This window comes from Haliotis rubra, unplaced genomic scaffold (assembly GCF_003918875.1).
Source record: "Haliotis rubra isolate DU_JTF1 unplaced genomic scaffold, ASM391887v1 Scf663, whole genome shotgun sequence".
Classification (NCBI taxonomy): Eukaryota; Metazoa; Mollusca; class Gastropoda; order Lepetellida; family Haliotidae; genus Haliotis; species Haliotis rubra.
The window spans coordinates 136,669-208,757 of NW_025767372.1; the positions used below are offsets into that span (position 1 = coordinate 136,669).

General features: G+C 38.0%; 1 protein-coding gene across 1 annotated transcript; it reads right to left on the reverse strand.

The window, feature by feature from the left end:
- Positions 1-732: 732 nt before the first annotated feature.
- Positions 733-29,508, reverse strand: LOC124257511 (glycoprotein 3-alpha-L-fucosyltransferase A-like). The gene is made up of 3 exons (XM_046691594.1): positions 29,498-29,508; positions 1,527-3,040; positions 733-1,457 (listed from the first exon to the last, which is right to left on the reverse strand). The coding sequence occupies exons 1-2, from the start codon at positions 29,506-29,508 to the stop codon at positions 1,807-1,809; spliced, it is 1,245 nt and encodes a 414-aa protein (XP_046547550.1). The 3' UTR covers positions 733-1,457; positions 1,527-1,806.
- Positions 29,509-72,089: the final 42,581 nt, after the last annotated feature.

The window sequence follows — 72,089 nt, forward strand, 5'->3', positions numbered from 1 at the left end:
CTTAGAGCGTCTAATTGTAAATTTTCTAGAATCATAGACTGTTCTTTCGTACAGTTGTCCCATAAGTGACAACAATAATCAAAGTGTGGAAGTACATAATAGGTATACATACATTCTAATAATGTCTAGTTAATCTATATTTCAAGCTTCTTAAACAGTTTACCATCGGACTTACAACCTTTAATATTTCCTCTTTTTTTCCCCCAATAACAATCTTTTTGAAGATAAACACCTAAATGTTTATTGAAATGTACTTCAGTTCCTTTCATTTCTATGGGTGAACATACATAGGGATTTACTTAGCGGGAGAATAAAATCGTTTCAGTTTTTGTTGGATTAAAATTTACTTGCCACATATCGGCTCAATTAGAAATACCATTTAAGTCATTATTCCAAATTCTTGCAGCTTTGTCTGGGTCTCCTACAGCTATATACACTGATGTGTCATCAGCAAATAGACGAATATTGCTGTTGATGCCATCGACAATATCATTGATGTATACTAAGAACAGTAGTGGCCCTAAGACTGATCCCTGGGGAACCCCTGTCGATGTATGTTTTAAATCTGATGACCAGCCATCTATAACTACTCTTTGTACTCTATATCTAAGATCACTGCGAAAATATTTAATAAAGCTACCACGTAAACCTCTAATTTAAACAATGTACCTTTGTGCCATACTTTGTTAAAAGCTTTACTAATATAACAGAAACCGGCCTATACCTCTATTCTAAAGCATTTGCTATAAAGTCATATAGATATGTGAGTTGATAAGCAGTACAATCTCCTGGCATAAATCCTGATTGCAAATTTGTTAAGACAGTATTGTTCCCAAAAAAGTTAAAAACATATTTGAATGCGCATTTTTCAAATATCTTTCCAATACAGCTCGTAAGTGCAACGGGCCTGTAATTGTGACATGAATAAATAGGTGAGGGGCAAAGAAAGTGATCCTGCGGTTAGCTTGATAAACGTATTGCTTATTTTGTCAGGGCCACTTGCTTTGTTTATGTCAACTGAGAAAATAATATCTTTAACTTCATTTCGCGTCAAAATACTGTCAGTTAATGAGTTTTCATTTACACATTTTACATCTGGTAGCTGTTTGTCTGGGAAGTTAAAGCTGAGCACTGAGCTCTTAGTGAAGAGCTGACAATACAACTTGACGGACTTGTGGACAATTTGAGAAATATCCACCACACCAGCCAACAGCTACTGTTAACACTGAGGCGGTTATTCCGTCTAGTCTCTCACTTTGCGCAGTGCTTCACCCGACAAACTGTAGAAGGTTAAAACTGAGGCGGTTATTCCGTCTAGTCTCTCACTTTGCGCAGTGCTTCACCCGACAAACTGTAGAAGGTTAAAACTGAGAACACAATCCAGCATATACAGGAAGCCAACATTAAATGCAATCGGCCAGCGAATCTCCACGTTGGTAGATGCCCTGTCTCGACACCTGTAGATGCCCTGTCTCGACACATGTAGATGCCCTGTCTCGACACCTGTAGATGCCCTGTCTCGACACCTTATACTCACATTATTGTTTTTCGGAGTGGTATTTAGATAAACAATATACTGCTTGTGTACCAATCCGGTTCCACTTTTGGAACAAAATATGTTATAGTGCATTTGTACTCGTAGATCGTAGGTTATCTTCTTAAAATGCTGAGGGCATATCTTCTCAATACTTCCTTAATCCGGACATTCGTAAATCCGATGATAATAATGGGCTCTCGTCCGGATTAACATGGTTTTTTTCACTGTGATTGTATACGGTCACACATGTACTCCAGTCGAACACTGACTTAAAGGAGTTTCGTAGGATTTTTACAAAGGCCACTTTTCCACCATGGTACAATGTCCGCTATTGTTTTCGAGTGATTTTCAATGTTGTTCAGCCTTCTACAAATTTCACATAAAGCCTCCTGTTCATAGTAGTGTTCAGCGAATGGGTGCCCTCCTGGGTCCATATAGAGATACTCTTCGGCTTGATAATAATATCCCTCTTTGCGTTTAAGGATTTCGACATACTCATCAGTATTGTTGTGTAGGAACCATAAATGTTCAGCCAGATGCTTTGGGGACTTGAAGTCATCGACGTTGATGTATGTTCCAGGTGGTGCATCTCGGCTGTAGTTACCACCACCGCGAACAACAGTTACAAGGTCAAGGTTGAAGTTATTGAAAAACTTCTCAGTTATATAATCCTTACAATAATTGTTCTCAAATCCCAGGTAAAATTTGTAGGTTTCGTTTAGGTATTTTAGCCAATCATTATTTTTTTCTCTGCGAAATGTCATTTTTCCACAGAGACCATATATATCCACTGGTATGTGTTTTTGCAGTTCCTTCCCATACGCTAATCTTTTGCTCCAGTCAAGGCAATTACTGACCATCCATGCTACCAATTTCGTCTTCTTCTTGACAATGGCCGTGTAGTTCTTGACGGGTACTGTGACTCTCTTCTTCAGCAATGCATATGGCCTGAATATGTCAGTATCATGCCGGAAACTCATTGTCCAGTTGAACGCGGATGACCATGGCTGTTTGTAATAATCTCTGTCATACGCATTAAGATAAGGTGCCTCGTTGTTGTGGAAAATCCACACTTGACCTGGTTTTCTAGGTGGAAGGGCTCCCTTTATGTACTGGGAGTTAAATATCACTGCATCACTGCTTTGCAGAAATGATCTATTCCGAGTCTGGAAACATTGGGATTCAGGGCAAGCAGTTAGAGGAACTCGGCCAGTCAGGTTTGTGGGTAAATATCTTGGAGTAAAGTACCAAAGGATTGTCTTGGGAACAGTCTTGTTCACTTTCTGTTCTGTCTTGGGAACAGTCTTGTTCACTTTCTGTTCTGTCTTGGGAACAGCTTTGTTCACTTTCTGTTGACCATTTTGGAATCCTTGTGTAGACCGTTGACTCAAACTGGAAAACAGGCCAGGTACATAAAGGCTATCACTTTGTAGAGTGACGTGTAGTATATAGACACACGTCAGAACCGCTCCAACGGTAGCCAGGAACGTCAGCTTGTTCTGTCTGAAACAACGAAAACAGTGGATTAGATTAGAGATGTTAGTTTAATTCCAACTTTACTTCTTCTGTACATCAAAACATGGCCATGCACGCTGTATTTTATTTTGAGGGTTTTAATTATTTTTCAGCCCTGTAGACATCCTTCCGTCTGCCTTGTATGTCATATATAAACTGTGTACAGAAAGTATGTTATTCAAAATGTACCCGTACTCACGCGCGCACACACACACACACGCGCGCGCGCGCGCGCACACATGCTCCCTAACATACATATAACTCTGGTTCAAACTTTGTTGCAAGCAGCTTCATGACTGACTGACTGACTGAGTTTGGTTTTACGCCGCTTTTAGCAATATTCCAGCAACATCACGGCGGCGGACACCAGAAATGGGCTTCACACGTTGGACCCATGTGGGATTCGAACCCGGGTCTATGGCGTGACGAGCCAACGCTTTAACCACTAGGCTATCCCACCGCCCCGCAACTTCATGAGGTTAAAACTGACATCATAACTTTATTGTCAAGTTCAAATAGTCGACATGATAGATCTTCACCTGATTGGAAGATGCCGAAGTTTAGTTAAAACAAAGCTAAAATCTACTCTAGTTTGCGTATAGAAACGAAACAAAGTACCGCCCACACGCTCGGATGCAAAGTATCAATAATATCCATCTCACAGTTATTTATTACTTGTTATTATTACACTTGCACAGTATGCTAAGTTCTTTTGGAGACGAAAAGGCAATTACTAAAGAAAAGAGATTGTTCATCCATGGACCCGATAGTATAATAGTTGTTGTGGTGTGAAAGGTTTTTCATTATGCTCAATATTTTAATATATTTATTTCATTTTCATGGTGTGTGCTGTCATACAGATTTTAAATAGTTTTACGTTTCTCATAATCATTATGGTGGCTTTACATTTTATCTTGTCTTGTATATTAAACTTTGTAAATGTATTTGGTGAGTCGAAAACAATCTCAATCTCTCGTTTGTTACACATACTAGAAAACGCATGAATACAATGACCACATTTACACATCTGTAAAATACATTTAACTGCTGAGTTGAATGTTCGTTTATTTTAACACCCCTTTAAACGTGTGCAAATCTGACAGCCAGATGAAACGTAGATTTCAAACGTTTTTCATATGGCCTCCGGATAAAACGTAAGTATTTCCTAACGTAAGTCAATTTGGGAAATACTGTTCCTCCGTGTGGTGTATTTTGAGGAATTATTTATTGTAATCGGTGAACACTTCTTTGAACCTGGGGAGAAGATTTACATGGTAGGGTTGAAGTTGACAGTCACAATTTAATTCCGAAACACCGAAAGTCCAGAAAATTGTCGCACTTTGGCCGGTTTCTGACGAAGGATTTGGCTAAATTCAACATACAGTTATCATGAATATATGCTGAGGATAGAAAAATGAAAACTATTATTTTCGAAAACTCAAAATTTAAACTACCTCGCCCATTGGCCGGCCAATGGGCGAACGGTGATCCATTGGCGAGAATGTTTACTTTTGCTCAAAATACATGGTTTTTTTTCATGTTTTGGAGGTTGTAAATGGATGAAATTATGTCTGCGAGTATCATGGCACACAACTGAGATAATTTTGACTTAATTCGGTTAGTTTAGAGCGTTATTAAAATATCTTGCCCACTGGCGAAAAACATTGGCCTATTGGCGAGAATATTTTCATTTGGTCAAAGCCGATGTTTCTTTATAGTGCAAATATACTATCCCCAAAAGAAATGCATAGGCCAGAAATCTGTTCTGAATATGTTGTATTTTCAACCATGTATAACTCGTCCACAAATATACTTTAGTACATGAATTTTTACATCAGTTTAGAAGAAGGAACTGTCTATACAACCAAGTGCATAATATTAGATAACGGAGACGTTGAGCGCGATGGTGACGACGTCAGGTCTCTTGGCACTCAGTCCATCTCTCTCAACCTGTTCCGTACACTTTGACCGGATATCCTCGGAAGTCCAGGCACCCTGGCTGCTGTGCTTTCACCCGTCGCAGTACGACCACGCAAATGTAGTACCCGGATGTACCGATCTTGGGCTGCAGTGGTGACTCGAGGTATGTCTGCACGAGGAGGGTCATTTGTTATGCCTGTTTGGTTGTAACGAGCTGCAAGCCGTGATATCGTGCTCAGACTAACATTCAAACGCCTGGTAACAGAAGATTGGTCATCTCCAGCGTGCATTCTTTCAGTTGCGATGTTCCGTGTCGCAGCGTCAAGACGTGGCGTAGTGATTTAACCTTGAAACTCCTTCAAAATGAATGGCGATTTCCGAAAGTAATCTGGATTTTTATAACCAGACAGTGCATGTTCTTTGCTGCAGAATTTCAACTGGAAGGTGATTTCTGTTCCGTTGTGGCGATGCCTTTTAATCCTTGTAAGACATCTCATCAAAATCAACATTTTCGGGTAAAGTCGATTTTTTACTTGTGCAATTGTGTAAAATCATGTTATCAACACGTTTGGTGCATATTTTGACGATTGTTTGAACACAAAAGGTAATTAATAGCTTTGTAAAAACACAAAACGCCTATGCGCTTCGTTTTTGGGATAGTATATAATGGTGGATGCAACATCTATTTACACCCTGGCACAGGGTCATAACCAGCTATTGATATGTCAATTACTGACTCCTACTAACTAAATAGATTTGAATGGTCAGTCCACGGCGACCTTTGTAGAACTGACCATTTTCCTGTCATCCCATCTGATGTTCGTCCATCATCAAAATAGAATTTTGACAAGGCTAACTGGCCTTGATATGAAACACCGTGTGTTGACAAACCTGGACTTATTTATTGATGTTCCTGATACTATAAACTGTTTTCCCGATTAACCGAATACCACTGCTGACGAGTGTATCCCAAAGTCCTCTGCAGTCCTCCACATATTCGAAAAACATTTTTCAACAATGATCGCAAGCAAGCTAGGAAGCCAAGGAAAACGGTAGAACATTAACATTTTCCTCACCACCCAAATATAAAAGTTTATATGCTAAAGCACGGCGTACATTTAAGCAAAGTAAACGCCAATCTTGGAAAAATTATGTATCCCACATAAGTTCTCGAACAGATAATTACCGGTAAGGGTACGAAATCTAATTTCCGCGGTCTTAAACATGCAGATCAAATCAGATGTTGCAAATAAACTGGGTGAAACTCCTGCTAAACATTCTTCCTCTTCTAATTATGTGCCTAAATTCCAAAACTATCAAAAACAGCAAGAAAAGAAAACTATTAATTTCAAGTCAGATAATGGAGAAGATTATAATGAAATATTTTCTATTCACGAACTCCATACTGCTCTTGAACAAGCTCACGATATTGCTACAGGAGCTGATAACATACATTATCAACTCCTGAAGCACTTGCCAGAATCCTGTTTAGAGACTCTTTTAAATATTTTTGATGATATTTGCACGTCAGGGAAATTTCCTTCCCCATGGCGTGATGCTATAATAGTACCAATACCTTAACCCGGACGTGATCATACGGATCCGTCAAATTATCGACCAATTTCACTAGCTGCGTTTGCAAAAATATGGATTGCATTATCAATAATCGTCCAGTTAGGTACTTAGAAACCCATACCCTAATATCAGATATCCAATGTGGTTTCCGTAAAAACAGAAGTACATTATTTGAGTCTATTTGGGTCAAAATTATACCGATGAATCACAATGTAACTCCAAATCGGTTCACCATCAAACATCCATTTCAAAGCAGAATATAATGAACACATCAGACCAGTATTTGTTTATCCAGTACTGATTCTCTACTTCATTTTCAACTTTCTGTACACAGTTTTGCCAGATTGCTGGTGTTATTTTATTTATGGCTTTGTTTACTGCGTTTTGAACGTCCACAAGTTTGAACGTGGTATTGTTGCGACTCACATCAGATTTTACCCAAGATAAAATCTATTGGTTTGAGATCGCAATTGTAGCAGGGCGAGGGGTCATCCCACAGATGACATCCTTACCATGTCAGCTTGCTGACGGGGTTAACCTCTTTGGTCATGTGGACAAGGCGTCCGACTTCGGATTAGAAGGTCCATGGTTCGAATCCCAGAACGGGACTCGGACATTTTGTGGCAAATACACAATGGTAAGGCGGTAAACGTACAGTTTCATGGCCATGAGATTTGAGATATTGATCTACCTTATAGATTTGTGTTCTTTTGTTGCGCTTCATTATGTTCTACAAAACAGATTTAGTTGCTTTTGATGGAAACGGAATATCTTGTTATTATCTAGCCATGTTACCATAAAAAATTATCATTTTCCCTGCTGTTGGATGTTGGCGTTTTGCACGTGGATCCTGCACACTATGATCCCCATGGTGCCTAGTATGGTGATCTTCCTTCCGTTGTTGGCAATCTACAGCTTATTTTATATTGTCTTGTCATTTATATATAATGTTTTAGAGTTATTACCAGTTTTAAGTTAATAACTGTGATAATCTAGTTGTTTTACTGTCTTGCGATGACAGATTTTATAAATGACCGTTAAAAATTACAAATCTATAACTTGTTTTAGTCATGATATGGCTGAAATATTGGCGATGTGACTTTACATATTAACTCACTCACTCTTCCTAAACGTGGTGGATTAAAGGGTACCATAGATCAAAAAGACAATTGCTGCCCAAAAGCTCGGAAGGGTAAGAAATTTATTGTATAAATCAAATAGGTGGGATTGTCTGCACCTTAGGAAGATAACATGTGCAATTTACCTATGGTCTGCAGATAATGAATATGTTTAATGTTGTTACTCCACCCTTAACTAATCAGTTTGGGAAGGATGTGTTATTTACTTGGGCTGGGTTTACATCTAGGGAAAACTATTACAAGTGACTTTGAAATCCAATCACAATTTAATTGTTGTAATGATGACATTTTGGTTGATATCTAACCAATTCTGTATAAATAATGGTATAACAAGTGAGTTGCCTTTTTATCTGACATGTTGACAACAGAAGGGAAAATTCCTATCCTTTGATGACTTTGTGGATCTGTACCCACTCAGAACTAATTTCCTGACCTTTGAAGTAGAAGCAATTATTACATACATGTTAAAGGTCAATATTTCAGATTTTACAACTCTGAGCATTTAAACCGACATATCCTATTAATTTATCGAAACTAAAATACAGTGAAAAGTTAGAATGTTTTTTATGAAACACTTTTGCTCTAAATTTAATACAGAACATTTATCATAAAACTGGGAAGATGACTTGAATCTACATCTCCTACCAAAGGACTCGGAAATATTAATAATATCCCATGGAACTGCACTTATATAAAACACTGATCTAAGATGGTAACAATACAGATTTATTCATAATGTTTTGCATACAAAATAGTTTTTGTTTATGAATTAGTATTTAGACTCTCCCATCTGTAGTTTTTTTTAGACATATAATTGAATCAGGGGGATAATTTCATAAAGATAACAAGCTGGTCCTAAATCAGTATATCCGTACAAGTTAGAATTATATCAAACTGGGCTAAAATTTTATGTTGTATTGGCAAATTAAATATCATTTTCTATAATGTTATGTACAATTAATATTCCTTAAATGCTGATTTTAATTGTCCATTGTTATCAAATGTCAAGCGTATCCTACAGGATACTGGATTGTAATATATTTGGCTCATCCAATCTGTACCTAGCATTGTTTGGTTTCGAGATAACGTGCAATTCATTCTCATTGATCAGTTTAAGCAGTTATGGTGGCGCTCTGCTGTTGACTCATCGAAGGGTTATTACTATATAATGTAGAAGCATTCACTGTTTCAAAACCTTATTTGTTACAATTACCGTATTACTATAAACGCTGGTTAACTGAAGTTAGAACTTCAAACCACAAGTTGCCATTGAAACAGGACGTTCTTACGGCATTGAAAAATGTAATAGAATCGGCCAACTCTGTAAATCACCTGTTTGTGATGAACTTCCCTTTATGTTATACTATCCAGCACTAATGCCCTTAGACATCAATTTCTTCCCCAATATTTCTGTAAACACCCTAAATTGTCTATCTAATGAAATGTGATTATTCATCACTTAACTCTGAACATGCCAAATTTATCAATACTGGGTTTTGTTCAATGTTTTAATATGTATCAATATGTTGTAAGTTGTCTGAGTCACTATATGTGGTTTCTGAGAATACAATTTCTGTTCTGTGAACGGTTTAAACTATATTTAAATATGCCATGCCAATCCCATTGACATTCGTCTAAATAAAATAAGTATCACGTGGTGCTTCACATACATTGAAGGTTAATCAGGGAGACCCAAACGGTTAATTAAGGAAAGAAGTCAAAACACTGTCACTTCCTGCCTATGACCTCACACGCCACGAGCTAAGGGCCTTGACACACCTTTTCACTACAGACATAATCAAAAGAAACACATAGCATTCAAACAGTGACTTTAATTCGGGACACCCGGTATGTAGTCAAAGTTTTTTTTTTGTTTCAATGTTGAATAAATTCAAACATGGTCAAAACCGTTCACTTGTGAACTCTGGAGATGTATCTACCCACATGCGCACTTTTATATTCTTGTATTTTATGTTTTGCAATCCATTTTTATTAATGCCCGTTGGTCCGGCCCTGCTTTTCTTCGCTCGGGTTTTAGGAAGTACCCCCCAAACCCACAGATTCAGGAGAAACTGCCGTGCTTGTCGGGTATTGTTCTGTTTTGTTGTTCACATAAGCCGCATCATAATACATATGACGTCAAGTAAATAAAAACATTAAACAATTCCAAAAACGATTAAATTAACATGCAATGGCCTTTCCTTTGTACTCACAGTAGGGCAATATATGTACTGACACTGAGACCACTCTGATTTCCTAATGGTGTTAATTACCTTTTAATAACTTTATCGTCCTTGCGAACTCTGCCTCGTCAGAGTAATTCTTGTATGACTGTATCGTTATCCTTCTATTTCGTTACGAAGCAGTTCAGTTTCTTTACATCAACCTTGATAAAAACCTGTCCAACTGAAAGGCTACACGCTCAATGGATATCAAGGCCTTTACTTTGGGGCTTTTAAAGCGACCGACGCCCTCAACCAGATATTATTCTCTATTTAAGATCGGTATCAGTAACGAGAGAGTACGGGGTGCTCTCGTTGTCGCGAACCTGTGAACCATCCCATTGCGCATGCGCAACATCTGGTCATTGAAATCCTAGATTTTAAAGAGTCAAGACGTGTATGATGTTCTCAGCAAAAAAAGGAAATATCTGCAAAGGGCCACGGTGTAAGAAAACGAACTGATGCTATTACAAAAGAGGATGAGAAGAAGTTGTCGGCGTTCGGTGTGATTAATTTGAAGAATGCAACTGGTTTGAGTTATGGTGGTTTTTTTTATATTGTGGGAACGTGACCCAGGCAGTGAGCAGAGAGAGTGCAATGTGGAGCAGTCCAGCATAACAGTTGATTCAAGCTCACGGAAATCATTGGTGTACTAGGCAATGTGAGTAAAACAGTACAGGTGTGTGTGTGTGTCTCAATCACAGAAACGTTGAGCCGAAACGTGTAGTGCAGCTTAGTGGAACTTCTAAGACACGCCATGTTGAAAATCCAGCTGTCACTGTAAATGTGCCTTAATATACAGTGATTTGTGTTTTTCTTTATTGTTTTGACTTGACAAAAACACGTGTTAACGTACTGTAAAGAAAAGTACGTCAGAGCTGCAGCCAATCAGATGGTTAGATGTCCTCATACCAAATCATGTGGTTCACCATGGACCAAGTCACACCATGGAATTAGTGTAAGCAAACCCTAGCCATCTGATTGGCTGAAACACTACGGGTATGCCCTAATAATAATCCTGTTAAAGATCACATAAACCCTAGGGGGTAAAAATACATAAATCACTAACTGGCATCGTTATAAATGAAACCCCGTCATTAAAACTACTCATTTCGACCTTTAATTGACTTAAATCGACCTTTTTGACAACAGTGCACAATTCTCACCCGCGAACGAAATTTCAACCAATCAGAGCGGCGCGACTATGTGACGTCATATGAGGAATAGCTTTGAGGGCCGATGCAGAATTCATCTACATTTTAGGGGGTAAATTATCTTGTTTACAGGCTTGTATAAACCTGAAATCGTGACAATTGTTGTGGAAAATGAAAGCTATATGTTCTCACAATCTACTGTCATTTAATTTTGTCTCCTGCTTTGCCTAGCTTCCGAGTTACAACTTGTTTTCATAGACGCTTCTGTCACAATTGATTGGTGTCGTTAGGCCCTATTTGTATAATGACTGATCCAAATTGATCCCATTTCGGTGTTTTTTACCTCGATATTTAATCATGTCATGTAAAAATCTGTTTGTATTCTCAAAACAGTGTCGGCCCATAAGTTTTCACATGCAATACAGCAATTTATACTCCCTAGTTGTAACCAGTGTTAGGTGGTATAAACCTACACATGTAATTTGTCATCATTCACTTGATGGTCAGTTAATGAATTTATAACAGGTATTATTAGTGGTAACACACTTAGATTACCCGACATTTGGCATTTCTTGTGTCTGGAGTAAATATTCAACATTATAAACATCGATCAAAGGATTAACCGATAAGACGCTGATTGATTAATTACTTTTTATCTTACACAGCGGAATTGTCAAAAGGTAGTGTTTATGTATGTAGATTTACTAATCTATACTGAATACACTCTGCCGTGTCGGTGTCTGCGTAAAAACAACGTCCTTCTTTCAAAGGATTAACCGGCAATACATTGATTGATTGCCCATTATTGGCTAACTAAATTACTGTTTTTAATGAAAGGCGGACATTATGCAATTAGTTGCCAGGTGTGCTATCTTGGGTGACCAATGAGACTATACACCAATACCTGAAAAGATTTATCACTTTTTCGTATATTAAACTGTTAAAAGACACATCATTTGGAACAGTTTTGTGGATATTGATGGATACATTCCTCAAACAAGGTAATGGCCTGATATTGTTCCTATAACTTTAATCTGTTTTAATTTTAATATTTGCATTTTGTTTTTATTCATTTGTCGTAGCATTCAACAGAATCATTGTTTTCGCCGTGAAGTGTAATGAGACAGACAACATACACTAGGGTGTGTGTGCGAATTATGATTCACATTGGCAAACTATAAAATGTCTAGATATTGCAGTTCTGTTATAAATTCACTATAAGTATCAGCAGATCGTCAGCTTTTTATTTAGTTTCAAAATGCATAAAAGTATGATAATAAACTAATTAGGATTATAAGACCAAATATAAAGACGCACATTGACTAGTATCTACATACTGGTGAGTGGACATTAACCATGTGAATGTAGCAAGAAATTTATCGCGCAGTATTGTGACTTCGACCCCACCTCGCTTCCGTGGAAGAAATCGTTATGTTATAAGTTGTGTCATGCAAAATCCTTTTGGTTATGATTCCAATACATATTTAACTACGAGTAGAAAGTAGTTTTGATTTTCTAACTTGATGAAAACAAACTATAATCTCATTAATTCTAACAGCCTTTACGATTTTCAAAAATGGCGGCGCCCTGTCGGGAACATCCGCCAGTCTGTGGATAAATGCTATTTAGGTTTGTTTTCACCGAGTTACAAAATCAAAACTACTTTCTACTGGTAGTAAAATATGTATTTTATTGATGGCCAATAGGATTTTGCATGACATAGCGTATAACATAACAATTTCTCCCGTGGCAGCGAGGTGGGTGTCAATATAATACTACTTACAATATTATTGTTACTTCGACCACAACCCCACTTCCGAGGAAGAAATCGTTATGTTACAAGTTGTGTTATGGAAAATCTTTATGGTCATCAATCATATACATATTTTACTATAACTAGTAAGTAGTTTTGATTCTTTAACTTCCGTGAAGCGATCTGAACACAAGTAAGATATCGTTTCAGGCTTCCACAACGCTCGCTTCGCACTCACAAACATAACCTATTTAGCACAAACTGCGGGGTCCTGTGGAAATCTGTGCATGGTGACACCATCACCCGACCCCTAGGAGCAATTGACGACAAAGCAACGATTCGGCATGTCGTCGTTGATGTCGAGAAATCATCAAAATGATGAGCGTGCTACACACTTTCTATACAACTAACTGAAAATCGTTCCTCATATGACGTCACTGCAGTGCTCTGGCGACAGAGTTACGTAACCTGTCTGTGGTTTCGTTGGCGGGCGAGAGGGAAGCAGGCGACTTTTTGGCCACTTTTAATCGCTCGGTATTAATTAACCACAAGTTTTTAAAGAATAAATTTGGTGTTCCGCATAAGACTAACCACAAATCTTTCATATGTAATGGTTAAAAGAGTAACAAAAAAAAAAGTTTAGTGGTTCTTTAAGAACTTCAAGGCTGACACTGACCCCCGTGATCCCCCGGATGCCGCGGTATTGCTCTACTCTCTGTATCCTGTAAGTGAGTGAGTGAGTGAGTTAAGACTTAAATATTTCAGCCATATCGTGATTAAAAACAAGTAATAATTTTAGAATAAATAAAGGTAAATTTAAAACTAAACGTCAGCGAAGGACAGTAAAACCATCAAGAATATCACATACTAATATGTGAAACTAAAACATTTTAATTAAAGAAGACAATACAATATAAAACACGGGCTATAGATCGTCAACAACTGAAGGTAGATGACCATACTAGGAACCATGGGGACTTACAGTACCTTTGCTACTTGCATGAACCCCAGTTGGATTTAAACCAGCCCTTCAGATGTCAGCGATTGTAGACAAGTCTAGCCATACGTTAAATGACATATATACTGCAGTTAAAATAATAGTAAGTTTGAATTTACTTTGAAAGTTTTGGGACTTACGTAACCTCTCAGGGGGGCAATAATTTTACAATACTTTAACCCCCTTCGAGGCTACAGACACTAGCAATTTCAGTTGTTAATTCAGACTCCTAATCATAAAACATCTTACTTTTTACGCAACATTAATCAAAATTGATCTAATTACTTTGTTTCTTTAAAAAAAGCAATAATTAAATGAGAATTTACACTGAAAAGATCCTTCAATGTTTTCACAAAATACTTATCCCTTGTAATGGAAAAATCAATACAGTCAAGCAGGACATGCTTGACCGTAATTCATTCATCACAAGGGATGCAAAACGGAGTGTCCCCACCTTCTAATAGATATTCATGAGTTTATCTTGTATTGCTAATGCGACATCGTCATATCCGTGTAAGATTTATTCCGATATCTTAAACAGTCGTTTCAGTAAATGATTGGGAGTTAACAACATTTTGGCGTACGAACAGAACGGATTCCGCTCAAAGAGAAATATACAAGAGCTTATATATAGTATATTTACTGTTATAAATAATAGGAAGCAATTTAAACAGTCAACTTTTGTTTACTAAATTGATGCTATGAAATTTTTTAATAAAAATACCCGCAAGAGTTTATGGTATAAGTTGATGAAAATTGGGGTTTATGGTAATTTTCGTAATGCAGTTAAAGCAATGTCTGATAACACCTGGTCACGTGTGAATGGATGTTATGCAGACCCTTTTCCAGTAAACCCTGGTGTCCGACAAGGGTGCGTGCTGTCACCAACTTTGTTCTCCTATTCATCAATGATTTAGCTATGGAAATTAACAAGTTAAACTGTGGTGTTCATTTAGATACTGACATGCTAAGTATGATTATGAATGCTGACAATATTGCATCAATAGCTTCATATGCGGACTCTTTACAGATAATGTTAGACTGTGTTAGAAAATGGTGTTCTAAGTGGCGTCTTCTTATACATATAAAGAAAACTAAATTTGTCCATTATCGCCCGAATTCCATTGAGGGGTGTGATTTTGTTTTCCCTATTTCTTCTGAACAGGTTGAGCACACCCACGCTTATAAATACTTAGGTGTCTGGTTGCAAAAACATTTAGATTTGAGTTTTACGGTATTTGAATTATGTAAATCTGCAATAGAGCACTTAGTGCTTTATTATTAAAATTTGTAAATTCAGAGCACCGGGCTGTTATGCTTATAATGTTTTCAATTCTCTGTATGAGAATCTCGTGCAGCCTATCTTACTATGTGTGACGGCAATTTGGTGCACTAAAGAAGTCAGTTGTATCAATGCTGTACAGAATCGTGTCTGTAGAGTTTACTTAGCAGTTGGCATGTAAACCCCAAATTTGGCTAGACCTCCGTACTTATAAAGCAAAGAAATTAAATCCTCTGAATCTGGCGCAGATTACAAACTGCAGATTATTTGAGAATACTGATATATAAGCTATAATATAACATCCATATGTTTTCAGGTTGTGTGGTTTGGATTTTGTTGTACCTGTTGGTTATGTGGATAATATGCGACCTACAGCCCACGTTTTGATTAGACATATACGTACATGTAAGGCTTTGAAGGTGTGGGTGTTATTTAGTAGGCTCAGGGGTGTTTGTAGTATTAGGTTTGTGTTAATGTCCAGTGAAATATGGAGCATCATTTTGTGTTGTTGGTAGTGTGTGCAGTGCAGGGAAACATGTTCGGGAGTCATGTGTCTTTTAATGTGTGTAATGTGGAAGAACATATATACAACATTATAACTAAAGATAGTTTCTCAACTGGTCACGTGACAGTTTCAGGTTTTTCACATTGGTGTATAGTCTCATTGGTCACCCAAGATAGCACACCTGAGAAATATTTACATGGTGTTCACCATTCTTTAAATGGGAACCTTTGTCGGGTGGTCCTAGCAGTGTTGCCACTAGTTATACCTGATATAACTGACCATCAAGTGAATCATGACATGGCTTATAGCGAGGGTGTAATCGCTGTATTTCCTAAACATACTTAGAGGTCAAGCGGATCTTCATTGTTGCATAAGAAATATAGTAAGAAGTAAATCGTCAGATTTTTATAGCAATGGCACAGTAGATTTGATTTGTTTACGGATCCAAATAAATCAAATGTGTTTTTTTTCAATATCATAGGTCAATAGACATCACTTTGTTACATGACATGATTAAATGTCGAGGTAAAATGCCACAGCAAAAGGATCAAATTGGACCAGTCATCATACAACCACGCATCAGAAAATCCGAAAAAGCTTACACTGATGAAATACCTTATTACAATCAGGCAAGAACTACCTGAGATATTTCAAATAATGACATCTGATGGGCATCCACCGTTCATATCGTCTCACTGTTAAGGTTGAAGAAATTTTGCCAAGGTAGACAGCTGCCCAGTGACGGTGTCCATCACGGTCGAGGGGACAGATGATGTCCACCTGGCGTAATTAGGTTATTGGTGCGAAACATTAATCGCTCTGGATCAGTGCCCCTTTGATTTATAATGTTGAATATTTGCAGACACAAGGGATGCAAATTTGAACCTTTGTCGGGTAATATGAGTGGTGTTACTACAGATTATACCTGTTATAAATTCATTAACAGACCGTCAAGTGAATGGTGACAAATAAGAAGGTGTAGGTTTATACCACCAAACATGGGTTACAGCTAAAATATGTCTTGTATGCAATTTTAATTGTTTTGTGTATATGAACGGAACTTCATTGTTACATACGAAATACATATACGCATTTGCTGTGTACTTACGCTAAAACTGCATATCTATCTACCTAATTATATTGATTAGGTGCTTCTAGCAATGGCAATGGTGTTGATTTAGTTTACGGATTCGAATACATCAAATGGGTGTTTCTTAATATCAATGGTCAATATGCATCACATTGTTACATGACAAGAATAAAAAAAATCGAGGTAAAAATCACAGAAACAGGGTCATATTTGACCAGCTTACACTGCTGGGATACTTTATTACAATCAGACCAGAACTTCCCGGCAGAGTTTCACGTAACGGCATATGATGGGCACCCACAGTCTCATTGATGAGGTTGTAGACATTCTGACATGTCCCCAGATCCGTCAACAGGGGCCTATCTACTTTTCATTTCAATCAAATGATTATTCTGTCTGAAGTAGTTAGTGGCTGTATCCTCAAAGGGGATTAAAATATCGTAAAATTATTGTCCTCATAAGAAGTTACGTGAGTCCCCCAAAATGTTAAGTAAATTTCAATTTACCACCTTTTTCATCGTAGAATATGTGTTCTTTTAATGTATGGCTAGATTTGTCTAAACTGCTGGCAACTGAAGGGATGGTGTAAACCCAGCTAGGGTCCTTACAGGAAGCAAATGTACTGTACTTTTATATTGTACCGTTATACTTAGTTTCTTTATGGTTGTTTCAAGTATAAATTTGTGATGGCGTAGTTATTTTACTGTCCTTCGCAGACAGGTGAGTATATAAGTTTGTTTTTATTGCATGTGTACATTTACACATTTACAACTTTCATGGTAAAGATATGGCTGCAATACTGCCGGTGTGACTGTACATTTTAACTCACTCACTCACTGCCTGAAGTAATGGTAAAACGCTCTAAGTTCTCCTTATGATCAACAAACGTCAAACAATAACACTTCAGGCCCCGATTTCTCGAAACAAACTTAAGTCGGAATTTTGAGTTTTTTACTCAAATTTGAGAAAAAGCAGGAAAATGCATTTCCCAGAATGAACTGAAATCGATATTACACTCAAACATAGTTGACAATTTGATGTTGGGTAGATAGGCTACTTAAGTTGTTTGGGCTTTTTTATTAAAATACATTCAGTTCAGTTAAAAAAATCAGCTGTTTCAAATTGTCAAACTCAGTTTGAAATTTGAGTAAAAACTTAAGTTTTTTCGAGAAATCGGGGCCAGGTCTCATAAATACTGAAAGTTTTGCAAGCCCTCAATACTATACACAGTGGAAACCGCCTAAGTAAAGACCGCTTAACTAAACAGACCTGATAAGTAAACACTTTTCTTTGGTCCCGGCAACTTTCTTCATTAATTATCACTATTAGAGTCCGGTTAACTAAACTCGGATAAGTAAACAATACCGCTTAACTAAACGTCTTCTCACGGTCCCTGGAAGTAAATTACTTAACAAAAGAGACTGGATAACTAAATTAGCGATCACCACATAATCCGACATGAGGGGCAGTCGTGTCAGTCTCCAGTCAAACAAACATCCTGTTTACAGCTCGCTGGCGTCAAGCAGTTGACAATACACTGACAACTGGAGGCCATCCCTGATAAGTTGTTCGTTGTTACATATGCATACATATACATGCATATGGTTGTCATTTGCAGGTTTTTATAAGTTTGGATAAGTAAAATACCTGATAAGTAAACAATTTTTGGCAAGTCCCTTGACATTTTACTTATCAGGTTTCCACTGATATAAAACTTTGCAACCGATCGGGCTTACACGGAAAACAGTCGCTTGCTGTGGGCCTAGTCACGGTCGAGGGAGCACCTGTCAGCTTTATGTCCTACTTAGCGGGAACACTAATGGCTCTGGTTCAGTGCCCCTTTAATTAAGACCGTTGCCATGGCGACAAGGTAGAGTGTTAGTGGATCGATTTGCATTTAGACCCGTGTGTGATTGTCATGGAACATCCGATGGGTACTAAGAGACAGGTGTTTATAATAACAACATATTGCCAATGGCAACGCTTAAGACAAACTGAGGTCCTTGGGTTTACCAGGGAGAATAGAAGACGGGGAGTGGTCTCTCCTCGACAAGCATCTTAGGGGTCACGTGACCAGTTTAGCCAATATTGCGGCAGCCTATATTTAGCCTCATTTATTTTTAAGAGCTGATTACATTCGTTGAGTGTTGTGACAACCGAAAACCTACATGTAGATGGAAAGTCACATATTTTGTCACTTCATTTTAAGTCAAATAATTGTTATTAGTGTCAGTATTAGTACAGTAGATTTGTAGTAAAGTTTCAAATCGGCGTATTGTATGTAGCTCACTGGTTTCCATTCTCGGTACCTGAGAGGGTACGCAAGTCCCAAAACTTTCAAAGCTAAATTTAAATTTACCTGATTTTTAAAGCGTAGTATTTTTGTTCTTTTAAAGTTGGCTAAATATTTCCTAAAATCGCCAGCGGCTGAAGGGATGGTGTAAATCCAACTAGGGTCCATGCAGGTAGCAAAGGTACTGTAAGTCCCCATGGTCCCTGGTATGGTGATCTACCTTCAGTTGTTGGTGATCTATAGCCTATTTTTATATTGTGTTGTCCTCTATAGTTAAAATGTTTTAGATTTAATTACTAGTTTTACATTTATATCTGTGATATTCTAGTTGTTTTACTGTCCTTTGTCGACAGCTATTTAAATTGATTACCTTGTTTTCGTCGCTATATGACTGTAATATTGCCTATTCGATGTACAATTTTAACTCACTCACTTACTCCATTCTCGGTACACAGCAAAGAAAGACTACATTCTATCGATAAAACTTCTTTCACATATTCGTTTCATTTTTAGAAGAGAAATATACGTTTAGTTGAAAGGTGTTTGTAGTAATAGTGATAGTTTTATAATTTAATTTTTTTTTGTTAGGGTGTATTTGAGGTTGTGAAAAATGTGACATATCGCCGATCTGTTCTGATCCGCCATTGAAATACTACAGGGCGATGTTTGAGTGCTTTTAGTTATTATTCTAAAACCCTTCTTTCACATACACCTATATTTTTTATGACGGGAATATACCTTCAGTTGAAAGGTATTTGCAAGTAATAGTGATAGTTTCATAATTGTAGAAAAATTGTTAAGGTGTATTTGAGGTTGTGAAAAATGTGACATATCGCCGATCTGTTCTGAACCGCCATTGAAATACTACAGGGCGATGTTTGAGTGCTTTTAGTTATTATTCTAAAACCCTTCTTTCACATACACCTATATTTTTTATGACGGGAATATACCTTCAGTTGAAAGGTATTTGCAAGTAATAGTGATAGTTTCATAATTGTAGAAAAATTGTTAAGGTGTATTTGAGGTTGTGAAAAATGTGACATATCGCCGATCTGTTCTGAACCGCCATTGAAATACTACAGGGCGATGTTTGAGTGCTTTTAGTTATTATTCTAAAACCCTTCTTTCACATACACCTATATTTTTTATGACGGGAATATACCTTCAGTTGAAAGGTATTTGCAAGTAATAGTGATAGTTTCGTAATTGTAGAAAAATTGTTAAGGTGTATTTGAGGTTGTGAAAAATGTGACATATCGCCGATCTGTTCTGATCCGCCATTGAAATACTACAGGGCGATGTTTGCGTGTTTCTAGTTCTTGTTCTAAAACCCTTCTTTCAAATACACCTTTATTTTTTATGACGGGAATATACCTTCAGTGGAGAGGTATTTGCGAGTAATAGTGATAGTTTCATAATTTTAGAAAAATTGTTAAGGTGTATTTGAGGTTGTGAAAAATGTGACATATCGCCGATCTGTTCTGATCCGCCATTGAAATACTACAGGGCGATGTTTGAGTGCTTTTAGTTATTATTCTAAAACCCTTCTTTCACATACACCTTAAATTTTTATGACGGGAATATACCTTCAGTTGAAAGGTATTTGCAAGTAATAGTGATAGTTTCATAATTGTAGAAAAATTGTTAAGGTGTATTTGAGGTTGTGAAAAATGTGACATATCGCCGATCTGTTCTGATCCGCCATTGAAATACTACAGGGCGATGTTTGAGTGCTTTTAGTTATTATTCTAAAACTCTTCTTTCACATACACCTTTAATTTTTATGACGGGAATATACCTTCAGTTGAAAGGTATTTGCAAGTAATAGTGATAGTTTCATAATTTTAGAAAAAGTGTTAGGGTGTATATATGTGTGTGAAAAATATGACATATCGCCGATCTGTTCTGATCCGCCATTGATGCCTGTGATACTTGAGTGTTATAGTTCTAAAACTTCTTTCTTTCTTGTTGATCTCAGTATTTGACAAAACTGGAAAGGTCTTTGCAACGCTTTGTGATAGTTTTAAACTTTCTGTATTTGAGGGGTGTGTGACAGTGTCAGTTAACATTCCGTCAATGTCCATGCCATCCCACACATGCAGAAAGATATCTGAAGGCTAAATTACCAATGTAATAAACGTCTGAAAGTAGATTTTTAAAAAATGACAGCTGGTGTTAACACATGTGTTCTAGCGATAGTTTTGTGTATCAGCGGGGTGTATCATTTATTGTGTATCAGCGGGGTGTATCATTTAGGGGTGTATCATTTATTGTGTATCAGCGGGGTGTATCATTTATTGTGTATCAGCGGGGTGTATCATTTATTGTGTATCAGCGGGGTGTATCATTTATTGTGTATCAACGGGGTGTATCATTTATTGTGTATCAGCGGGGTGTATCATTTTTTGTGTATCAGCGGGGTGTATCATTTATTCTCCATTCATTCACAGATGTATTTCTTTCTTTTTTTTCTTTTTTTTTCTTTATTTCTTTCATTCATTCACATATAATTCTTGCTCTTAATTCTTAATTATTGTCAATCCAAGTCAGAGTTATTAAATCAACGCATCCAGTTATCGATTAAAATATTGCCATAACTGAAATGGCATTTTGCTTCTTAAAGTCCCCTACACGGTAGTCACGCACGGTGGCTGATGACGACCGGCTTGAATTCAAAGCTAAATCATTCCATATTGTCAAAAGTCACATCCCATTCTGTCGCTAGAACTGCACCACATTTTCATGGCTTGTGGACCAATACCATAAGGTTCGATGAACTGTTTGAGAGGCACTCTAAAAGTTGTCAGTAATAGGAATTCACAAGTCTTTAGGGGTAATCAACTGCTTTATTGTACAATGGCGACGTTTCGGTATAGATACCGTTTTCCTGCATTGCAAGCATAATCACTAGTATCCGGTTTCCTCATGCTTGAAAACGTATCTATAGTATCTATACCGTAACGTCGCCATTGTACAATAGAATATAATAGGTTCTATCATTACATCGAAAGCTTTTAGAATGCATGTTATAATCCCTTGTCTTGCACTTCACAGTCCATAACAACTGTCAATTCTTCATCAACTTCGGAAATTGTTCATTCTCTCTTTTCTGGGTCTATTCATGGGGATGTATTTAACATTAACTTCAACTGCGTTAGGCGAAACTACTCGGTAAACACATGTGACGTGATCAAGACGCCGTCAGTTGAAAACGCAGTTGCGTCGGTTCCAACCTCCCAATACAGTTGACACACTTTGACAATCATAAGGTACATTTAACTCACTCACTGAGAATGAGCTTCTTTTTGACATTGTTTTTCACATTAAATGGTGATCATAAGAATCACTTCTTCACGTTCACTGCCCTTGCGCATCTGTCCCTATTCCACCCAGCGCGCCTGGCACTCTGACTGATACTGCCTCTCGTGTTGACTTTGCGCTACGTTCTAAACTTGTTATCGCAAAGAAAATTCTTGTTTATGGAAGATTAAACGTTTATTTACGTCTGAAATATATATTTCTGTCGTTATTTAAACTCAAGGTTGACAAATAACTGTCGATGAAAATTTGCACTTGTTTCATATGCGGATACGGTTACTGTCTGTACATATAGCTAAGGACTTCGCCTCTTTCACTGAGTTTTGCTTTACGCCTCTTTAAGCAATATTCCAGCAATATCACGGCGGGGGACTCCATAAATGGGCTTCACAGGTGATGTGGCCTTATATGAGCAGACATTTCGTTTCGCGTTTAAATGATAATACATATTTCCTCGGTAATAAACAGAATATCATATTCGTAACACATGCTCGAACTCTCAGATCCCAGACCAAGTCTCTCCTTGTCCCAAATACAAACACTGTCCGCTATGGTCACAGATGATTTGCATATGCCGCAAAAACTAACAACAAACCAAAACAAACCACAAAACCAAACCACAAAATAACCCGAAACAAACAAAATAGTTTCTGACCGACAGCGGGTTGATCTACTGGCATACCCAAAGGCGGTCATGGTAAATAATCCTGGTGACCAGTTTATGGGTATATTTCATAGGTAAATGCAGCAAATATCAGCACAAAAAATTGTATAAGAGTAAAAGGTGCTTGAAAGGATCGGATGGCTCAGTGAGTGTGGGTAAGTGAACTGGGAATACGCTATGACTGTTAAGAACAATAGATACGAATTGATATGAAGGAAATGTTGCTTGCATTAGGATGACATGACCGACTCATCATTCTGTGATGAGCAAAGAAAGACATCTGGAATAATAGAATTATAAACTTAAGAACTTTCTGGTATGTTGTGTTATTTTAATGATATCTCAACAATAGCTTTGACATATTTCGTATCGTTAATACTATATAACGCACGCCACTTTTAGCAATATTCCAGCAATATCAAGGCGCAGGACACCAGAAATGGGCTTGACACATTGTGCCCATGTGGGCAAACGTACGCAATGTTCACCGAGTGCCATGAGCGTCATCGTACCACAATTGCATGGGTCTGTGAAAACAAGCATACCATAAAAATAATATACATAAACTAAAATCAGGTTACTGAGCTCAGAGCCGCTGTCATCCAGCTGGGATTTATTTTTCGAACCATGGTCCCTAGTATGGTGATGTACCTTCAGTTGTTGGCGATCTATAGCCCATTTTTATACTGCATTGTCCTAATTTGAAATCCAATTTAAGAGAGAGATGCTAGTTATAATTCTTGATACGGTGATATTCTAGTTGGTTTTACTGTCCTTCGTTGACAAGTTTTAAAATTTATGAATTTATAACTTTATTTATTATGAATTTATAACTTTTATTTATTATGAATTATAACTTTTAAAGTCACTATATGGCTGAAATATTGCCAATGTGACAATAAATTTTAACTCACTCACTCACTTCTATTTCTAAGAGAAGCGATGAAAAAGAAAATATAACATGCACATACATGTTAATGACCTGAACATGCAATATAAATGTTCTACTAAATGACATTTTTCTCTTGGAGGAACCTTTCGAAACTCTTCCATCAAACAACGACATTACAAACTCATATTGCAGTACAAACAGTATAGACGAGTTTTCCTTTCCTGCTTGTAAAATATTTCAAACATGTATAGCCTTCATCAGTAACTGGGTTGCAATAATATACATTTCAATCAGTTATTTGGAATGTGTCAGAAAAATAACACTTACAGTTTCGCCATGTTTTAAAACGCTATCCAGTCTCTTGACGTTCGTGCCTAGCAATGACGCTCTTCCCACCTGCCAATAGAAACCACCAGCGGTCCATTCAGAGATCAGTGTTACATTGTTTCGTGAAGTTACGCTTCAGTAGGACGCACAAGCATATGAAACAAAGACGTTTGCTGTGGAGAGCAGTGTGTTGTGCACAACTGCTTTGACATGGGAAGGAGCATCATAAGATGGATACTTGTAGAAATGAAACAAAGAGTTTATAAAAAAAACGACATTAATTTGGAAGCTTCATTTACAGAGAACTACCATTACTGAAACAAAGTATCAGACAAACTTTGACTGCTGCATAAACATGTATATATCTTGGCTTATCCAAACAAACCCAAACCCATGAGAAAACACAATATATTTTATCTTTGTTCCCCATCTACTAGATGATACCAACATCTGTATAGATGCCGCCTTCATCTTCATATATGATATTATAATCGTGCGTAACGTTACCAGGCAGGTTATATCCATGCATGTTGGATTTGTACATACAGCGCACTTTCAAGTTTGTACATAGAGGACGAGTTTGTACATAGAGGACGAATTTGTACATAGAGGATGAGTTTGTACATAGGGGACGAGTTTGTACATAGAGGACGAGTTTGTACATACAAAGTACCACTGTACTCAGAAGGCATGTTTGTATGTACAGGCCAGGTATATGCATAGTTGGTAAGTTCGTCTTTTCAGGGTAGGTTTCCTACACACTTGGTGGGTTTGAGCTTGTCTATAAAACCTACAGTGTATGTGCAAGGTACGTTGTTGGACACAATCTGAAATTTGAGGTTTGTTTTGTTGATGGTGATGTACTGCTGGACAGTACAGCGATGGGAGTAAGCCAGGTGAAGTCCTTCATCAAGTCTGTAAGCTATGTGAAAGTAATACTGTTGAAGATGGGGTACATTTTCTTAGCTGAATGTCCCCGCTCGTCACCCCAAAGCCACACTTCAAGTATGTATCTGTAATATATAGCATCCATATTTCCATTCAATAATTGCCATGCAGACATTTTCAAGTATGTTTAGTTGCATGCATTATGCATTGGAAACAATTCGATTATGTGCTGCTTTTTTATTTTATATGTGCAGTTGATATTTTAGCGAACTGTATGTGTGTCTCATAGGCCAACTGGCTGGTCATTGTAAGGTACATATCTTTATCATGTTTTTAACTGTTTGCTTGTACATTTTTACAATGTCTGACACATTAATAAAATAATGTTCTTCTTCTCCTGCTTGTATTTTGTACCCCACGTCGACATATAACACATGGCGTATTTTTATAATGTTTAGTGTAAACAATTTCCATTGATATAATTTCACGGATGACTACTTTTAAATTTGGAAATTTGCCAGAGTGGTAGGGGGAGCTGAACAACGGGGTGTTTTTGTTAGCATTTGTTTTATGGGTTGTTTTTCAGGTTACTAGTATGTGGTTTGGATTTGAATTATATACAATCGCTCAAAAGTTAAGCACCACCAGAATTTTCTGTCATAGTTGAGATGAACATTACTGTTAAAAAATAGTTGCCACATTAAGTGCAGTAAAAATGTGAAATCTGTATTTGTACGACAGTTAAAGGGTAATACAGATGAAAAATGAAGACATGAATCGAATATTTCACATCTTATTAGCAACATTCCAATGGTGGTATTTTTAAAACAAATTCAGTAGCGTAGAAAGCATGCTCCTGCAAAATAACCAGTCAATTGTTCCTTAGCACAGAGGTGATGAAACGACTTGCAAATCATGGTATGATCTGTCGTTGTACACACAAATGTCTGTCAGTATCGGGTATAACCCCCTCTCGCACGGCTACAAGTTTCAACACGCCGCCTCATGTTGGAAATCAGTCTTGTGATTTGCATTTGAGGAATATTGTTCAATACCTCTTGGAGCGCCTGTGCAAGTTCTGCAAGATTTTGAACACCAGGGACCCTAGCTCGCACCTTACGGACTCAAATGTCCCATAAATGTTCAATGGGATTCAGGTCTGCACTTGGAAGAGTGTCAATGGCGTTACCTTGAAAGTAATCCCTACAGTATGGGATCCATGAAAATGGGACGGCTTGCAAGCGGGCGATTGTCAAAATGAGGTACGACTTCTTTTTCAAGGATCTGATTTTGGTACCTTTGTCCATTGAGGTTGCCTTGGACTTGGAGGAGTGAGTGAGTGAGTGAGTTAATATTTAACGTCACATCGGCAATATCGCAGCCATATCGTGACGATAACAATTTATACAATAAAAAGTGAAATGAGAACATTTGACATTGAAATGGAATATATGTACGTTATAAAAACCTGTCGACGAAGGACAGTAAAACAACTAGAATATCACAATTACAACTAAAACTAGTGTGGAGAGTTAAAACTAATAGCACTATTTGGACAATACAATATAAAAACAGGCTATAGATCGCCAACACCAGAAGGTAGATCACCATACCAGGCCTTGGACTTGGACAAGATCAAGCTTACAATCCTAAGAACAGCTACTGCCGGGATACTTTATTACAATCAGACTAGAACTTCCGGGATATTTTCATGTAACGGTATCTTTTGAGCATCCACCGTTCTTATTGTGTCATTGATTAGGTTGAAGAAATTTTGTCAAGGAGGACAGCTGCCCAGTCTCCCTGTCCGTCACGAGGGGCGTAGCTACCATTGTTAAAGGTCCGGGCTTACACATGATTTTTGCTAAAAAAACCAACATTTATTTTGTAAGTCTTGCCAAAAATACCTACAAACACCTTATCAGAACAATTGAAAAAATGTTAATCCCTCTGTGAATCATATTGACCATAATATTCTTTGACAACAAAGCATAACCAATAAAGTCACCATGTACAGTAGACATGGTATTTTTCATATCCTAGATTTGAACGGTCTCTTTGCAGTGGTGGGGGCGGTGGGCTAGCCTAGTAGTTAAAGCGTTGGCTCGTCACGCCGAAGACCCGGGTTCGAATCCCAACATGGGTACAATGTGTGAAGCCTATTTCTGGTGTCCCCCGCTGTGATGTTGCTGGAATATTGCTAAAAGCGGCGTAAAACTAAACTCAGTCAGTCAGTGATGATTGTTATCTTTGTTTGTTTTTCATTTGTTTATGATTTCATTTTGAAAAAACAAATACTCAATTCATGCTATTGTATCAGTGCAATAAACATACGTAAAAAATGTTTTAAAAAGTCACATTTCAAATGATGTTTCTGTCTGAATTATTGGTAGAACACTCTAAGTTCTTCTTCTTATGATTTCAAAATATCGATAAAGATACAAAATTTTGAAGTAATTGAAATCATCAAACGTCAAACGATAACACCTCAGGTCTCATAAAAAATGAATGTTGGGCAAGCCCTCCAAACAATCTAAATGTGAAGATTCGCACCCTATCGGGCTTAAACGAAAAAAATGGCTTGCTGCGCGCCTGGTCACGGTCGGGGGAGCATCGGTCAGCTGAATAAAAATAATTAATGACTCTGGATCAGTTGCCCTTTCAAAAGTTAAACAAACACATATTACATGTTCAAGACTGTTGCTATGGCGACAAGGAGGAGTGTTGGATCAATTTGCATTAATGCCCTGTGTGTGATTATCATGGAACTTCCCAACCATACTGGGTACTCACGAGACAGGTGTTTATGATAAGAACATATTGCCAAGGACTAGCGATTAAGAAACCCTGTCAACGAAGGAAGTAAAAACAATAGATTAGCACAGATAGAGTTAAAACTAGCTAGCATATATCTTTAAAAGAAGACAATACAATCATTGGGGTATAGATCGCCAACAACTGTTGTGAAACGTGACCTTTAACGTCGTGCTTCGCAATGAAAGTTTCAATGCAGTGAATTGCATAATCATATGACGACGTTTCATATAGGTCCTTGCTAAAGAGTAAATGGTATGTTTGAGCTTGTGTTCTTTGCACGCCTTGTTAAAAAACAACGATTTTAGTTTCAGAGAGATGTACGTAGTTTCTGCTCTCAACAGCATCTATTGACGCTATCAAGTTCATCGCTCAGTTGAACATCAGTGTCAGAATAAAGCAAAAGTAACTGCAGACACATATGTACACCATCATCGTTTATATTTATAATACCTGGCCATTATTCATCAAATACTAGGGCTGCGCAATATTACCGGTTTACCGGTATTTACCGGTTCAGACATGAAATCGATACGTATTGCGATACCCGGATCGAAAACCGGTTTTTCGACATGCATTCGGAAAACTTCGTAACACTCGGAAATCTTCGGATATTTCCGTTTTTCACACCGAAAATCGAGTTAAGTTCGGTTTGAAGTTGTGTTCTTAATTTTTGTTCAAGTGTTTCGCAATGTTTTGGATCTGAATGTTATATATATATTTACTCATTATTGACCAGTGATCCCTGATATGTCCTGACCAGGTCAAGTTGCTGTCTAAAATCTCGGGGCTTTTTTGATAGTGGAGAAACTAGTTCAAACAAGTAACCGCTGTGTTGATATTTTCCATGTTTCCTTCATTTTAACATGATTAAAAGTTTTTATTAAAGTTTAATCAAGCATAGTGATTTTGTTGTGTTTTTGCTTTATAAATCAAGCATTAACTCGATTATAAGTAAGTTTTGTTGAAAAAATTATTCTTGCAACATATTGCAATACGTATCGCAATATATGCTTTCGAATCGCAATATATCGCAATTTGAAAATTCTCTGCAATACCCACCCCTATCAAATACGAAAGACTCAAGATTAGTGATAAAGATAAAGAACAAGTGGGACAGGATACACCCAGGATTCCGCTAAAACCTAACATTACTACATTGTTTATCAGCGACATGGTTATAGGGGTCGGCCCAATGTATCAACATATCTAAGTAATTGCAAAACTGTATCTGAAGAAAAATAATTCAATGCAAGTTTGTTTATCACCTTAAAATTGAAACAACGGAGTTTTATTGTATCGTGACTTCCATGTTGAATAACAAGTAAATGTGATTTACAGTACAACATGTCTTATTTTGTTTTATCTTTGGAACTGAATGTAATATGAATCAGGTATCTTACCTGTAAATGTTACTGTGTAGTAATAATTCTTACAAACTTTATTACAGTGTGAGCGACGTCGGTGTAGGTTCTAACATCGTTATAAAGCAAACATCGTTATAAAGCAAACACGTATTCAAACACGTATAGTCTTCATCAGTAATAGGGTTGACATAATATACATTTCAATTGGTTATTTGGAGTGTGTCAGAAGATCGGATAACACTTACGGTTTCGCCATTTCGTAAAACGCTATACCTTCTCATGGCCTTCGTGCCTAGCACTGACGTTCTCTCACCTGCCTGAAGAAACCACCTCACCAGCGGTGCATACGGAGCTTAGTGCTAATTGCATGTCAAGTGATGCGACAGTAGGATGCACAAACATAATAAATAACACATATGTTGATGAGCGAATGCTTTATAACTACCAGGATGACACACCTCCCCGATATATATATATCAGGTAGGTTTCTACATACAGGGTGCCATTACGTTTTTCCTCCCTGGCTGTCGCGTTCTGATGGGTTCCGTCACGTTTCTCACGTTTTAATCAAGGTTTTGACAAGTTTTTCGCGTTCTGTTAAAACGTTCTACGGTCGGATTTGGAGCACGTTTGTGCCCCCGGTATAAAAATAAGGCCACCCAAGCAATTGCAGCCATTGTATCCCGAGAGACAAGAGCAGCATGAACCCCCAAGATGAAGAAGATTTTGTGTTTGTATGTATGCTGGGGGCATACATCGAGTCCTTGCGTCAACAAGAAGGCCAGCATCAGCTGAAGAGAGGGAATGCCAGAGAACGCAACGTGGTCGCTGGCCCTGTAAACGGCCACAAGCCTGGATTCGTCGAACGGGACGAATCGGCAACCATACAGCCTGGCTTGCCGTGAGAACCGGGACAACATAGGCAGCAAGGGTGAAAAACCGTGACCAAACGCCAAACAAACGGGGACGAACGTGACAAAACTTGAAAGGACCGTGAGATGCCGGGGTAACACATGCCTCCCGTCCCACTACGAACCGTCTGCAAGTTTTGTTACAGCCTATACGTACTGTCACGTTTTGATTCCGTTTTACTACAGCCGACTAGGTTTCTCATTAACAGCCTACTAGGTTTCTCATTAGCAACGTGACTGCCGTGGCAAAATCTTGAACAGTTTGAAAATCTGGCACGGCATCCACGGCAATCACGGACTGTCAGTCTCCCTACGTTGTCTCACGTAAATCCCGTTTTGTCCCCGTTTCATGACGTTTCGGCGAAACGGGGCTGCCGGGGCTACCGTGGCCGCCGGGAACATGGTGTAACCCTAGCATTAAGTTATCAGTTTCAGGAGTTTATTTTAAGAGACCCGTGAAGATCCGGCGTAGAATAGGTCTTCAGCAACCCATGATTGCCACAAAAGAGTACTATGCTTGTCGTAAGAGGCGGCTCACTCACTCATTTAATTTCAAATTTCATTTGATTTCTGTTCTTTAAGTAATTTATATTTTGGTACATCATATAAAGCAAATGGAACATTGGTCTGTAATTTCGTTCTCTTGGTAATATGTTGCTAAGTCGACACACAATGGGAAAATGATCTGTCTCAGTTATGGACATCACATCCATCGAAACTACTAATTGGAACAAAGAAGTTGACACAAGGAAGTAGTCTATTACACTGGTTCCTGACGGCGATACATACGTAAACATTCCATCAATATCGTTTTCCTTTCGACCGTTTACAATATGAACACACATCGTTTTACACACTTCTAAAAGTTGTCTTCCATAATTATTTACCACAGGATCAGGTGATTAACGTGTAAGTGAAAACGTGTCCACAACATACTGGTCATGTATTGGTAGGTAGTCTGTATCATCATCGATAATATAATCCCTCTCTGCTGCCTTGCGAGCATTAAAGCCGCCGCATAATATCAATTTACAGTTGTCACCAAAGTCATGGTATATATGAAGCAACTGATTTTCAAGGGAGCTAATTCCACTGTCATCAGAGTGATTATATACAGGGGACCTCTCTGGGTGGATGTAAACAAAACCTAGGATTACCTGGGACAACATTGGATTTGAATTTATCTGGAAAAGGATACAGTTTTTCCATGTAGCATACACCCTCCTGATAAATGAAGATATAGACTTATTGATTCCTCCCCCCCCCCGAGAATCTCCCTCGTAGTTCAAGTCTTCGTGCATCACTGATAAAGATATCATAACCATCAAAAATAGCCTTCAAATCATATAGCTTTAAAGCATCAATACACATTGTTTCAATCATTGAAAATATGTCAATTGTTTTCAGAAAAAACCCAAAGTCGGCACAAAGTACCTTAGATTTTAAGCCATGTATGTTAAACTTTCCTTACAACATGGTACAGTCAGAATGTCTGAAAAAAACTGTTGGGCTAAATTGGGGCCAGTGCCGCGATCCTATTCCGTCGACGTAGCACACTGTTCTTCCATTTGTGATGTTTTTGAGGGAGTGGTTTGCCTTGGTACCCAATGACGACGTTTGCCAATCCTACGCACGTCACCAGTATCACTTTCAGAAACAAAACCGTCACCACTGATGATCAGTTTATCATAACTCAGAAAAGCGGTCTTCCCTTCATCTCTAGCCTACTGCATAAATGGGAATAATTGGGATCTCATTCTGCGTACACGTTCAGTAAAATCATCCGAAACCCGAAACATTTTATGGCCCTTTAGTATTTTCTTACCTGTGCCAAGATCAAAACTCTTGTCTTTGAAGAAGGTGAATTTCACAATGACGGGTTTGATTCCCGACTTTGATGGGAGACGAGGCGCTCTTTCAAATGATATATCAGCTGGATCAATCTTCAAAACATCTTTCACAAAGTCTCTGACATTATTTTCACACTCCTCCTATGTTTCACCCTGTTTTCCTTTAATGCCATGAAACAGTAGGTTATTTCGCCTAGACTATGCTTCTAGAGTATCAATTTATGAGTCCATAGTTTCCAACTTCTTCTTCAAGACAGTATTTTCCTCGGATAGTGAAACTAACTTCTTGTTGAACTCGGATGTGAACAAATCAAATTTATTGTTGAGGGAGGTAAGCTCTGATTTGATAGCTTGCAGTGTTATAGTCGAGTTTGTCCACCACCTCGTTGCCCTGGTCCTGGTCCTGGGTTGGATTCCACATCCCCTGATACAAGCAGCAGTGTCAGAAAGAGCAGTGCAATCCTAAAGCACAAACGGGTACCTGCAAGTATCGCTATACCGTGATGTTTACGTGTCGGTCGCCTCCCGCACGGACAGAATATCCCGATTCTGCACCTCCAAAGCTCAACGGGAATGCCCATTTCCAGCCAGACGGTTCTTGGGTTGTCCTTGAAGTATGATGTATGTACAAAGTTCGTTTAAACGTGGCACTTATTGCTGTAGTCAGCTCGAATTGCAGAGCTCGGTCACACAACAACCAAGACCGGCGATACCACGTGACCCGTAAGAGGTTATGATGCATATCTATCACGTTTCATGCATAACATATCGCACATCAGTACGTAATAGTCGCGTATATGTCATACCCGTTCCTCATGCATGCACAAGGTGCTACGTACATTACTATCCTTATCATTGGACACCATTGTACCTTCCGATGCTTTCTCAACTCCTTGGGGACCATACAGCCTCGCTGTGTGCTAAGTGCTCAGAGAACTAATGGCTCACTTTGTCATGTCTCATGGGTATCCATTTTACAGCTGGGTGGACTGGGACATTGTGGACGGAAGTACCTTGATCATGGATAGCACTCAGATGTTCCAGCCCTGGTGTCAATTGACCAAACATCTTCAAAACCAGATGTCTACGTGGCATGCAAATCAGATATACTCCTATTGGTTAAATATCCATGTGAACAGAAAGTAAATATACCTTTACTCCTGTAAGTTAATTTACTCCATAAGTAAATATACTTCCAGGAGTAAATGTGAGCACGTAAAAAGGCTTTATAAAATTTCATTACAAAATGCAAAATGACTGATTTCTAATATTTCCCTTCTTCGACTTTTACAAAATAACAATTTAATACAACCTTCGTCCGATACTCATAAACAACAAGTTCGACACCACACCAGTCAAAACGATCAAGCTGAATTCAGCGTTTGTTCCATTTTTCAAATGACAAAATGTTACTTTTGCTGTAAAGCATTTGAAAAAAAGAAGTGTTCGAAAAATAGTTCCACGTGGAATCAGCTTCTAAAGTATGTTTGATGGACATTCTAGAAGTTGGTGACTCAAAAATGAAACATACAACTTATGGATGACAAATTCTTATTTATTACATAGAGCGACGTTAAATACTGTGTATATTTATCCCTCTACATCTGGTTGTATTCACTTTTAGCTTTATAACGATGTAAGAATCTACATCAAAACATCACTCTATGCAATAAAAAAGAAGTTGTCATCCTTAAAGTTGTATGTTTCATTTCTAAAGTATGATTTGATTTCAAACTTGTAGAAAAATATTTAATTGCAAACCACAAGCACCTGACTGAAAATGAACACATGTTGTTATACCTTTCAAACACGATGCGGGTCATGTGATTGAGTAGTATATACAATGATTGTCCGAGATCAATTCCAAGAAAGGTTGCTGTAAAGCTTTATTTCATAAATAAAGCTTTATTTCATAAATAAAGCTTTTGTTAGGCCCTTAGATCTCGCCGCCATTGTATATACTACTTTTGAATCCCCAGTTAACTTCCTGGTCACTATGACCGCGAACCAGCACTTTCCTGATCATGTGACACTATGTCGTGTTGACCTCAATGAAACAGTTTAATGTGAATCGCCTATGATCTCTAAGGTGTTCGTAATAAAGGCTTGCTGGGCTTTTCGTACCCCTTGTTCTATGTACTTTTTATTCTCGTCTTCGCTGAAAGCAGACTTACGAGACTTGGACCGGATATCTTGTTTCATCTTACGGTACACGTATCGAGTTCAGAGAGGATTAAACGAAATTCCTCCTCTGAGATCTTACTGTCAGTGAGTGCCGTTGAAATACGCTCACTTACGGTGTTCAGCTTTGCTTTGGCCAGAACCCTGATCTCGTCGTGTTTCAACGCTTTACGATGCAGTCTGCAGGATGAAAACTTAAACACCAACCCTACCACCCCTACAACCCCAGCTGTTATTTCAATGCCCAGCACTATAGGTGCGGCCACGATGGTGGCCAACAACCCAACACCTGCCGCCCCTAGTCCCATGCTGGTTGTCGTAAGGACAGTATCAGCCCCGTCCACGATATTGAAAGCTCTATGATACTTCTTACATAGTGCTTTCCGTGTGTCGCGGTCTTGTTTTAGTTGGCGTTTTACATCACATAACTGTCTCAAGCGGAACCCGTCAATGGTTTCCAGTGTCTTCGCGACTTCCTCTACGACTGGGTACAGACCCATCGTGTACATATAATATATATTACAAGATATATTTTAATTGGTCTCTAGTTAAATAGTCCTCCATGTATTTGAGGCTAATAATGGCTAGGTTCTCATACAGGCCAATACGGGAAAGGTTAATAGGTGGATCTTGTACCACATCAACTATCGGGGGGTCTACTAAGAGGTCCGATTCCGTGTGTATGATCATACGGCAACGTATCTCCCAATAAGGACGTAAGCCACGAGCAGGGTTCCGTTGTTCACGACTTTGTTTAGGTAGTTTCGAACGCATATACAAACGCAGTCCGCTGACATGGCCCACAGAGCTGCGGGACGGGAGTTCATGGGTGCCGTGTCACAACTGCTAGCCAAACACGATACCAAGGTCAGGCGTGGCGCGGCTGGGGCTCATTGCAGCCAAGCCATAGTCGAGAGATTCAATCGGACTTTGACCGAGCGCTTATTCGAGTACCAGTACGTGAGAGAGATGACCAACCCAGAAAAACGATCGACGGAATGGGTAGCGCGGCTACCTCAGGAGGTGTCGGCTATCAACCACGAAACCACCCGTCTCACTGGCAAGAAACCAGCCGATGCTATCAAACTGAAATCAGTGGTGGCTGAGTCGGCTGCACCATCGCGTGGGAAGGAGAAACAGATACCCGATAGGGCCCTCGTGAGGTACCGCTACCAGCCGGGGGAACACGAAGGGGACACTCGGAAACGAGCCACCGATCCAACATGGTCAGTCAAAACTTACAACATAGATAAAGTGGACATCAAAGCTGACGAGCCGAACTTGTATTACTTGAAAGATGGGCCAGGGAGGTTTTTCGTCAGAGAGGAATTATTGGTCATATCATACGGCACAATGTTGCCACCCAAGCAAAATATTTAACACTTACCTTGTCGAGTAATCATAATGGTATCCTGTCAACACGACATAGAGCCATCACATGATCAGGAAAGTGTAAATTCGCGGTCATAGTGACAAGGAAGTTAACTGGGGATTCAAAAGGAATATATACAATGGCGGCGAGATCTAAGGGCCTAACAAAACCTTTATTTATGAAATAAAGCTTTACAGCGACCTTTCTTGGAATTGATTAGAATATTCACCTTCAGTAACCCATGCTTGTCGTAAGAGGCGACTAACGGAATCGGGTGGTTGACACATGTCATCGTATCCCAACAGCGTAAATCGATGCTCATGCTGTTGATCACTGGACTGGCAGGTCCAGACTCGATTATTTACAGACCGTCTTCATATAGCTGTAATATTGCCGAGCGCGGCGTAAAACTAAACTCAATCAACCATTTAGTTGCAAGTTAAATTACTAATGCGGAGAGGTGAGTATTACCATCTGAGCCATAGCTCTGTTACGGACTGATTCCCAGTTAACTTTTTAATCTCAACCTGGGAGTCAGTATCTATTAAAGTTTCCTCGTGTCTGTTGTGAGAACGTTGACACAAACATACTACGTCCTGTTCACTGTAGATTTGTAAAAACTACACTATGGCTTACGTGTGAATATCTGATTCTTATTCACATTATTCACACCTAGTTCGAACCAATGCGTTATGCGTTTACTTACATGTTACCATTCACGTTTGGGTGTGAAATATTTTTAGGTTATGCAATGTATTATAATATATAAAACAAATATGTTATTCATAGGGTAAACGAATATATTTTTATATCATATTTCTATATGGCATACTATGTTTTAAAATTCTCTCGTAAACATTTATGGTGGCAAATGCATTTTAGCAAGGCAAATTGTTTTACTTTTTAGTAAATGTACTGGGTGAGAATGTAATAAACAATTTCTCTGTAAAATATACTTGTGCTAAAAGCTTCAATACTGACAAAAATCATGTGTATATGTGCGCAAGTAACTCAAAGTAAATTCACGTCTTCTTGCTTTCAAATGTATAGTTTGAGTATTTTAAGCAAACAGGCAAGTTATCTGGAAGTCTGGAGACGTGGCAATGCATTAACACATTGAACTGATACTTCACCCTCCTTGTCCCCTACCAAATGCCTAAGAACAATCGACTGGCTTTAGGAAAGATTTCTTATGGACATTGAAAGGGTTTTTGTCGCTTCTATTTATGTGAATATCATTTTATATATTGCTGAAAAGGAGGCCTGCATATCTTTATGAACGCTATACTACAAGCAAACTGTTCATATCAATATTATATATTGCTGAAAAGGAGGCCTGCATATCTTTATGAACGCTATACTACAAGCAAACTGTTCATATCAATATTATATATTGCTGAAAAGGAGGCCTGCATATCTTTATGAACGCTATACTACAAGCAAACTGTTCATATCAATATTATATATTGCTGAAAAGGAGGCCTGCATATCTTTATGAACGCTATACTACAAGCAAACTGTTCATATCAATATTATATATTGCTGAAAAGGAGGCCTGCATATCTTTATGAACGCTATACTACAAGCAAACTGTTCATATCAATATTATATATTGCTGAAAAGGAGGCCTGCATATCTTTATGAACGCTATACTACAAGCAAACTGTTCATATCAATATCATCTAGGAATATGTTTGAGTTGTCCATAAAAGTAGGCACTTAATGTTTCCGCCGACATTTAGCTGGGATATTGCTGATTGCAGCGTTAATTAACAAACAAAACAAACACTTTATGTTTTGCACTTTAAGCAAACCGTTTCTGCCGTAATAGTTCTCATTAAATAGTGCTCTGTAATAAAGTTGCAAATGAGTTCAGATTAAACTTCCCCGTGGCCACAAGCAATTAGATGTTCCTCGCTGGTGTACCTTGTCCACGTTTATGGTAATGAACTGTGACTTTGTCTTCAGGCTCGACCGTAATACCGAGCTCCACTGAAGATAAGGGGCGGTGAGGTAGTCTAGTGGTAAAGCGTTTGCTTGTCACGCCGAGAACCCGGGTTCGATTCCCCTCATGGGAACAATGTGTTAAACCCATTTCTGGCATCCCCCGTGATATTGCAGGAATATTGCTAAAGGCGGCGTAAAACTAAATTCAACCACTCACTGTAAAGATAAAATTAAGTATTAGTAATAATGATGTGGAAATATTTGTTTCCTCATAACCTATATACGGATGAAGTCACAAATTGTACCCACACTCTATTATCACGACAATGCCTTTTAAATCGATATCCGCCCTATTTCATTTTATATCAGATTGCACATGAATTTACCCAGGTAGCTTTTATTGTCTCCAGAAAATAAATACCGGAAGAGAGTGATAAAAATAAACCAGTTTTGACTTGCCTTTGTGAAATCGAACAAAATTGCTCTTCCATGGCGAAATAGGCTGACATTGATTGAGTGACAATCCGGTCAACATTCCCTGTTCCAGTTGGTCGATTCTAAGATGTCCATACGGCACATCCCCCGCTGCATCATTAAGGTTATCTCCCAAAACGCCTACACGCCAAAACACCTCCAGCCCTACACATATAGTCTGTTTGGGTCAAAATGATACCGATTTATATTCAAATCGGTTCATGATCAAACATTCATTTCAACGCACAATGTAATGAAAACATCTGACCAACTCTGGAAAAAGGTTTCATAACGTTTGTCTCCAAAATAAAAAAAATGTTACTTAAATAACTATCATCATTTCGTTTTGATTTCCCGTTTGAAGGCAAAGTACCAGTAAACTATTGCTGTCTCGATTGGAAAAACATGATTGGAACTTCGAAATTTTAACAAGTTATTGTAATGCAGAAGATGTAGGTATGGTTCACAATTAAGAGATGGATTTTTTTCAAAATGCTATAAGTGGTTGCTTTGGAAGAGGTTTCAATTGTTGACATCCATGTTTGCTGATAAATATCTTTTAATTTGCTTTTGAAAACAGGTTTAAGCTAACATATACTTTTAAAATTTTGAGATTTCCAGATGAAACTCAGTCCAAGATCGTGGAAAATGCTCTCAAGATAGATTTTCCATTTATGTTCACATTTGCGAAATATATAATCGTTCAACATCAATGTATATATTAAGAAGCACAATCTTGACGATTTTCTGGTTAAAGAATTAGCCCCAAAACATACCATTCTGCTCTTAATAACATTTTCAAGTTGGAATCCATATGCCATAAAGTTAGGTGCTCTTTCCCTGAGTGATGCTAAACATTTGAGGAAGCGTGGATGAACATTTTCAAAACAGGAAGTATTTTCAAAACCCCAGACCTCACATCCACATGAAAGAATCGGGGTGACCATACCATCAACAATTTCAAATGACAATCAATGGAAAGTAAGTCGTCAGCAGAGTTAACATATGCAGCTTGCCATCTAGATAGGGCCTTCGTATAAGCTCTGTCATGAAAGAGACACGTATATTTGGTGAACTATAAAATATTTAATAACAAATGTATATTTTTTTCTTTGGTGACGCCACAGTATGTTTACTGGTCTGCCTTTCAGAGTGAATATTTGGAATTTGATACTACGGCTTAAGCTGTGTCTCAGCTATAACAAAGTACCCTTCTGGTAGGCTAAGTGTAAAGCTATAGAAGGTATGCCTTATAAAGCATTTATTTAACTGTTACCTCACTAGATCTACCCGTAATAATATACGATGAAACTATTCGGAGAACTAAAGGGTTCAGTGTTGCACAAAAGTGCAGCACCGTGCATGTAGGTATTTTTCTAGGTGTTGGTAAACATACCTCAAAGGATGCTGTAAATAGGGAAAGCCAAAACCAAAGCTATTCATTTTCATAATGCCAGTATCCAAAACAAACACAGTTTTAAGATGTGGTGACACTGTTTTAGAAGTAACAAACTGGGGAGCATTAAAGTTGTGCAGTATAGCATGTGTTTATACTGGTGTTCTTCGGAAGGTCTTGTAGTGGGTTAAGCAGAGAGGTGTCGGTGTTTGGGATGCTTAACCTAACTGTGCCTGCACCCTGTATGTTGTTACAAGGGATTAACACACTGGACTACAAGACCTTCCGAAGAACACCAGAATACACATCATCATCACCAAATACATGATGGACATACACACATATCCTTGTCCCCAACACACAGATATAGACACACACGTAGACTAAAACAATCAATCCTTCATTCAATTAATACTCTTAGATCAATTCATGTTCTCTTTATCCTAAGACTCCCTCGAGATAAATATTTTAGTGTCACAACTGATAAGGATCTTTTTTAATAATGTTAATCATCATTTTATTATCTAATTTTAAAAGAAATAAAATTGATTTATAAATTTTTGATCACTATGTTTTGTATATAGATTATTTTTATTATTGGATGTTTAAATTAGTACCTGAAGTTGTTAGTGGCTGTACCCTCGAAGGGGGTTCAAGTATTGTAAAATTATTGTCCTCCTGAGAAGGTACGTAAATCCGAATACTTCAAAGCCAATGTAACACGTACCCAGGTATTAAGCTTAGTATTTTTGTGGTTTTAAATTCTTTCTAGATTTGACTACAATCGCCAGCGGTTTTAAGGGATGATGTAAATCCGGCTAGGGTCCATGTGGGTAGCAAAGGTACTGTAAGTCCCCCATGATCCCTAAATTAATAGAGGTGATCTACCTTCAGTTGTTGGCAATATATAGCCTATTTTTTATATCGTATTGTAATTGATATTTAAAATATTTTCGATTTAATTACTAGTTTGAAATTTATTTCTGTGATACGCTAGTTGCTTTACTGTCCTTCGTTGACAAGGTTTTATAATTTACCTATATTTATTATAAAATTAAAACTTGTTTTAACACGATATGGCTGAAATAAGGTGTCTGCACAGCACGTCGACCCTTGGGTGAAATGTCACGGTTCAGTTAAGAAAAAAGGTCGACGTCCTGTCCAGTTGACTTTATGCCAATTAACAGGGGATTAAAAAACACAAAGAACTTATCCAGTGTTTTCACAAGGCGGTAATCCTGATAATGCGGTTGAGAGCACAGACAACAGGAGAAAAGTACTATATTTCGTCCATTTTATTTCGTATACAAAATCATTCAACATGAAGCAGATGAGATGCAGCATCTGCAAACTCTCTGGTGTTGATTTGTCCACTCCGAAGATCATGTCTTAGGACGTCAAGGCGGCGTTCCAAAATCCTGTATTACTTTTTCTTCTATGGATGTTTCTGTCCACCGCATAACTGCAACAGGCGGACTTCAGCGTGAGTCTGCTCCTTAGCAAGAAATTTAATTATTTAAAAAATATTGGGATGGGCCTTTCCCACCAATCTCCTCAGACGAGAGTGCTACCCTTCCTGATGGTTGTTGGTACGGAGATCGTCGGGGTCGAGGTGGTTCAAGTGGGATCTATGGACGTCACAATGTCATTAACAGTGAACGCAGTGGACTTACAGTTCTTTTCTGTGGACTTCCGATCTCGCTCCCTCATATTCACTCAGTACATGAATCCACCTACACAGCCGATTTAACTGTGCATTTGCCATTTCGAAACTGAATGCAATCTACCGCGAGTTCTTTCTTTACATTTATCTAAGCTGAATGAAATATGTTCATCATTGTAAACTTCACTCCCATATGATGTCATTGATGTCATTTTGAGTGAACTATGTTCACGCCTTACGCTATGGTGACCTTATCGAAAATCTTAAAACAACACCAACTAGCGGATTATTGTGACTCCAGCAACACCTTTAACATCAAAGTCTACCGCGGGTCGACTTCGTGTCCATAGCGAAATTTCAAAAGGTCGACTTCTTGTCCATAAACCGTTCGAAATAGCCACTGGACCGCTAGCCCGTGACTAGAAAAAATCCAGTCGGGACAGTAAATCTTCACAGTCACTGGCCCGACTGGCTAGTGAATTTTCAACGGGTCATTTTGTAAATATAACACTCCCTCCGACTTGTTAAGTTATAACAAGATCATGCAATATTATTGCCTGATAAAAATTTTAATCATATAGTGTAAGCATATTTATTCAAAATAAATTGAACTGGGATTGGTAAACTGGCTTATTTGAATACCTCTCCATTTCATTGATACATGAATAAAACAAATATTAAATAATATGCAGCATGATAGGAAAGCAAGCAACCTGCGTATTGAACATCATTAATCATTTATCAAACCTATGCAAATTTATCATAAAAGTATGGACAGATTGTAGTATAAAAGAATTTACAAGTTCATTTTTGTTTGGATTAAAATATAGGACAGTGCTACGTCGTAAATTGTAATAAAAACGCAAATAGTAATACTTGCAGCAAATTGTAATAAACTTGACGTAAATTGTAATAAAAATTGACGTAAATTGTAATACGCAAATTGTAATAAAAATTGATGTAAATTGTAATAATTTTCGTTGCGGTAAAATGTAATAAATATTTACGTAAATTGTAATAACAGTTTTAATCACTCGTAAATACGCGGGTGTTTGTTTTTCGTTGCATTTCATACATCAAATAAGCTTGTTAGGGCGATAACTCAAGAAAGAAATGATGGATTTTGTTCAAATTTGGTACCAAGGTATATTGGCGAGATTCACCGACACAAGTGAAATGGAGTCACCTTGAGATAATTTTCAAGGTCACAGCAAAAATCTGAGGGTTTTGCCAATATAAAGATTGTTAGCGCGATAACCCAAGAAAGAATTGACAAATCTTAGCCAAATGACGAAAATGATATTCGTCCTGATATATACTCTCCCCAAAAAGAAACGCATCATGAAAATAGCAATTTCATGTAGCAATGAATTAAAACGTGATTCATTTTACAAAAGGTTTTGCTCTGTTTATGAGTCCTTTGGTGTTTATGTTTTGAAACATCACAACAAAACGCACCATCCGTAAAATACCCGTATGTAACAGCATGATTTTCAATTTCGGCGTGTAGTGTCACAGAATAGACAATTCAATGCAATGCACGTGAAAGTTGGGGATCAGATAGTCTCAATGATGGTTATAAAAGGTTGATCGCTGTCTGTCGATTATTCATTGTATTTGGAATATTGTTGACGAACGCAAAATGCCACGTCTAAGTGAAGCCAACCGTCATATCGCTATTGGTTTGCTTGAAGCTGGCCAGTCTCAACGTGCAGTTGCCCGACGCATGAATGTTCACCAAAGCACCATTTCACGGCTCTGGGAGAGATATCGCCGGCAGAATGCGGTAGCAGATGCCCCTCGTAGTGGGCGACCTCGAGCGACCACTGCGGCGCAGGATCGCTACATCCAGGTACATCACCTGCGTCATCGAACACCTACGGTGACCAGTACCGCTCGACAAATACCCGGATTGAGGAGGCCTTCTGCACAGACCGTCAGAAACAGGTTGAGAGAGGCTGGTTTACGTGCCAGAAGACCTTATTTTGGCCCTGTGCTTCGACAACAACATCGTCGACATCGAGTTCAATGGTGCACCAACGTTCAGGCCTGGAACCTACCGAATTGGCGTAGAATCTGGTTCAGTGATGAATCACGATTTCTATTGGAACGACGCGATGGAAGAATGCGGGTGTACAGACGTCGACGTGAACGTTTCGCCGACGCTTGCGTTCCCCAGGTGGACAGATTCGGCCGGGAAAGTGTTATGATGTGGGGAGCGATCACCTGCCGTAGGAGAAGTGATTTGGTGATGATCCAGGGCAACCTGACAGCTCAAGTGGGCAGAGTAGGCTGCGATTGGGCAACACGAGATTTTGAGACTTATTCGTTCGATGCCGAGGCGATGCCGTGCAGTTCTGGATGCCCACGGTGGTCACACGAGGTATTGACTTCAGCGCCACCATACGTCTCCATGTGACACTCAAACTGACTTTCCTCGAGTTGGTGCCAAAGACGGATAAGTCTGCATTCCCAGTGTGCAATTTCGCTATATTTCATTGACTCATAAATCCTACAAGATGTTTCAAAATAAACATAAAAACACAGTTGAAATTCCTATATGCGTCTCTTTTTTGGGAGAGTATATAATCGATATAAAATCTCCTACTGTCCTGTGTATCATGTCTTTTCGCAAATATCTTTTGAGGTTTTGATATGTACAAATATAAAGTGGGCTGGGGTCGGGTGGGGGTGGGTTTCTAACGGGTATATCAAATCAAATCAAATTAGACATTTGTATAGCGCTACATATCCAGAGTCCTGCTCATGTGCGCTTAGTCGAATGCTCGTTTGAAGAGGATGATTTGCGACAAGATCGGAAACTGTTGATATTTTCCGTTTTTCTGACATTTTCAGGTAATCAATTCCAGAGTACAGCACCCGGTCTGCTAAATAATCTGTCTCCGTATGTTGTGGTTCGGACAAATGGAATAGCCTAGCTGACTAGCAATGAAATGCATCACAAATTAAACTTCAGGAAACAAAATATGCAAGAAACATTTGAGATTGGTAGAGGTCGGCTAGAATCAAACTTAGATATTAAACTGCATAAAAGGCAATTTGAAACTACAATCGCTTGTTCAAATGACTCCCCCTTCGGTTTACTGAAAGAACTCGAGAAAGAAATGATGGATTTTGTTCAAACTTGGTACCAAGGTTTATTGCCGAGATTTACCGACACCACTTGAATTTAGTGACCTTGAGGTCATTTTAAAGGTCACAGCGAAGGTGTAACAGTTTTGCACATGCCAAGCTTGGTAGCCGCGAACTCAGGAAAGAATCAATAGATTTTGATCCAATTTTATATCAAGGTGTATTGGCGGGAATCCCCCTTCTCCAATTGAAACAAAATATGCAAAAAACATGTATGTTGGTAAAAGTCAATCTTAGATATTAAACTGCACAAAAAAGCAATTTTAAACTATAATCGCTTGTTCAAGTGACTCCCCCTTCATGTTTACTGAAAGGGCTTGTTTTGGAGACACTACCCACCCCCTTTCAGTTGACGTCATCATAAGGATATAACTCATCCTAAAGTTTTCACTTATTCAAACATGATGTCAAGGGTTCAAACTAAATACTGAATGGTCACACAAGTGTCAGCTCTCAATATGTTGTATATCTGGACACAATGGTTTTGAAAATTTAAAATGAGGGTGTCCTAAAAACAACAGTCCCCGTCTAAATGTAAATCAAGCAATCCAAATCTTTGAATGTTGATGATGACGGGAAGTCATCCAATACTATGCTGAACATATTTTATTTGATATTATCTGAGGGTATACCATTATCCAAGAGATAGCCCAATAGTGCAGTAGTAAGGCGTCTGCCTATCACGCTGAAGGCCCTGTTTCGAGGAGGCACCGAGGTTCGGTTCCCGAGATGGGCACATTTGCGTAGTATCCTTGGACAAGATACTTAGATCTACACTGTCTCAGTTCTCCTAGCTGTTAAATGGGTACCCGTGAGTATGTGCTGGCAATGTGAGTGTTTAGTTCATTGCGCCTAACAGGCAGCATGGCTGTACAGTCCCCAGGGAGTTGAAAAGGTATCGGAAACTACGATAGTGTCCTATGATCGGGGATAGTAATGTACGTAACGTCGTGAGCAGGGAATGTGCCTGGATGTGAGCGCCATATAAGCGGACTATTACTATTACTAGATACCAAATGGGAGATCGTTTTCCATTTTCTGCAAATTTGCAAGAAACATAATACCCCAATGTTGTGATGACTAATATCTCGTTAACCACATTACCCACATGAAATTTTGGACTTTGCTAATGATTCCTTCAAAATAAAATGGAAGCTTTTTTTCAAACATTGGACATCGATAATATAGTTAGTTTGACTACTTTTTCAACGCCCCTCGTAAAATACTTAAAAGAAAAGAGAACATCTTAGGAAAAAAGCATTTCGATCTCTGAATACTTCTGAGCTATTTAAATACAAAAAGCAAAGGAATAAAGTAAATAATCTAAAAAGAATAGCCATGGGAAACGTTTAATCTATTTTTGATAACTATTTATCACCTCAGTCTACTCAATCAGGTGGTTACTACTTCATCGTGACCCATTCCCTTCTTGTCACTGATGATTCTGGGATACCTTCAGTTTTTACAGATTTGGATAAAGCTCAAACATTAAATGAATATTTTAAATCTGTTTCAAATGTTACTGATGGCGGCAAGACTTTGCCACCTGTTAGCCATCGCTGTGTTAATAGTATAACAAATGTCATTGTAACCGAAAAGGAGGTATCTGATAAGACCTTACCAGCAAACAAATCTAGTGGACCTGATGGCATTAACATGAGAGTGTTAAAACGAATTTGTACATCTATAGCTGAACCTCAATATATCACTGAGGGACTGTATTTCCTACATTGTGGAAAACGGGTAATGTTACTCCTATTTTGAAAGAAGGAGATACATCCCTCCCAACTAATTACAGACCTAATAGTTTATTACCTGTCCTTTGGCAAATCCTTGAAAGAATAATGGTAAAGCATGTGCACGACCATTTCCATGAACATAACATTTTAAGTAAATTCCAGTCAGGTTTTACTGCTAGTCATTCTACTACATCTCAACATAGACATTTATCATAATATATGCTCAGTCCTAGATAATCCCCACCTTTACTGTATGCTGTTTTGTGATATTTCAAAAGCTTTTTACAGGTCATGGCATAAAGGTTTATTGCACAAATTAGAAAATGATGGTGTTCGTTGAAACGTACTTAGTTGGTTAACTAACTATCTATCTGGGCCCGGTTATACTCGGTTATCTTAACCGCCGGTTAAATCCTAACGGCCGGTTAAATCCTTACCCGGCCGTTAGGTAACTGAACGTTAAATATGCGTTGTTCAAAACATGGTTAGTGATGCCGTTAGCTAACGTCGCCGTCGAAGTTTAAGTGTGGTTAACGTCACTGGTTAGCTTCCATATATCCCATAGTTCCGTTTTCTGTTTACTTCCGGTTTACCAAAAATGGAAACGCAAAATGTCGCCTGCACCCCAAGGAAAAAGAGAAGTCGAAATTTCTCTGCTGACGAAGAGAATGTAATCCAGTCAATGGTTACGAACGTTTTGTATTGGAACACAAGGTTCCAGCCGTTTGCATAATTTATATTTCAAAGACATTATATGATCCCAGCTCTGTGTAGGACTTACTTGAATTCCAGCAACAGAAAAGACATTTTAATGAAAAACTATAGCACAGCTATAGATAAAATATGATGAATCCATGAAAATAATATTAATATTAGAAGGATGTTGTCCGTTGATAGAAAATGTATAAATATTACACACAGAGTTACGCTTAGACGGCTACAGTCTTAATGAATCTATGAATTCCCACAAGACCTATCGCTCACTTTTCACTCCTTAAATTGTCATGACTGCATGGCCAAGTCGTGAAGAGGCTATCAATATCATTTATTAATTATTTGCCAAGTATGTCAAAAATTGTAAAGTATGAACACACATTGCCAAATCTTTTACCATCAAACAATATAGATATTGTGAAATTAATACCATAGCTTTTATCTGATATATGCATTCAATACCAATAGAAACTTAATATGTTACTAGCACCACGTGCAATTAATTAAACTGTAATCGTACTATAGGCCCCCTGCCTAAATCTTGGTATTTTCGGAACCAGAGAAGGGATATGCCGACATTTAGGTCGTTAACCTAGCATATTATTGTCACGAATATAATTTTCTATTTATTACCGAAGTCTTTAATTGTGGAAATTACGCGATAATCTACTTTCCAACAAAGGCAGGCTCCCCGTCATCGTTGTATTTAGAAGGCGGCTTCTTAGAAGCAACGTGACGTCATAACATTGTTCATGACGTCATGTCACCATGAAAAAGTGATATTTTACCCGGTGCATATCGCATCAAAACAAATTATCCCCGATATGTTTGCCCTCGTAGGTTATAAGCATTGCTATGATCATTCTTTGAGATTAATGCCACCCGTTGAATTCTTTGTTGTATTTTGAGCGGTGAAACTAAATAAAAGATTTCTTTAGTCTACCCATAACAATTAAGGTGTCAACTTCCACTGTTTACCTTACAGAAAGAAGTTTTGACTTTACTTTGATAACGAGCACATCTGATCGATTCCTTGAAGCAAATGATGCAATTCAATATCATTTCTACATTTTATTTTAAATGCATCAATCAAATGCAACAAATGAGTCTAGACAGATTGACTGCTATGTGGCAAGGAATAACCAGGCGCCAGCGATTTATGATATCCTTAGTAAATGTAACTTAGAATTCCCTCTCATAAAAATACAATAATATGTAGTAATATGATGAAGAAAATAATACGAACCAGGTTAAACTATGACAACGCAATATATGAATGTATGATCGAAACATAAATCATGATAAATCACATATGATTAAAACATTAAATTAACTTCAAATATGTCATTGCGTCAACATTGAAAATAATTCGAAAATGAAGAAAAAGAAACGTACTTTTCAAAGCGTAAACAAACAATATCCTGTTATTTTGGGATAAGCTATGAAGAACTTCAAAATGTAATAGAAATAACATTAAATTATTGAAAGCTATTGCTCGTAAAATATGTCTTTGCGTCAACATCGAAAATAACTCCATAATGAAAAACACTTAACTTAAATTTTCGAATCATACACAAATAATCTCTGGCTTTTTTAAGACGTGTCACGAATAATTTCACAGCTGGTAGAATTAACATGAAATTATAGAAACCATATGCTAACAAAAATTAGTAAGGACAAAGCGTTTGTCACAAACATAGCTATTACCCCCGCCACATGTCGATATCTGAATGTCGCAATTATCCTCTGTCTGACCCTGAAAATTATGTTAACGTTACCGAAACTGTCATCCGATGCCTTGATACAAAATGCGAACAAATTCCATCCATTAGGTTTGGAGATATCGCAAGAATACTCGCTGTGACCTTGAAAATATCCCGAAGGTCACTGAATTCGACTGGCGTTAGACGATACTCCCAACGCATGTTGGTACTACCTTTAAGCAAAACATATTAATTCTGTCTTGTATTTTCGAACTAAAAATTTATACATGTGCAAAACAGTTTTCACTGTGAACTTAAAATGAGCACAAGTTTCCCAAGCAATTGGTGTTGGGGGAATCCCGCCAATACACCTTGATATAAAATTGGATCAAAATCTATTAATACTTTCCTGAGTTCGCGGCTACCAAGCTTGGCATGTGCAAAACCGTTACACCTTCGCTGTGACCTTTAAAATGACCTCAAGGTCACTAAATTCAAGTGGTGTCGGTAAATCTCCAATCTCCAGTCAATAAACCTTGGTACCAAATTTGAACAAAATCCATCATTTCTTTCTCGAGTTCTTTCAGTAAACCGAAGGGGGAGTCATTTGAACAAGCGATTGTAGTTTTGAAATTGCTTTTTTTGTGCAGTTTAATATCTAAGTTTGATTCGAGCCGACTTCTACTAATCTCAAACATAGCATATTTTGTTTCCTGAAGTTTGTGATGCATTTTATTTCAGATTTTACGTTTTTTGGGAGTACCAAGCCAAGGATCGTGAGGCTGCAACATAGCAAAACCAATTTGCTTGAGGCTGACAGATTATATTTAGAAAAATAAAACATAAAACGGCTGCATTTGTATCATATTCTAGGTGAGGCTGACTACTATTTGAACGTCCCTCGTAGTTATACCCGTTAGAACACCCACCCACCTCTCCGACTCTACATGCATGCAAGTGTGTTAGATATACATATCAAAACCTCAAAAGATATTTGCGAAAATACATGATACAGAGGACAGTTTATATCGATTATATATCAGGACGAATATCATTTTCGTCATTTAGCTAAGATTTGTCAATTCTTTCTTGGGTTATCGCGCTAACAATCTTTATATTGGCAAAACCCTCAGATTTTTGCTGTGACCTTGAAAATATCTCAAGGTGACTCCATTTCACTTGTGTCGGTGAATCTCGCCAATATACCTTGGTACCAAATTTGAACAAAATCCATCATTTCTTTCTTGAGTTATCGCCCTAACAAGCTTATTTGATGTATGAAATGCAACGAAAAACAAACACCCGCGTATTTACGAGTGATTAAAACTATTACAATTTACGTAAATATTTATTACATTTTACCGCAACGAAAATTATTACAATTTACGTCAATTTTTATTACAATTTGCGTATTACAATTTACGTCCATTTTTATTACAATTTACGTCAAGTTTATTACAATTTGCTGCAAGTATTACAATTTGCGTTTTTATTACAATTTACGTCGTAACAGACAGAATTTAAATTATATCCATGTTCGTAAAAATACATGCGATATTTGATGTTGGAATAATTAGGACAAGTAAAGATGCAATTAAAGGCCAGTTGCTTTCTGGAAGGTTCTGGAAGCTGTTAGTGGTTCAGATTCAACCAAGGAACAGCGGCTAGGTTGTGGGCACTGATACGAGGACAAAGCACATGTATGTTGGCAGCCATCTTTTATTGCCGGTAATTACAGAAACTGGGATTTTAGTGGAATAGGAATGGATTGGGTTTACATGAAAAGTGGAATCGTGGAATCGGGTGGAAAGGGTAAAATATGAATTAATAGGGAACATTAAGTGGAGAAATTAGCCTTTCTGACAAAAAAGTAACGTAAAGTATCCTCATAGGGATGACCACAGGAACAGAATGGATCAACTGAAATGTGCCGTTCAAGCATGTGCGCTTTCAAATCACTGCACCCAAGTCTGAGGCGTGAGTGGATAATTTGGCAGAAACGTGTACCAAAGATTTTATCAAATATATTAATATTACGTGGTTTTGACGATTGTATTACAATTTTTAATTGTCCTATGGTTTCAATATCGTAAATATTCTCAGGGCAAATCATTCCATTGTCTTATTGTATCTGGTAAAAACGAATTGCTATACAAATCACTACAACATCTTATAGTTCGAATGTCTTTTCTGTTTCTTAATCTATGTTCACTTAATTGTGATCCTTTTTCGGGCAGTAGATCAGTTAAATAAACTGGTGTCATATGATGAACCATTTTGTAAAAAAATGATAACTTGCTTATTTGTCTACGGTCAACTAGGGGCATGGAGTTAGTTTCCGTATATATTAAATCATGACTTGTTCCTCTAACTGCCCAGCAAATAGTCCGCAGAGCGTCTAAATGTAGATTTTCGACAAGTTTGTCTTGTTCTTTAGTACAGTTATCCCAGAGGTGCGAACAGTAATCGAACATTGGTAATATATATATGACTTGTACATTTGTTAATCACATTAGTAGCTTAATGACGTGTCTTTATTCAGATTTCGTCCTAGTGAATTACTTCGTGGACTAGTAACTTACAGGCATAGCTAGCCCGATCGCGACTGGCTACAAAAAAATTGGAAGCCATTTCGCACACTGGTTGACATCCATAAAAACCCACCTCTATAGTTACTCCAATTAGATAAAAGTTGACAGATGCATCAATAGAATAATCACAGACGGATCAAACCTTATTCACGTCTACCAGAGCGATACTGTAATTCAATACACGAGAAGACATCAACCACATATTCAACACTTCTATGAAACACCCCACCACCCTTAATTATACAGCACTGACCTCTGAAGAAAGATTAGCTTGATATGTTACGTCAATGTTATTGCAAAACAGTAGAATGCTTGTATTTTGTGGTATAGAGGAACTGACGCTCGCGGCAATGAGGGCCTATTAATGAGAGAAAAGTACATAAAGGCACCTTGCCTTACAAAGCTAGACTGATAGGCGTTGAGGTGATACAGACGGAACGACCATTTTCCCTGCTAAAGCGTGCACGTGGACTGCATGGGTGCCATTGACATAGTCGGGTTGCGTGGATGGTTAGGTGGTGTTGTGCCGGTTACAGGCCGGGAGAGCCACATTTCCGAAACAAATAGCCAAAATTGATGTGGCACTGCCGGCATTAGTGAAGAAGAGAGAAGAAGAAGAAATATAGTTTATTAATGTGTCACATGCTGCAGAACATTAAAAAAAGACGGTACATTATTGCAAGAATTTAAAAGCAGCATCCGGCCATAAGGCCTATGAGACACAAATGTCACAGTTGTATAAAACATTAGTAATAAAACCACACCCACACATACACACACGCAGGCCGAAACGTATGCACAAACACAAAACGCATACACCTTTACACACCCACACGCACGCACACATACACATACACTGACTGACTGACTGAATTTGGTTTTACGCCGCTTTAAGCAATATTCCAGCAACATCACGGCGGGGGGACACCAGAAATGGGCTTCACAAATTGTACCCATGTGAGGATTCGAACCCGGGTCTTCGGCATGACGAGCCAAAGCTTTAACCACTAGGCTACCCCACCGCCCCACATACACATACACACACACACACAAGCACGAGCCTACAGACAGACACCTACGACAGACAGACACACACGCATACACACGCACGCGCACACACACACACGCACACTTACACTTTCTTACCTAAAATGCATAAATTACATAAATAGCAAACATGTTGACCTTATTATCAAAGTACATTGTAGAGTTAACTATTCTACTAAAATATTCCGGCGCCTAAACATAGTATGGATGAGTGCGGCAAGGGGCTTTACGAACTGGTTATTTGTAAGTAAAAATACCATTTTATCTACTGCTGACATATATGGGAATGTAGGATGGACACTGGTTATTTCCTTCCAAAGATTATATCTGAGATCTGAATAATAATCACAGTTAACCAGAAAATGTGTAATTCATCTTTAACGGCATTGCTACTACAGCGAGTACACACCCTTTCGTTATGGTTGCGTGAACATGGAATGTGTCTCTCCCGGCGATGCTGTCAAAACATGCTTAGTGATTCAAACGCGTTACCGGATTTAACAAAACAAGACATGTTTCCTCATAAGTTTATTCAGATCACAACAGATTTTATTTCTATAGTTAGCACAATATAATATACCAATATTACATATAATATTATCACATAATAATATAAAATCTTAATCTGTAAAACATAATAATAATGATAATGGTTTAGTTTGTTGCCATATGTACATTTCTTATGAAAACTTTCTGCTGCATTGAGATGCGTGGACGTCCACTTCTTGGTCTATCTACGGTGACTCCAGTCTGTAGGGCTTAATAAGTCTTATAACCGTGATATAGTGGCATCCGAGGTGTATTTCGGCATGGTCGAAAATAGGACAATTTAACTCTTCTGAAAAAGATGCAGTTCACCTAAATATGAATGCGTTTGAGAATTTGGTTCGTGATTTGCATAAAAGGTGTGTTGTTAAGCTTTCTTCTAAACTAATACCTTCTAACATATTTTTGATAGTTTTTAAGTAATTCATAGATGGTAGGAGGTAACGTTTCTTTTGGCGTTTAGTGTAGGAACAGTCTTTTACCGGTTACGGTAATCCATTAATTAATCTATTGGAAATGTGGCTTCACCAGCTACAGCCATGTAATTGAAATGTGGCCTTCCCGGCAATAGTCATTTTTTAAATGTGGCTTTCCCGGCCTGACACTGTCCTGCCGGGAAGGCTAAAATTTGTTTTTCAGATGCCCCGGGAAGGTTAAAATGTATGTTTCGGATTGACCGGGAAAGCTAATTTCCAAGGGAATAGGGGAGTACCGCCAAAGCTAAAGATACATTGCCGGGAAGCATAATCCACGTGGGAAGAGGAAACGTTTCTTTTCAAAACATTGTTATAGTAGAGTGTTTATCGTCTTCGCTTGTGTACAACGTTCAGATGAAAGTAATTACAGGGGAATCACCATAAACAGCTGCTTTTCAAAACTCTTTACCTCGGTATTAACATCGAGATTTGTTTCATAGTCTGAACAATACAACATCATGCTAGGTCCCGTAATTCCGACCTTTGGATGGGTGTAAAAACAAACTGGGCAACACTTGTGTAAAGGTTTATATATATGTTTTACTACACTAAATGTGTGGATTTCTTCTGTAAATATTATTCAAACAAACACTTTCAAAGAATATAACACGTACACCTTATACCAACGTATGACATGATATTGAACAAGACTAAATGTAGATAGATATCTAATTAAATTAGTTTCATGAAAAAATATCCGAATGATTACATTATGATACTGAAAGTGTAATCAGCGGGATATGGTGATTGTGTATACTATTATTCTACCGACCTTCACCTCAGAGAAATTGCCAAATATGTACAACAATGTTGACGTATGCCATCACTACCGTTGAGATTTCTTAAAAATGGCGGCTGACATGGGTTTTGCGAGGACCCTTCCCTTGATTCAGGCATCGTTTGTACATAAATATGAGATGCAAGTAATCAGAATGATTCTGACTATCTGTGTATTGTTACATGTTTTTATCGTTTTCGTTTTAAGAAGAGAAGAAGCGGCCGGAATGCCGATTATTACCGTTGTCCTTCTGCGTGATTTTGCGTCAGTCATGACGTCACGCTGCACAGAAACTTAATTGACAGTTTCGTGTAAACACATCACATTCCTGTATTGTATCTATTTTTAATTTCCTATTTCTTGCTACTATGCTCTTTCCATGCAAATGGGTGTCTGAAAATTTGAGAAAATGCTACACAGTATAAAGTCTGAATTTTCTTTGTTTACATTTCAAACAAGTGTTGTCTTTCCAGCACAGCATTTGTTTCCACCCCCAATATCTTTCGTTTCACTTTATCTAGACATTTGGTATTGGTGACAAAGACCAGTTGTAATTAGATTCTAAAATGTATGAGGAATTCAGTAGGGCATGGACGAGTAGGAAAAAATGGAATCGAGTACCCGCTTGTACTTACCCGAATCGGAGTCGAGTACCCGGAAATGTAAGAAATACATTTGGGGCAACCTCTGAATATTCAATCACGATTTGACAGAGATTATTATAGAAAACTTGAAAAGTGGTAATAAGACATTAAAACTGACATCAAGCTATTTAATTTACGTCTGTTTAACCAATATAGAGAGTAACACCATTACTTACATTCCTCGTTATAACAACGAACGTTTCGTTCCTGCTGCTACTGTAACAACTACTCACTGCACATGCACAGATAAATTACAGTCATTAAAACTATGCTCCATTAATCGGACAATACCAATGATGTAAAAACCCCGTGAATTTCCGGGTTAGAATATTGATCTTCAGTAACCCATGCTTGTCGTAAGCGGCGACTAACGGGATCGGGTGGTCAGACTCGCTGACTTGGTTGACACATGTCATCGTATCCCAATAGCACACATCGATGCTCATGTTGTTGATCACTGGATTGTCTCGTCAGACTTGATTATTTACAGACCGCCGCCATATAGCTGGAATATTGCTGAGTGGGGCGTAAAACTAAACTCACTCACTCACTCACTCATTGATGTAAATGTATGTTACGTCAAAACGAAAAAGACAAGCTATTGTCTGCCCTTGTCATTACAGAGCTCTCTCCCTTTCCGGGTATCCGATTCCTAGATATAGGACTCGATTCCAGCTGTACCCGACCCGGATTCGAGTACCGTAGTACCCGTCCCAGCCTTAGAATTCAGTGATGCATTTGTCGCCGCTGAATATGAAATATATGTGATGTAATTGGCGTCTCAATACCGGCCTTCGCGAAACCTTGTGAGTTGTGAGTGATATGCAGGCCTACTTCGTAGTCACTTTGATTAAATGTTATATTTGAATATCGAAACCTTTTGCCACAGCGAGACACAACACTATCTCTTGTCATTTTACACGATAATGTTTGGAATTTTAAAACTATTTTATAACAATATCTGAATGCTAATGTTATACACTGATGTATTTTTATAAGGAATACAATGGTACAATAGTATTTCTCTGCCGAATCGTTGCAGCGTTCTATAATACACTTATGAAATATAATACATGTTTTCCGTCATTGAAGACATTGAAAAGAACTATCTATGCATTTTCTATAGTCACTTTTGAATTGAACTAAATGGAGGTTCATCTGATCATTGAGTATCGAGGAAATTATGTTCATTTACTACAGCGTTCTATAATACACTTATGAAATATGATACATGTTTTCCGACCTTGAAGTCATTAAAAATAATTATGCATTTTCTGTAGTCACTTGTGAATTGAAATAAATGAAGGTTCATCTGATTAATGAGTATCGAGGAAATTATGTTCATCTATAAATTAGACGCAGCTTCATGTTTTCAAGACATCTTTCCGGAATATGCGTCTGTGAAGGCGTTCAGATAATGACGATATTGCACAGTTTTATTCATGAGATTCCTGTCAACAGTAAGGTCGAATAATAGATCGTTTTTATTCAGCAGTGTTGGCCCTGGGGCCTATAGTACAATTACAGTTTGATTACTTTCATGTGGTGCTAGTAACATATTAAGTTTCTATTGGCATTGAATGCATATTTCAGATAAAAAGCTAATGGTATTATTGTCACAACATCTATATTGTTTGATGTTAAAAGATTTGGCAATGTGTGTTTATACATTACAATTTTTGACAGACTTGGCAAATAATTAATAAATAATATTGATAGCATCTTAATGACTTTGCCATACAGTCATGACAATTTAAGGAGTGAAAAGTGAGCGATAGGTCTTGTGTGAATTCAAAGATTCATTAAGACTGTAGCCGTCTAAGCGTAACTCCTGTGTAATATTTGTAAATATTCTATCCACTGAAAACATGCTTCTACTATTAATATTACATGTATTTTCATGGATTCATCATATTTTATCTATAGCTGGGCTATAGTTTCTCATTAAAATGTCTTTTCTGTTGTCGGAATTGAAGTAAGTCCCACACAGAGCTGGGATCATATTATGTCTTTGAAATATATATGCAAACGTCTGGAACCTTGTGTTCCAATACAAGCGTTCGTAGCACTACGACATTCGTATGCCTATGACAAACTATAGAGTTGGTCTCAACCATTGACTGGATTACATTCTCATCGTCAGCAGAGAAATTTCGACTTCTCTTTTTTCCTTGGGGTGCAGGCGGCATTTCGCGATTCCATTTTTTGGTAAACCGGAAGTAAACAGAAAACGGAATTGTGGGATATATGAAAGCTAACCAGTGACGTTAAACACACTGTTAAAACTTTGACGGTGACGTTAGCTAACGGCATGACTAACCATGTTTTGAACAACGCATATTTAACGACCGGTTAAGGATTTAACCGGCCGTTAGGAGTTAACCGGCGGTTAAGATAACGGAGTATTGAACAACCGGGCCCTGGGTGTTTTGCAGGATTATGTGGTTAAAGTCGCCTAGTTCCACACAATGGACAATCAATGTATTTTAAAACGGTACGGTTAATGCTTAAGTGTTCATCGGAAAGTAAAATGAAAAAAGACCAAGCTTTAAAATGCCATTTATATTTGTGCGTTCATTGGGAAAGTTTTTTTTATTATCTACATATAACAACACACACACACACACACACACACACACACACACACACACACACACACACACACACACACACACACACACACATACATACATACATACATACACACGTACATGAAACATAATATGTACATAAAACGTTTATAGCACTAAAATAAGCAACCTTGTATTTGAACTCACTCACTAACATAGATTCACTCACATAATGCTACACATGTCTTATTTCGTTTCCTGAGTGAACACAATTGAAAATTTGGAGAAAACCAGTGTCTTAATCCATTAAAACAACACCGTTGTCACAACATCAAACATCAAGGGATATTTACCCCGACCCAAAGGTCTAACTTACGGGACTAATACATAATGTACACAGTGTACAGATAAGTGTGGCTGGTGAAGGCCGATTTCAGCGCGCGCGCGGACGAGTGGATGTTTTCTATCCGTGTGAGAGAGTTGGGATGCTGTGTATATAACCTCATGTTGAGTGGATGTTTTCTGGGGAAAACGGGTTTTCAACAAGCCGTGTGCGCAGTGAAATCAAGGTTCGCGCAGAGATGGTAAAGATAATCTTGCATTATTTAAAAGTGTGTTATAACCTAACAAGTTCGGAGAGAGTGTTCATTTACAAAATGACCACATGGAAATTCACTAGCCAGTCGGGCCAGTGACTGAAGAGATTTACTGGCCCGACTGGATTTTTACTAGTCACGGGCTAGCGGGCCAGTGGCTATTTCGAACACTGCGTAGGACTGTATATGTTTGTGGACATCCCAGATTATGCCACTGAAAGCTCTCATTAAGTTTAGATCTTTTTAAAAGGCATTGACCAATTTATCAAGTCCACGAACGTTTTAAAACAAAGAAACAACACAAAAACACACAAAATACCCCCAAAACCAGCAAATTCATGTGAGTTCAACGACAACATATAGTTGATTAAGATTCATAAACTAGTAACGTATTTTATGAATTTTGTGACCCCTTGTTCGTTGTTTGATGCAACTGTATGATAATAGCTGACAACTGGTATGTACATTATAACATACAACAGCTCTCTCTCTCAACATTCACAGCAGAACATCCAGTTAGGCGTGGGCTAACGAACACCAGCTATAGCTTTAACAAAATTTAAATGTATGTTTGCAATGAAATTTGTATTTTCAAATCCTCAAATTTCTTAACCATGCATTGAAAACGGGAGTCAGTGTGTCACATGTTAAAACAGTTATAGAACTAGCAATTTAAAACACCCCCCACAAAAAACCCCAGCAACAACAAAAAACAAACAAACAAACAAACAAACAAAAATCCCCCAAAACAACCAAACAACAACAACAACAAAACAAAACCCAAACAAACTGACTGACTGACTGAGTTTGGTTTTACGCCGCTTTTAGCAATATTCCAGCAACATCACGGCGGGGGACACCAGAAATGGGCTTCACACATTTTACCCATGTGGGGATTCGAACCCGGGTCTTCGGCGTGACGAGCCAACGCTTTAACCACTAGGCTACCCCACCGCCCCTCCCAAACAAACAAGCAATGAAGTGGAAAGTTGTTATATTAATAATGCACACATAGATAACATTTGCTGCATTTTATTGTGATGGTGAAATCCCATACAATTTGTCAATGATGCATTTTCTGTGATTGTTGTGTTCATGCAGACTATAAAATGAAAACAACTTTTTTCGAAAACTAACGATTTAAACTACATCGCTCATGAGCCTGCCGAGGTAGTTTACATTTTGAGTTTTCAGTTTTTTTAAAAAAAATATCATTTTTTCATCCGTAGCATAGATTCATGATAACTGCATATTGAATTTTCGCCAAATCCTTTGTCAGAAACAGGCCACAGTGTGGAGAGTTTCTGGACTGTTGGGTTTCCAGAATTACATTGTGACGCGTTCGTATCAATTACAGACATGTTGTCACAAGCCGTCGCCACTTCTAAGTTGAACCAAGAGCCCTCGTGATTATATTTTCAGGTACAACATTGCCTTGCCAATGAATAATCTTTTTGTGACTCACTCCAGTCGATAAGGCTGTCTTTGAGTCATTACTGTGTGTGGGCGATTAATTATTGATTCCTTAAATAAAATGGTGAATAATGGAGTTATTCGTTATATAACAGTCACGTAACACCACTGCCTTGTCATGTGTAACCATGGCACCCAGCCAGATATAATAAACTTTTATTGACCTTAGCTGTGCGCAATACATTTGTTTATGATAAGAGAGGTGGTAGGCTGCAGGCACAGTCACCGAGTGGCGATCCCATTCGGCGTTGCTAAGGCAGTGTCGTCAGTGTTTGTGCCACCATTAACATAGGGAAATCAACGATGCTTCGACATTACATGTAATTATCCCCCGCCACGAAGTGGGATGGGGATATAGGGTTGAGCTCCGCTGGCAGGGATGATGGAAACAGATTTCCTCAAAAACCGTTATAGATTGCCATGGTATTTGTTTTGTTTTCAGGGTGCAGTTTAATCAGTATATGCAATAGGGAGGTATAAAATACGGACCACAGTCATTAAAGTATTCGTTTGAGAAAAGGATTGGGTACAAGTTATACAACTTAATTAGAACACCAATTCCCTAGTATTTACATAATATTATTTACATTCCTTATACAAGATGGACAGAAAAGAACAGAAAGATGGGAAACAGTGAAACAACTGCAATGATTTAAAGAGTCTTTTAGATTTGACAAATAATTTGTTCTAACAATTTTCAGATCTACATTGCCACGTAATAGTAACTCAGAGTTAATATTCATGTTGGTAACACTGCTTAAATTAGACATCCAGGGATGGAAATAACCCATTGCCCGACGTCCGAGGCCAGTGTATTTTTCTGTCGGGCAAGCAAATTTGTATATCACACTGTACCGGTGTCCAGTTGACTTTCCAATGTTAATTATGTCGTTTATTTAAAAATCGGCAAGAAAACGGTCGGTCTACTGGAAAAAGTATCAGGGCAAGTGACTTTACATGTGCCACTATACCGGAGTACACTATCAATTTTAAAGTTATTTCCACCCCTGCTGACATCATGGCAGTTTTCTGTAAAGTATAAAATTGACACTCAAATTGAAAAGAAGTTTTACAAACATTTCCACAAGAACAACTTGGGTTATCTTTTATACATACACGGAATAAATCATAATTCAATTGACAACACCTGTAACGTAGTGTTGCAAGGGTGATATTAGCGTTTCTCGGTCCAGAATCAAAGTGTTGAGGAGCAGTTTTATGTTTTATGACAATATCACATTTAAAAGAATTCACTGGCATGCTTTTTCCCACTTCAACTGGATAACCATTTCACACTCTAATCAGGGATGGAAAATACGAATCATACGGAAATTTTAATCTTGAGAAAGGGAGTGAAACGTCATCGGAATAACGAAGGTTATATTTACTTTAAGATGCTGCGTTACCAGGAATAATATTTAAGGTACGATGGTGCCGTATTATTCTGTACTTTGGGAGTTGTAAGTGGTACCGCTTGATAAGTGAGTTGATTCCGTAATATAACCAATTTGATACTACTATAAAGAGTATCTAGACTACAATCTTTTCGTATTTCCATTTATTACCCACGTGGTCAACGTATGGGTAGTTGCATATTAATCTCGTACGTCACACGAGTGTCGTATCGCGTTGACCTGTGTCGTAACGACTTGACCTGAGATTATAACGATTTGATTGGATAACCGATGATCTCTCAATTAGGTCACATTCTGACGTAACTATTTTTTCATTCTTAACAAACACGTGAATTCATTCATTCTACAACTTAAATGCATTGTGGGAATGTAAACATTGCGAACATTGCCGTGTCGCTGTTTAATTGTGAGTCGAACTGAGGCATTATATCCGTCGAAAAACATAAACGCAATGTTTCCACCAGTGATGGTAGCCGAACGAAGCAACTGCAAACCAAGAAACGGGGTACTACGGAGTAGTTTACTGTAGGAGGCTGTACGAGGCGATGACAACTGACATGCATCGTGACGTCGGTTACCAAGGCAGTGACGTCATTACAGTGTGACGTCATGCAAATATTGTACTACAGTACAAAACTCTTCCGCAACCTCTTTATGAAACCGGTTTCGGTTTGAAACCAAAAAGTAACAAAAATACGCTATTTTGTCAATTTAATGCATGTAAGAAGTGGGTAATAAATAAAATACCACACTCGGTCTCATTACATACGAATTATACGAAACTCGTGACCTCCCTATGTTATCTGACCTCGCTTTCGCTCGGTCAGATACCATAGGAAGGACACTCGTTTCGTATAATTCGTATGTAATGAGACCTCGTGTAGTATTCTCTATGTACGTGACGAAGACGAGATCCTGAGTGAGTGAGTTTAGTAAGCTTCTACAAACATTCCAGCGTATTACGGCAAATGCACACGAAATGGGTTTCACACAGTGTACTCATGTGGGGAATCGAACCCGGGTCTTCAGCGGAACGAGCAAACGCTTTATCCACTTGGCTAATCCACGTATTTTAGAAAGGAGGCACTTTAAAGTCAGGGAAGGTCAATCTTTTTCTGATGTCCCACAAGGTAGCATTATTTCAGTGATTCTTTTTAGTGATAAATAACCTTGCAATTTTTTGATTGATAATATTGATGGGTTATTGTTTGGTTATGACTTTAATATATTTTATGTATAAAGATAAAAACTATTGAAATTTACACATTTGGCTTAACTACACAAGTGGTCTCTGAAAAACCCCGGATTGTGTTGTTTACAAACAACATCGCTATACTGCTGAAACAACTATCTGCTCATGATATAGTCACAGTTGTCCAATCGACTTTGCTTTTGGCAAAACTTTCTTATGAATGTGGAAGCGTTTTGTCGCTTCTATTAAGATTTCCAAAGCCAAAACACGGTGTCGTCATTTCTGTAATAAACGCAAATACATCACAGATTTATACAGATTTATATTCAAACAATAATCCAATCAAAGTCGACAAAGAGACCAAAGATGTAGAAATGACATTTGACAATAAAATGTTTTGCATCCCTCATATTACAAATCTGAAAGTTAAATGTCTAAAAGCTCTGGATATACTAAAGGCAGTGTAAAGTGCCAAATAGTGTGGAGACCAACAAATAAATAAGATCTAACCTTGATCATGGCTGCTTTATATATGGTTGAGTCCCTACAATTTGTATTCAACACAATTCATCAAGGACTAAGGTTTCCTTATTGAAAGCCTCTATGCTTAAAGGAGAATACTAGACAATTGCAAACATTTGCTAGGTGAAAGATAAAGTCATCAGAAACATGTATCCCAATTTATATTTTTAAAAAACTGGTTTATTATGTTTTAATCGCGAAAACAGTTTCTGTTATCTGAACTTCGGCCATTATGCATATTCCGCTGGAACTCACGTGACCTTTTCGCTCGTGACGTCATGTGTGACAAGTGTCCGCCATATTGCCAAAGAACAAGCGATACAGTAATACAAATCGTGTTGTTTCTGTAGTTTTTGTAAATGGTACGATGGTGTATTCCGTTGCTGGAGGACGCATGGAATCATCGAACAATGGAAAGAGCCACTATTTCTTCCGTTTTTCAAGTAAAGAGAAACACTTAGGCAGGAGAAATGCTCTGATCGTTCCGAGTCGGACGCATATGAAAGAGACATGCACACATAGGGTATGAAAATCCCAAAGATAGGCTGAAGAAGGAAGAAGTACCCACGAGATTCATATAAACTCCATTATTACCTGTTACAACTTACTGTCAGTGGTATTTTTAACACAAATTAGATTAAACTCCGATTGCCAGTCGAACTATCCCCGCTACAAATAGCCCCAGCAAATTTGGTCAAACTCCTAGGCCAAATGTAGAGATAACATCATTATCAGGTAATATGATACACCAGGCCTTATCACCCATACTGCATATCCTGATCATGTTGAACATCAGTGCTTGTCACCGTCCATTAAACCATGCGGTTAATACTCATGCAGTTGGTCTATGAACATGTGGACACTGTTTCAACAGCGAGGTAATCCTTGTTTGTTTTCAGCAACCTGATACATTCTGTGTCTAGTTCCACATTGACAAGAATCTCTGGAGGGTGGGAGTTGTCATACCAATTACTGGATAACGCTTTTACTGCTGCTGAGAGATCCTAAAAGATAGGGACTTTTCTAACATTTGGCCTAGGACTATATAGTCAAAATGCCCCAATTTATTTAAAATGATTACATATAGGCCAAAAAATGCATAGTTTTGTCAACTTTGATATTATGTTCTTCATATAAACGTATATACATAGTTGTGAATTTACTAATGGAACATTTATCAGAAATATTACTTCCCACTGACAGTGAGAACATAATATCAAAGTTGACAAAACATATGCATTTACTGCATACATTTAATCATTTTAAATACATTTGACCAAATTAGAATGAGTGACCAAATTTGCTGGGGCATTTTGTAGCTGGGGCAGTTCGGCTGGTACCCATGAGATATATACTCTCCCCAAAAAGAAACGCATCATGAAAATAGCAATTTCATGTAGCAATGAATTAAAACGTGATTCATTTTACAAAAGGTTTTGCTCTGTTTATGAGTCCTATGGTGTTTATGTTTTAAAACATCACAACAAAACGCACCATCCGTATAATACCCGTATATAACAGCATGATTTTCAATTTCGGCGTGTAGTGTCACAGAATACACAATGCACATGCAATGCACGTGAAAGTTGGGGATCAGATAGTCTCAATGATGGGTATAAAAGGTTGATCGCTGTCTGTCGATTATTCACTGTATTTGGAATATTGTTGACGAACGCAAATTGCCACATCTAAGTGAAGCCAACCGTCATATCGCCATTGGTTTGCTTGAAGCTGGCCAGTCTCAACGTGCAGTTGCCCGACGCATGAATGTTCACCAAAGCACCATTTCACGGCTCTGGGAGAGATATCGCCGGCAGAATGCGGTAGCAGATGCCCCTCGTAGTGGGCGACCTCGAGCGACCACTGCGGCGCAGGATCGCTACATCCGGGTACATCACCTGCGTCATCGAACAGCTACGGCGACCAGGGTGCCGTTCCACTAATCGATCTTAACCCTACGCCAATCGTAAACCCATAAAATCCCAATCTTAGCGTGACGTTACGATCGGCATACCGTTCCACTAACCAATCTTACCTATGTCAATCGTAAAGTTAAGATTCAAAGTCTAAGTTGCTCATGACCATAACTATGGCCAATGATTTTTAAGTCTTACAGACAAGACATTAATGATGTAAAACTCTTAGAGTTCCAATATAAATTTTTACACGGTATTATCTATACCAAAAAGGAACTTTTAAAAATGAACCTTATCCAGAGCGCCTCATGCAGCTTTTGTAAAGATGAAGATGAAAACTTGTGCCATGTTGACTGGGAATGTAGTGAAACTAAGAAGTTTTGGAAGGATCTTCAAATTTGGATTAACACTTATTTGATACAAAAAGTCAATTTGACCAAATATTTGGTGTATTTTGGCTCCTTAAGTAAAAACCCATTACTTAATCATATAATTATTTCAGAAAAAAGACAGATCTATGTCTCTTCTTTGAAAAACAACATTCCAAAATGCGATAACTTTATAAAGACTTTAAAAGATATTTTTTCTGTTGAAAGCTTCATTGCCAAAAGAAAGAATAAAATGAAGAAATTTGCTAATAAATGGCATCCATTATTCCCAGTATTCAAACCTGACCTGTGTATGCAGCAACCGCTTCTTTTGTAAAATCTTGATCTGTTTCCCCTTTTGAAAAATTATCTATGTTTTAGTTAGTTAATGGCACTGGTGTAACTTTGAGAACACATATTATAGGTTGGATATATGATACAATATACAACACAATAAGTCGGATGTTGCGCAGTATATAACACAACACATTGGATGTGACACAAGACACAGCATGACATGTCAGAATAATTGTGGCACTATATACAACATATGTTAGATAAGACATATTTACAATGTATATCAGATAATACACTATGTACAACACCATAGATTGGCCGTGACACTATATACAATATGCTATGTCGGGTGTTGCACTATATACAGTATGATATGTCAGATGTGGCGCTATATACAACATGGTATGTCAGATGTGGCGCCGTATACAACAAAATATGTTGAATGTGTATGCAATATACAACATGATATGTTGGATGTGACACAATACACAGCTTGATATGTCAGATGTGGTGCTATAAACAATATGATATGTTCATATATGATGCTATTTACAACATGACATATGGGATGTAATACTATATACTTATGATATATCAGATATGACATTATATACCACTTATTTTGGAAGTTGCGCAATATACAACAAATGTTAGTTGTGACCCATATACAACATATGTCTGATATGAGGCCATGTACAACACTGAATACAGCATGCTGCGCACGTTGATAAAACATGATATGTTGGATGTGGCACTACACACAACACCCTATACACCATTATATATCGGAGGTTTAACTGTGTCACAGCCTGATATGTTGGCTGATTATATTCATGTATTTGTATGTGTCATTATGAAACGAATGTTATGATGGAAGACTTTATTTTTTCTTGAAACTAAATAAAAAACTAAATAAAAAAAAACAAAAAAAAACTTAGGATAACTAAAATCAAGGTTATCTCCCATTTGACAGACACCCATTTGACAGACACTGAACTAGAAGGTTAATTAGGGTAACACCTACGGGTATAATGGAACAGTCCACTGTCTAGTGAGTAGAGCAGGGTGAGCCTGAAACAGGTTCGTTACTGACAAATAGAACTTTGTTGTGATTAAATGATTTCTCTTCTCAAAATTGATTTTACTATCAATTACTATCGAATATAAAAACAGGTTTGTCACTGAGAGGTTTGATTGTGTTTATTGATAGAAAAGTCCCCTCCTAATAATAGCATATGTACAACAGAAGTTAACTGAGAAAACGTTTTGTTGGAGAGATATAGATATGTACATATTTGAAAACATTCTTATTTGCAGTAAATGAGACACCTGCATTGTCCTGTAAGATACGATTAATACCAATCAGTGTTCTAATTTCAACAATACTTTCTAAAGATTGTAAACCTTTATGTCTTTGAGTAGTATACAATGGACATTCAAGGAGGTAATGAAAAACATTCTCACATCCATGGCCACATTGACATGATGCGTCATATTTTAAATATTTATTCTAAATAAATCGTAACTAAGTGCAGTCGTCATATATCTTAATATTGTGTGCAAAACATGTAACTTCTTTATTCCAAATGAATAATATTTAGGTTCACATTTATCTATATTTGATTTATACGATACAACAGTGTCGCAATTTCAAATAGCTAAGCTAATGTTTTCAATATGATGATGCCGACTCCCGTTAAACTAGAAGGTTAAACCGAAATGTTTATGAAAATAAATAACCTGTTAATAAATAAACTGTTTTATATTGCACCAATAAAAATTCAAATTACTGTCTTTTCGTCCATCTTTCAACATATATAATATAGCTTCAGTTTGTTCCTGTTTTATTTGGACTATTCCATTATAATGTGTAGGTAACAGGTAGTAGATAATCTGTTCACTGGACCGTAAATGTTGTTGTTTTAAGGTGTCTGCGAACTGGCTGTCTGCGTAATGGGAGGACACCAAAATCAATCGTAGAGAAACCAAAATGGTGGCTTTCCTATTCTATGTGAAAAATAAGAGCGAGCATTTCACCGTGAGCGTCCCCTAAAATCCCCCATGAAATGAATTTGTATATTTCTGTAATGTAAACAAACACTGCACTAAAGCCTTACAAATGTCAGGCCAGTCTGACCACTGTCGTCATGGGAACACAACCGAGCGAGTCGTTGTAACACATTTGTACAACAATATTGCAACGTCATGGTTAAGAATAGGGACAGCCGTGAAGTGAACAATGTTCTGAAGCAAAAAGATACAAATATGTTTGATTTCACTGCGCATATTTGGTGGGGGATTCTAAAGGCAGGCCGCGTGTTATTCAAGACCACTGACAGATTCTACATACGGTTCCCAAATGCGCAGATCGATGCTCATGCTGTTGATCACTGTATTGTCTGGTCCAGACTCAATTATTTATATTAAGATACATAGCGTTCACTAACATGAACGCTCATGTTAGTGAACGCTATGCATCTTAGCTAGATTATTTACAGACCGCCGCCATATAGCTGGACTATTGCTGAGTGCGGCGTAAATCTAAACTCACTCACTCACTCAGTTGGTTAGTAAACTACTCCATCATTTGCTAGACTATGCAAAGGGAGATAACTCGTGCCTCGCATCGCATTCCTCTCTCTCGCACGAAGAGTCTCGATCTAAGCTTGGATCGTGGAACGGGTGTAACTTTTAGCTAAGACGATTGTAAAATTGGCGTAACTTGCTAAGATTGATCTTAGATAAGATCGGTTAGTGGAACGGCACCCAGTACCGCTCGACAAATACCCGGATTGAGGAGGCTTTCTGCACAGACCGTCAGGAACAGGTTGAGAGAGGCTGGTTTACGTGCCAGAAGACCTTATTTTGGCCCTTTGCTTCGACAACAACACCGTCGACATCGAGTTCAATGGTGCACCAACGTTCAGGCCTGGAACCTACCGAATTGGCGTGAATCTGGTTCAGTGATGAATCACGATTTCTATTGGAACGACGCGATGGAAGAATGCAGGTGTACAGACGTCGACGTGAACGTTTCGCCAACGCGAAGTTAATATTTAACGTCACATCGGCAATATCTCAGCCATATCGTGACGAAAACAATTTATACAATAAAAAGTGAAATGAGAACATTGACATTGAAATGGAATATATGTACGTTATAAAAAACCTGTCGACGAAGGACAGTAAAACAACTAGAATATCACAATAACTAAAACTAGTGCGGAGAGTTAGCACTATTTGGACAATACACTATAAGCCCCAAAGCACAAAAGTGCTCTGCACCGTCCCGGCATAGACTGAATAGTAGTGCCGGTATTGGCATACAACCTGCGATACGATACATCACGATGCTAAAATTTTAGTCACGACGATATATTGCCAAAGTATCGTGCACTGAAGCAGCGATGTCGGTGATGAATATAGGGTGTGTGTCATTGTTTACATATCGCCAGTGCAACGATGATTTTCGTGTCTCGAAACTGCATAAATAACGTGTTCGTACACTGAAAGTAACGATGGCCGTTGTTCTGGTGACGTATATTTTCCCATAGTATCGATGAATATGCTATGAAACAATTCTAACCACCCGTTCTCGGATTTTTCTATAGTAAATGTATGGCGCGTCTCCCTCCAGTGAAGGCCGCCATTCGGCAGTGGTTGCCTGGGTCAGTGTCGGAGCGTTAGCGCAGGCGCAACAGACCCAGGGAACCAGGCTGACAATCTTATGGCAGCATTAACAGACTGATTCAACTCAAATCACGTGACCGTTGGTAAGTTGGAGACGCGTTTGTGTAGGCTACATGTAAGCTGACAAGTGGCAAGTTCATTTGCATTCAAGGTCACATTTAAGTGCTGCATATACAATACATGTGCAAATCCCGGCACTTCTGCAGTTGTGTCATTAAACATTAGACATGCAAGTTTATCTTGGAAGATTTCTTTCAAAACAAAGACACATTTTGATAACTGAAGGATTTGTTGTTAACATAAGCTGGTATAATTTATCAGTGGATGGATTGCTATAATAAGAAGGCTGCAACACAAAAGCATTTCTCAGCACGACTGGAAATAAGGACATCCCAAAGGGAATGGAACAAGAATTACAATTTGTGCACAAACATACTCGAGGATTATCATTTTCTTCTAACCGTTTATACTGCATTTTCAACTTAGGCGACTTATACAGTAAGTCCTTAAAAGAAATAATTCTAATTTATATTTCTCAACGTCCATTATAGTTTCAAAACCACAATACAAAAAATTAAAACGAGGAATTTGAAACCTTATGCCAATTCAGCAGCTCTGTATCGTTACCCTCTGTGAAAATATTCTCAAAAAGCCTTTACATTGCATGCACTACAATCCTGTGTAAACCAAACAAACGAAAACCGGTTACAAACTTACGAATATGAAAACTTTATTTAACCCTACCATCATGACTCCACATCATAGTTTTGTGTAAAATGTGATTTACGAAGACAAATGTCTAGTCATTTCATAAATCGGATCAAACTGTGTCCAGTAATTCAACAGATTGACTAAAATGTATTAAGAAGTTCCCAAATGACACCACAGCGAACTAAAATTTCTGGGATTCCAAGAATTACAAAAATACTTCAGGTTTCATTAAGTTGTCATCTGCAGCCACAGTTCAAAATGCTTCGAATTTTTATCACAACACAAATGGAGAGATGACTATGTCAATTGGTAAAATATTGGTAAAAGTTAAATATTGAGGTGTTTAAAATGTCTAAGTGAACATTTTATCCACTGACAGTAACATATACACACGATTTGTTTGAAAAGAAATATACCGATGAAAACATGAATCTTGTTGTCGCTGAATATAAAACAAGTGACTTGTCAAAATCCACGCGCCGTTACAGATGCAAAGTAGAGCGACAACCTCATGCTCCTAACAATTTCAAGACGAAACTGCATTTTATCTTCGTTGATCAGTATGAACATACTAACAAGTGCACTTACATCAGGTGTAACATAATCAGGGAACTAGATTTCATCATCATCATCATCATCATCATCATCATCATCATCAGTATAAATAATAATAACAAAGGAAGCAACTGGTAGTGACGAATTGTCACAGATCAGTACACCTAAACGTTTTTCAAACACACGCTGTAAAACGGAATGTGTAAAACTGCTGTAAAACTGATATTTTTAGGAATGATTATTGATATTTGATCATTTTTAAGGTGATATCATTATGTATTTCTAAACCGAATCATCGGCTGATTGGTTGGGAGTGTGCGTACAACTACGTTGTCCGGTTTAGTTTACGAGATTTAGATTTCTGTGTTGGTTATCTCAATTTCTGCATATAAATCAATGCTCATCCGAACCCAAAATAAATGCAACAAATGGCAAGTCATCGTGTCTAGTGATAATAAATAATTGAGTTGAGTTGAGTTGGGCTGTACGTCACATCGGCAATATTCCAGCCATAATGTGACGAGATCAAGTTTCCATCAATAAATTATTAATCTCAAACTTCACAATTCTTATTCATGTGTTGCCACACGCGCACACACGCACACACACATGCGCGCATATATGTACCATAAAGAATGGATACAGGAGACCTTTTGCACTTAAGATTTCACAGATTCAGCTAAAGGTCAGTTCAGTTTAGATTATGACAAGGCTTAGATACCTTCGAATATCTATTTATGGTATATACAGGGCAGACGCTACTTTCCTTCCTGTTTGAAAATATTTGAAAGGAATAATCTGTACATCTCAAGTCGCATATTTTGAATAAGCCAGAAAATCAGATTACACTTACAGTTTCCCCATTTGTACAAGTCTATTCCATCTCATGCGTTCACTCCGAGCTCTGCACTGATATTGGTTACAAATGATTTCACGATAGACATTAACTACAACAGGATCAATTATCGATTTGCATAGAAGCCGGACCGAGCTAAGGCTAATATCATTGGCTGATCCATTTTCCATACATTGTATTCATACGCCTGGACAATATTACAATGCAAATAGCTTAAAACCAGGTAGATTTCCTACCTGAGAATGTGTCCGAGGAAGGTGAAACGAAACAGGGTGTGAAATGTATGAGTGTTCCAATCTACCCTGATACATATTTTGTGTACATCTACATCCGAAGATCGTAATTAAAGCCTCCCCTCTGGTGATAGTACAGAACTATTTTTCTACCAGAGTTGGCCCGGGTGGTTAAAAACAACTTAACCATCTCAAATGTTTCCTGAATTTGACTTATGTAGAATAGTATTATATCAACTTAAATACCACTTTTAAAGAGTCTCATAACGCTGTGTTGTATGAAAACAACTTGTGCAAACTGACGCCCCCTTTTATGTTTGCCCCGACCTTGCAGGTTTTTGCTAAATGCAATAGAAGAGAAATGATATCCCTCTGCACACCAGGTAAGACGGCCTGAATAACTACGTAATTGTAAAACAACACGTGATCAATGTGTCACGACTACTCTTGATCACGTGGGTTATACTACTACAGCTTGGTCAGCTTAACCTGAGCTACTCTACATAAGCATGACTCAGGAGGTCAAATGGCACAAACGGCTGGTCGAGTTAATTTCATTAGATAGGGGAGCAAAGAATACTTTTAATGTTGCGTTCGTGCGAAGCATGCATACATGGATTCGTTACAGCGAATCGGAAACATTAAACCATCCGTAGCTTCTTTTTTAAAGGAAGGACATTGCTGACGATTTTTCGACTCAAACGGCGACCTTGTCTCGGTTGTTCGGACATGTTGACAATCAACAGACAAAGGTCACGCAATGCATTAGTATTATAAATAAATAAAAAACTAAAAAAAAAACTAAAAAACTTAGGATAACTAAAATCAAGGTTATCTCCCATTTGACAGACACCCATTTGACAGACACCCATTTGACAGACACTGAACTAGAAGGTTAATTAGGGTAACACCTACGGGTATAATGGAACAGTCCACTGTCTAGTGAGTAGAGCAGGGTGAGCCTGAAACAGGTTCGTTACTGACAAGTTTGATTGTGGGTAAATAGAACTTTGTTGTGATTAAATGATTTCTCTTCTGAAAATTGATTTTACTATCAATTACTATCGAATATAAAAACAGGTTTGTCACTGAGAGGTTTGATTGTGTTTATTGATAGAAAAGTCCCCTCCTAATAATAGCATATGTACAACAGAAGTTAACTGAGAAAACGTTTTGTTGGAGAGATATAGATATGTACATATTTGAAAACATTCTGATTTGCAGTAAATGAGACACCTGCATTGTCCTGTAAGATACG